Below are 72,089 nucleotides of genomic sequence, written 5' to 3' on the forward strand. Positions count from 1 at the left end.
AATAAAATCTTTATAAAATCATAATAGTTACATGTTTGTTAAGTAAAAATATCTATTTACAATTTCTGCAGGAGTTCACATTCCTGCAGATACTTTAAAATTGTAAGCGGATCGACCGACTGGAACAGAGACTTCAAGTCTCTGTTATCATAATGTTGTGACCTTATCTGTTCTAATTCTGTACATTCAATTAAAATGTGTTGAACTGTCAGGTCACAGTTACATCTTCTGCAGAGGGGTTTTTCATCCCCCTCCAGAAGGAAACGGTGAGTGAGGGCAGTATGTCCGATCCGGAGTCGAGTTATTTTTTCCTCGTCTCTTCTTTTTAGCCCCGAGTTGGGTCTGGGGCCGAGGTCACTTTTAATTTGTTTTAATTTGTTATGTACATCTCGACTCCAGGATCGTTCCCATTCCTTTCGGACATGTTTTTTTATATTGATCTTTAAATCCGCGTGTGGGATTTACTGCCCTCTTGTAATTCTTGGCTCACCGCCTCTTTTTGCCAGTCGATCCGCTTCTTCGTTCCCCTGGATACCCACATGACTAGGTACCCAGAGAAAACTAACTTTCTTTTTCTTAATAAATAATTTATTTGCACCTTCCAAGATACTTATGAGTCTTGGATCGGTGCAATAAAAATTTGAGATCCCCTTAAGTACGGACAGCGAGTCAGACAAGATCAAGAATTTATTTTTATTCGATCTCTCAGCCAAACGGAGAGCATTTAGGATTGCTCTCGATTCCGCTGTAAAGATCGAAACATTTCTATCCAGGCGAAGTGATCCTGTGCCTTCCGATGAGTGATAGGCACATCCTACTGCATCTGCGCTCTTTGAACCATCCGTAAATATGTGAGTATGGTTTTTGTATGTTTGTAATATTGCTTTTAGTGTCTGTTTGTAAATATGTGGGTCTGTTTGTGATTTTTCCAGTTTTGTTAGGTCCAAATTTATGTTTGGTCTATGTATGGACCATGGTGGTGTCTTTGCCTGGACGTATGGATGTATCCTATCTAGACTGATGTTCATGTCTGCGATGTCTTTTTTTATTCTGCAACCTAATGGTGGTGTCATTTTTGGGTGCTTACGAAATTTTTCTTCTAGTGTCCTATCCGTGTAGTGTACATGTTTGTGTACTGGGTTGTCGTGCAGCGATGTGACCTTAGTAACATACTGGAGAGCCAGTTTTTTCCTCCTGAGATGGAGAGGTGGCTCATCTGAGTAAGAGTAGTGTGGTTATTTTTCAAAACTTGAGATAAATGAACCGAGATGAATATCAACAAGTATATAAGTATATTGACAGGAAGACCTAGACAAAGACAAATATATAAGTATAGTACTAGACGTCTAATTGCTTTACTTTCCATGGAGTCTTTCCCTTGCCAGTAGAAAATAATTCAACTGGATAGATTGTTTTTCACTATAGTACACCAATTGTCAAGATAGTCCTAGTTAGAATGCCTCACTTATTTTCAGCTTTCCATGGAAGAAGCCTGAGTTGTTGTCCAAGTGGATTACTAAAATCAGCAGGAAGAATGTAGATGGGTCAGAGTGGAGACCTACAAAAAATGATAGGGTCTGTAGTGTCCATTTTTTATTAGAAGATTATTATCTCGGCTTAGACCAAAAAAAATTGAGAGAGAATGCTGTCCCATCTGTATTTCCAAATTATCCCCAACATAAACAGTCTCCTGCCATTAAAAAGACAAGATCATCCCCTCGAAAACGAGCTGCTCCCAATTCCCCATTTGAAGATGCTACACCCAGTAAGACCCCTAAAGTTGATGAACATAATTATGCCTATTCTTCAGTTGAAAGCCACTTAGAAGAGACCCAAAATAAGTTGCTTGTTTGCCGAGAAAAGATGCTTCATCAAAAACAACAACTCAGTAGCATGAGGAAGAAGTTGGCCCGTCGAGATGTAAAAATTTCATCCCTTTTGGAAGATTTGAAGAAGAAAAAGTTGTTGAAAGAAGAAAATGTTGACATCCTAAAAGAAAATTTTGCTGCGGAAACCCTCACTTTAATTGAAAATGAATTAAAAGCTGCCCATATGTCCAAAAATAATATGCGTTTTTCTGATGAATTAAAATCCTTTGCTGTTTCCTTGCACTTCTATAGTGCTCAGGCTTATAATTATGTGAGAAAGTATTTGCATTTGCCTCATGCGGATACCATTCGTAGGTGGTCTGCATCCCACAATGTCTCCCCAGGATTTATTACAGATGTTTTTAATACCTTGCAAGCTCAACTTAAAAAGGATGATTTGATGAAGGATGTTTGCCTTATGTTTGATTCGATGTCCATTCGGAAGCAAGTTGTGTTTGACCCTGCATCACGCTAGGAGCTATTGCAGATTGCTTTTTGCAGATTTTTCTTCAGCGTTCAATACAATGCAACCTCAGTTGGTTGTTCAAAAATTGACTAGTCTGAATTTAAACAAGTATATAATTGCTTGGGTGCTCGAATTTCTTATGGAGAGAGCACAATATGTTCAATTAGGGCAAAACAAATCTTCCTGTATAACTACAAATACTGGCGCTCCTCAAGGTTGTGTATTGTCCCCTGTATTATTCACAATATACACGAATGACTGTAGAAGTCAAAACCTGAGTGTACCTTTAATAAAGTTTGCAGATGACACCGCTCTTCAAGGCCTCATAACAAATGGCAACGAAGTGGCTTATAGGCAAGAAATTGATAGATTTGTGTCTTGGTGTGATGCCCACCACCTAGAGCTTAACATAAGCAAGACAAAGGAGCTAGTGATTGACTTTAGGAGAGTGAAGGAACCGATAGAACCGTTAAAATTAAAGGACCAATTCGTCCAGCGAGTTCCTCACTACAAATACCTTGGTGTAACGATTGATGACAGGCTCAAGTGGGATGAACACTTGAAAATAATTAGGCATAAGATGTGCAGACGTACATATTTTTTATCGAAACTCTCTCAGTTTAGAATAGATAAAACCCTCTGCACATTATTTTATAGAGCAGTAATCGAAAGTGTTTTGTCATTTTGTATAACAGCTTGGGGAGGCAATTGCTTAGCAGTGGAAAGGAACAAAATAAATTCAAATATTAAAAAATCCATTAAACGCTATATAAATGATGTTGACGATGTAGATCTTTTATACGAGAAATTTTGTATAAATAAAATAACTAAAATATTAAATGACCAGTATCATCCACTAAGACCATCAATTATTATGTCAGAAAGAAGTGGTCGCCCTTTCTCTATTTCAACGAAAACAGAGAGACACCGAAAATCTTTTCTGCCATCCAGTATTAGGCTTTATAACAACAAGCAATAATCAATATAATTATTTCTCATTTTTACTTTTTAAAAATATAAATATTAATTTATTAATTATTTGTTTTGCAATCTTTTCAATTTTCAATTTATAGTGACAGTTTTAACTATTTTACAGTGTTGAAATTATTCATATTATAAAGCGCAGCTCTGGTTATAGAGCTGCTCCTTTTTTATATATATACATCCTATTTCCATTGTATTTTTATCTTATGTGTAAATTATAACACGTCTGTACAAAAAATTTCCTTTTTGGGATGCAATAAAGTATTATTATTATTATTATTATTATTATTATTATTATTATTATTATTATCCCAGACCTATGCTGGCTATGTGAACCATGGTCATCTTCAAGTTGAATCACCAGACACATTAGCTTCAGAAAGTCTTACTCTTCTCATCGTTGGACAAAAGCGATATTTTAAGCACCCTATTGGCTATTTTCTTGTTGATAAGATTAGTGCAGCCCAGCAAGCACGGATTATTAATGATGGGATAGTTTGGCTGTCTGAGGCAGGCTTCTCTGTTCAAGGGGTTGTGTGTGATGGAGCTTATGTTAACCAAGCGACTGCAACTGCTATTGGATGCACTATAAGTTCAGATGTCATTGATCCTGAGTTTCCTCACCCCTTGGATTCATCTAAAACCATTCCCTTTATTTTTGATGCCTGTCATTTGTTAAAAAATGTTAGAAATGCATTGGGTGACCTGAAATGTTTGCGCCGTGGAGAGGAGAGAATTGATTGGTCTTATATTGTTGCACTTCACAAGCTGCAGCTTGAAAGTAATTTAAACCTTGCCAACAAGCTAAAAGGAAGACATATTGATTATGTGAAAAATAAAATGAAAGTTTCTCTTGCTGCCCAAACTTTAAGCTCTTCTGTTGCTTCTGCCATTACGTTTCTTCGGGATGACTTGAAGTTGCCTGAATTTGCTGGAAGTGAAGCGACTTGTAAATTTATTCGTATATTTGATAAATTGTTTGATTTATGCAACAGCAGTAGTTTCTGTACAAAAGGATTTAAAAGCCCTATTACAAAGGAAAATCTTGAGGAAAAATTAGAGTTTATTCATTTTGCCAGAAATTATATATCATCTTTATGTGACAATACTAACAAGCCAATACTACAATCAAAGAGGAAAACTGGATTTATTGGATTTTTGGCAACACTGACATCCATAGAATTGATATCTCGGAGACTTTTGGCCAATAACTACAAATACATACTTACTTACAGACTCTCTCAAGATCATTTGGAGACATTGTTTTCCAAGGATACGAAGAAGAGGTGGCTGGAATAATAACCCGAATGTCCTTCAATTTAAATATGCCCTCAGGTCTCTTTTGATGAAGAATGGTGTGCTGAGTTCCAAAAATGCTAATTGCTTACCTGCCCCCGAAAATAAGCTTTTCCAAGAAAATTCATCTTTTACTGTTGACAATTCGACAAACTCTTTTCAACCTGAATTGGACAGAAAAACTATGATCTTTACGAAAACCCTTTGCCAGCCCTCAGAGTACCATTCAGATGTTTTGTATTATATGTCTGGATTTATCGCAAGGAAATTACGAGACAAAATCAAATGTTCTGTTTGTTCAGATTTTTTAGCCTCATTAGACAATCCTGATTCAAGCAAACCATCATCATCTAGTTTTACCGAAAGAAAAGACAGGGAGGATTATTATATCCATCTGAAGATTTTTATAAAGTTATTACAGCAGCTGACCTTTGTTTGAGAGAAATTCTAACTACACACAAGGAGGGACCTTTGAGAGCAGTCAATAGCACAACAATAAGTAAAGTGATAATAAAAGTAACAGAAAGATTAGGGCCATCAATTTTTACAGATTTAGATAAGCATGCCATGGAAAGTCATTTTGAAAGTGAGGACAATCATGTAACACAGATTATTAAAGAAGCTTGTTCCATATTTTGTAGAACAATGTTGTATCACCACGGCAAACTATTTACAGACAGACACATATTCAACAACACATGCTCAGTTCGTCAAAAGCATACTAAGACAATACTCTTTAAACACCTGTAAAGACTTGACCAGAAAACATCACCAACAACTTGTTATCTAAAGGTTAGTCCCAGAGTTAGACATTGGTGCTGTTTTGTTCCAAGTTGACAGTTTTTTTTTTGTTTTTGTTTTTGAAATTGATTATTTTACTTCTGCTTTTGTTCTTTTGACCTAATCCAGGATTACAATATCTTCAACCAGTCAACCCCTATCAACATAAAAATGTGCATGTTCTTAGTAAAGTAAACTATGTTTTAGTCGACTAAAAAATATTTAAATGCTACCGTCAAATTTTTGCCTGGAGAGGGTTAAAATTATTTGTGTTGATTTTTTGTTTGTTTTTATCATGCTTGGTGACTGAATTTAAATATGTCACATATATAGCCTACTTTTTTGCTATCAGAATCATCTCGATCTGATGTTATTCTTTGTCTTTTGTTTTTAATACGATCTCATTGTAATTTCCACTACACTAATATTAATACGGAAAAAAATATAATCCTACTTAATATCCAAAGAGATAACTCCTTGACCTCCTAATTCTGATAAAATTAGACTACAGCCACGTCACACACACACACATACACACACACACACACACACACACACAGCAGCTCGCCTGTGCTCAAGGATTCTAAATAAAGATTTTTCTCTCAATAACTTTAGTAGTAGTAGTAGTAGTAGTAGTAGTAGTAGTAGTAGTAGTAGTAGTAGTAGTAGTAGTAGTAGTAGTAGCAGCAGCAGCAGCAGCAGCAGTAAAATGTGGAATTTCCCCCTCTAAAATAGCTTTTAATGCCGGTAAACGATAATTCTAACTATAATGCTAAACCACTGAACTATCGAGTCCAACTCTACTCATGTGAATTACGTGTATGTGAAAAAAAAAAGGGGGGGGGGGGCAGTTTCGTCGCGCTGATGGAGTGAATGTGATCGTCATCACTACACACATAGACAACAGAAACAATTAAAAAACATGACTATGACACACAACCACTCACACATGAGGTTATACTATTTATCCTTTTCTCTATATAGAACAGGGCAAGACAAACAATAGTTTGACTCTCTCTCTACCCTTCGCATTGATGTTTGTCGTCTGATGCGTTCACCTCTCGGTCGACCTGTCAATATTCCTTTTTGCCGGACGTAATCATTAATAGAATGTTGTGTGGTTTTGACCGTGAAGAAAACCTTAAGAAGTCACATTTATATCATTTTAGAGAGATCGTTTTGAATAATTTTGAGTTAAACGAGCGAGCAGCAACTGGTTTTCATGAACGGCCGATCAGCGCTTGTTTACTATAGTAACGCGATTCCCAGCCAACAGCAAAATGGCGGATATTTTTCTCATCGAGGCCGCTGGTTGGTTAACCAATAAGAGCACCGTACGGTTTCCATTGGGTAAATTCCTTGGTTCGTTCACTGTCTCCCGCGTAAACGTGACGTCATCATTTCTACCCTTTAAAAGCTCGCGACACCTTTCATTCTTTCTCTTGACCACAGCCTTATTCTCAGCAGACAACATACTATTTTTGCCTATCGTCGCATCTTCGAAGATCCGATCCGCCATACTTTTGGTATGTTTTAAGAATCAGGCTAGACCGGGACGATTCCCGAGGTGCTCTAGAGCATTTTTTAACCGCCCATATATTATCAATGCTGATGGAAAGATGTATTGAAGTAAATAAAGATCTGTATATGTGTTTCATCGACTATTCAAAAGCCTTTGATAAAGTACAACACGAAAAACTATTCAAAATTCTATCATCCTTGGACATTGATGGTAAAGAATTAAGAATATTACGGAATTTGTACTGGGAACAAGAAGCAGCAATGCGTGTTGACAATGAACTAAGCAGTTTTACACCTATTAGAAGAGGAGTTAGGCAGGGGTGTGTTTTGTCTCCAGATTTATTCAACCTCTATAGTGAAATGATATTAAGAGATATCGAACATAAGAAGGGGGTGTGTATTGGAGGAAAGAATGTAACAAATCTGAGGTATGCAGATGATACGGTTCTACTGGCAGAATCTGAACATGAACTACAAGAATTACTGGATGTTGTAGTCAGGAGTAGTGAAAATATGGGACTGGAACTGAATATATCTAAAACAGAATGTATGACGGTATCTAAAAATAATAACCCACCAGCCTGTGTAATAACAAGCAGAGGACAAACAATACAACAAGTTGAATGTTTCAAATATTTAGGCTTCAATGTAACATCCAATGGAAAATCAGATTGTGAAATAAAGAAAAGAATAGGTATGGCGAAGAATGCTTTCAACCAGCTGCATACAATTATGAAAAACAGGAATATTAGCATGAAAACAAAAATCAAAGTCCTGGATTGCTATGTACTGTCTGTGCTGCTATATGGTTGTGAGAGCTGGACCATAAACAAGACCATGGTTAAAAGACTGGAGGCAGTGGAAATGTGGTTTTACAGAAGAATGATGAGGGTGTCATGGATGGAAAGGAAAAGAAATGAAGAAATTTTAGAAATGGCAAACAGAAAAAGATCACTGATAACAAAAATCATCAAACGCCAAATGGAATTTTTAGGACACATTATCCGCCACCCTGGTTTGGAAATACTCGCCTTGACTGGAAAGATGAATGGAAAAAGAATAAGAGGAAGACAAAGAATAACGTATTTGAAAGGGATAAGAACTTGGACAGATGAAGCTGAGAAAGGTGGCGCTGCTTTAATAGAATTGGCAAGAGATAGATCAGCTTGGCGGAAGATGACCTCCGACGTCTGCTTCAGATATGGAACTACATGAGATATGTCCTCTACATATATGGAGAACGCCCACTTCGGTGGAGACTTTTTCTGAACTTTTTCCTTATTTTGTAGATCGTGAAAGAGATTGGAAAATCCGTTCACGACAATTGGCGCTGCGACTAATTTCCGAACCCTGCCATTTTTAAAGTGTATGGTAGCACTCAGAGCACGGGAATTGACTTCTTCAAGGTAAAGAGTTCTTGTAAACAAATCAGAATTATGAATCTAAAAACTTGTTTCATCTGATTGTGTTGTAAGTATAGCGCCTTGAATTGAGTTCCCCTGGTTTAGTTGTGTTTTTTCATTGCTTAAACCAGAGAGGAAAGCCGTTTATAGGGGTCGGCAATTATTTTTGAACTGGCGAAATTACGAACTCAGCGCAGCTCAACTTTTTCATCAAGACTTCGAGCTCAACTTTCGTTTATTTTTGCCAATAATATTGTGCAATTGTGATTTCTATTCAACAAAATGGAGCAAAATTGGTGAGTACAATTCAATAATTTTACTTGAAAGTGCATGAGGGCTTAATCAATTCACTTCAAAGAATTAGCCTGGTGAACCATTATTGGGTTCATGGTTTTCACTCCCACACTGTTGTCTCAACTAAGATTGGAATTCAACCTGCATGTGAGCTAAATTATTTGCATGTCTATTTAAATACTTTCCAATATTTGAAATCAACAATACTATTGCTGTGAATAATATACAAATAATTGGCGCCAAGATTGTTGCTTAACAATCTCACTGTGCTTTTCTAAACAAAAGGTAACAGTAACAGTATCATCTGCCTTTATTTAGATGATCAAAGTCAAAGCTTAGGCAGCCATGTAAAGGGTAGAGGCCATACCTCCCCATCGGCCCGGGGTAGAGGCCACGCCTCCCAATCAGTCCGGGGTAGAAGGTATGGATCCCCATCAGAACGGAGGAGAGGAAGGGGTAGAGGGTACACCTCCCCCAGGTACAACTCCCCAACAAAATACAACTCCCCTGCCAGAAGAGAGAGGAGAAACCGGTACAGGCCCTACCAAACCCATACCAGGCCAGAGGGTTCTAGGGACCACCGAAGAGGCCCAAAGCCTGCCTCACACAATGAGCCTGATGATACCAGGGGTCACCCCTCGGAACCACAGGCTAGACGACAGGCCCCTCGACCTCGAACGCCAGATGATACAAGGGAGAATCCCTGTGAATCAATGGCGAAGAGGGAGAGCCACTCAGACAGCAGTGGAAATGGCAAGTCGGCCAGGAGGAATGGGGCTAGGCAAAAGCAATTCCGGCTGCTCAAGGAGGAGAATGCAGCACTCAAGGAGAGCCTAGCCCACAGTCGAAATGACCTAAAGGAAACCCAAGCAGAACTGGCCCGTCTGAAGGGAGAGTTTAGGAGCTTTCAGCCTGACAAGTCAGCAGACTTAGATCTGCTCATGGACTTGTCTGAGCAAGAAGGTAAGTGTGTGGGACTTATTGATGCCCATTTCCATTTGGATCGATGGCACAAAGGGAAAAAGGGTCAAATTGACATGTTAGAGCAGTTACTAAAGTTCCATGTCAACCCCGCCCCCTCAGTTGATTTACCTATCCTGGGTGGGATGATAGTCTACTGTGACCCCATAAACTTTCCCCCCGAAAGCGAGCTAAGAGTCAAGAGCGCTGAAAGGCAAATTTCCTAACTTTGGCATTGCCATAGGTATCCACCCTTCCCACGCCACTATGAACCGTTAAGCATTGTCTTATGCTATGAAGGAAGTCAGACGGTTGAGTCAAAATGACATTATCCAGGGGTTGGGAGAAATTGGCTTTGATTGGACGAAAAGGGGGACCCAAGAAGATCAGGAACATGTAGTGGGAACACTCATAACAGGTGCAAATCCCCTAAAACCAATAATCTTATATGTCAGAGGGGAAAGTTCTGATAATCTTGTAACCCGAGCATATATGCATTGTCTAGATTTTCTATCTAAGAGGTTAAGTAAAGAACAATTCCTCCAATTGCACTCCTTCTCAGGTAATGGTGTAGTTCTGGACAAGTGGCTCGGTAGGTTTCCAAATACCTTTTTCAGTTATTCAGGCTTAATAAAAGCATTTAAAAGAGAGCAGCTAGAAGCAGTGAGGAAAACCCTAATTAACAGACTCCTGCTTGAAACAGACTCCCCATATTTACCTTTCAATCCCCTGGTAAAGCGAAATCACCCACACTACTTAGGGGAATCTAAGGCCATCGCAGATTTAAAAGGTTTAAGCTTAACTGACATCCTTGATTCCAATTTCAGAAATTTTGAGCAAGCATTCAAGATACAAATAGATAAGGGAAGTACAGCATTCCACTCTGTCATTAAAGACTAGCCTAAATATTAAGCTGCACAGCACAGGAATAATCCCTTTACTATTTTGCAGGCTCCTAAGGATACCTCTCCCTTCGTGTATATATATTGTACAGCCATACCCAGATGTGGATCCCTCCCCCCCTTTGTATATAAGACCGTCCAGGAGGAAGAGTTCGCCCCTGAGGATTTTTTTTTTTTCTTGTGTTTAGTGTAAATATTCCAAACTACAAATTTTTATTGATTTTACTCAACATAATCTTCGGATTCTCATAAGGTAAGAATTTTCCTTTTTCCCCTTATGACTATAACTATTGAAGTGATGCATGAATTAGAAGGGGGAGGAATGTGGGGAAGATTATTGTGATAGGTTTATGTTGTTGTTGTTGTTGTAAGTGTTTTGTTATGACATGACTGTCAGTGTCTCGATCGAGCTGTTGTGAGTAATCTTCATGTTGTGTTCGTTCACTGTCTCCCGCGTAAACGTGACGTCATCATTTCTACCCTTTAAAAGCTCGCGACACCTTTCATTCTTTCTCTTGACCACAGCCTTATTCTCAGCAGACAACATACTATTTTTGTCTATCGTCGCATCTCCGAAGATCCGATCCGCCATACTTTTGGTATGTTTTAAGAATCAGGCTAGACCGGGACGATTCCCGAGGTGCTCTAGAGCATTTTTTAACCGCCCATATATGTCCTCTACATATATGGAGAACGCCCACTTCGGTGGAGACTTTTTCTGAACTTTTTCCTTATTTTGTACATCGTGAACAAGATTGGGAAATCCGTTCATGACACTGCATTTAACTGAGAACAAAACACAATATTAGTAACCTTACATAACATGTAATAATATAATATTATTTTCTATTAATGCGATCACAGACACAAATAGAATCATGATTTTGTTCTTTTTCCTCTGAAGAAATGACTTTATTTCGTGTACTTTTGAGCCGTAAAGCGCATCATCGTTGTCAGTCTTATTGAAGATAACACTATTATTATAATGGTAACCACGGTAAACATCCGTTCACTCGCCACAAGTTCACTGCGTCGACTCAAGCCCCTCTTCGCTTACTGCCGTCCGCCATGTTTTACTGAGGAGAAGAGAGAAGCAATTCCCCGCAGGCAGTCTCCTATTCATCAAGATCTATTGCTTAAACGAACTCTAAACACAGTCTTCTATTTCACTGAAATTAAGGTAAGTCGCAACTTCTACTTTTTAAAAATATTTCTAACAGCTATGGACATGTTTTAGTGGAAATGTGACAGAATCTCAGGGTTCGCTGATGAATGACCAGTGCAAAGTTGCCCCTTGGTTTGAAAACATGTAAATAAATGTGTGCAATGTTGCTCCAGGTTAAAATGCTTATATGATTTGCCGGTTGTTCTGCATAAGATGACTTGAATATAATTTTAGTCAATTAAATCACCAATATCATGTCATATATATATCATTCTAAGGATATTTTAACAACTCTTCATTACTATTCTCAACCTCAATATTACAGGTAGGTATGTGCCAGTAACTTACATCTGTACCTGAAGCTAATTTTTGATTCTTTTTTTTCTCTCTTTATATTCCCATCCAGATCTCAGCTACACCTGTCTGTGTCCTCCACAATGCCAAGAGTACATAAAAGAAAGCATGGAAGTCGGCAATATAAGGACTACAGTGAAGAAGTCCTCATTCAAGCAATCAATGACTGCCAACATGACAATGCTCGAGATGTCGCCAAACGATGCAATATACCCTGCCTACAGAACATTGTATTATAAAATCAAAGGCGCTCATAAAAAAACCGATATGGACGACCAACTATTTTCTCCTTTGAGGAAGAAGAACAATTAACCGAAAATTTGGTCACATGTGCAGATTACTGGATGCCGTTGGACAAGTTTGACATTCGTATTATGGTTTCTCTTTACCTTAAGATGATCAAAAGGACTGTGTCTCAGTTTAAAAACAATGTACCTGGACCCGATTAGGTATCATCTTTTATTAAACGACATGAAATTCATTCAACCAGAATGTGTCAAAATATAAAACGAAGCTGAGCTGGTGTTGAACCTGGTGACATTGACAAATATTTTGAAAGGTTGGCAGTTTCACTTCAGAACATTCCTCCATCTAATATCCTCAATTATGATGAGGCAAATTAAGCGGACGAGCCTGGTCTTAAAAAATGCGTCTTTTGACGAGGTGTTAAATATCCCGAAAGGATAATAAATCATTCGAAAGGAAACATCACAGTTATGTTGGGGAGAAGTACTGCCCCCATATGTTGTATACAAGTCACAGCATTTGTGGAACTCATGGTGTGAAGGGGGTCCTAAGGGCACTTGTTACAGTCGTACCCGTAGTGGATGGATGGACAGCGAACACTTTGAGCAATGGTTCTCCTCTATTGTTTTACCTTGGGCTCGCCGAAACGATGGGCAGAAAGTTGTAATTGGGGACAATTTAAGTTCACATTTGAGCCCTAAAGTTTTGAACTTGTGTGCTGAAAAGAATATTCGTTTTGTTCTCCTCCCATCAAACAGCACTGACAAATGTCAGCCATTGGATGTATCAACGAAGAGACAATGGCAAAAAATCATGGAAGAGTATAAAATGAAAACACCAACAGCAACGTCTCTGGACAAGATGAAGTTTCCTACACTTTTATGCAAACTGATGAATAGATTGGAGATGCATGGCCGTGACAACCTTGTATCAGGATTTCGCGCTTGTGGAATCAATCCTCTAAACAAGCAGATGGTATTGAAGAAATTTCCTGAATTTGCAGCTTCTGGGGGATGTGATGAAGAAAATCCCATCAGCTCTCTATCCCCTGCACTCCTTGTTATTTCTTGCTCATATTATGTTTGTACTAAATTAATCCTGAGCTACTTTTAACTCTAAATATTATTTGATTGGTGTAATGTATTAAGAAATTAATAATGTGCGAATGAATGAATGAATGTACGAATGACGAGTCACTTTTGTAACTCTTGTGACTGTATGAAACCTTTGGTGTTAAAAGAGCAACGTCTTCCGTTGTAAATAGAAAACGAATAAGCTGTGTTTCGTGTTCCATTGATTTAGATCTCCTTTTATCATAACCATCTTACCAAAAATACAACAATTGGTTTGTCCAAAGTCATGCGAAACTATTAGAATATAACAGACAGAGAGATTTTTTTTTCTCCCGTGACCAGATGAAGGCTGCAGTAGAAGCTGTTCTTGATGACACCCCTACCAGACAGGCAGCGAATTATTACGATCTCAATTATAAGACCCTTGGAAGATATGTGAAGCTGCACAAAGAGGAAGGCGGCTTAGAAAATACCAGCTTTGGCTATGCATCTGAGAAAAGCTGTCTTCAATTATATGCAGGAAGAGACATTTTTCAATTATGCTCTATATGCACTACCGATTTTGTTATAGTCTGACTCTGAAAGACTTTAGTTCTCTTGCATTTGAAGTTGCTTCCAAGAACAATATCAAGTAAAGGACTGAGGATAAAAGCGCAGGTGAAGGTTGGATTGAGGGGCCACTGGAAACAACCGATTGGGCATTTTTTCATCAACAAGCTGTCGGCAATGGTCCAAGCCAATATAGTCAAGGAGGCAATTGTTTTGATAAACGATTACAGATTCTGTGTCAGGGCAGTTGTATGTGATGGATCACACATAAATCAAGCGATGGCTCATAATCTTGGCTGCAGCTTTGAAGAAGAATATGTTCACACATTTCCACTTCCGTCAAGCGGGAAATCAGTTTACTCTTTAATACACACCTGCCACTTGATCAAAAATGTTCGGAACATATTAGGTGACAAGAAGATGATTGTTTCAAATGGAAATGTTATCAAGTGGGAGTATATTGAAGCGCTCCATAAACTACAACTAAAAGATAACCTTGCTTTTGCTAATAAACTAAAGACAATTCATAATGCTTTCCACAAGAACAAAATGAAAGTGAAATTGGCCATGCAAACTCTAAGTAACTCTGTTGCAACTGACATCGATTTCTGCAGGGGACATCTCCATTTGCCTGAATTCGCTGACAGCGGAGAAACTACAAGATTAATCAAGGTCTTTAATGAGGCTTTTGATATCTGTAACTCTTCAAATCCTATTGCCAAGGGATTCAAAAGCCGCATTGACAAACACAACTTGATGATTAAGTGTAAAGCCATTGATGACATAAGCTCATACATCACACAATTAAAGGAACCAAATGGGAGACCTTTGATCAATGGTCCGAGGAAAACAGCATTCATTGGTTTCATAGTGACGTTGCATTCAGTCAAGAAATTGTCCACAGCTCTGCTGTCAAATGACGACACTGGCTTCAAATACTTGTTGACATACAAGTTAAGTCAGGATCATTTGGAGACCTTTTTCTCGATGGTAAGAGGACGTGGTGGATGGAATAACAACCCCAATATCAATATGCATTAAGAGCGTTACTCCAAAAGAATGGCATTACACCATCAAAGAATGCGAACGCAACTCCTTTGCCAACTGTTGTTGAACCCGGAATTACAATTTTCCGTCCCAATCCTTCGTCAACCAACTCGAACGATACGCCACTTTTGAGAGAATTCTCAGAAAATATTATTAAACCCAAGCGAGTATCACGAAAGCGCATTGGATAACATGAATGGCTATATAGTCGGAAAAATCATTGACAAAATAAACTGCAACAAATGTACACAATACATATCAACACAGCATTCCGAGGATATAGAAGAAAGGTCCGCATTCACAAAACTGAAGGATCATGGTGGTTTAAAATACAACACACCACAAATGTTTAAACTTGTTTCCACAACGGATTCTGTATTTAGGGCTCATTTATTGCAACATGCCATTACTACTGGTGTTCACCATATAACTATTCCTAAAATTACGATAAAAATTCTGGACATTGTGCATCCTCATTTTTTTACCCATCTAGACAGTCATTGCAGAGACATCCATTTTGTAAACTTTCAAGATGACCATACCACTAAGATCATCAAGGAGACTGTTAAAACCTTGTGTGATGTCATGATTCACCATGATCGAAGACTCATCAATGATCGTTATGTTCATAAACAGAAACCATCGATTTGCCACTCATAAACATAAAAGATTCTGTTCGAGCATCAGTAACTGTAAGTATAGGTCTTCTACAGTTTAATGTAAAGATTGTAATTTTCAATGTTTTGGAGGTATGCTACTAATTGACAGTCTTAATCCCTTAACGAGGAATATTGGTTGCTTTACACAGGAGGATATATCTACATTCTTTAAAGAGGGGAAATACTGTTGTGCCTTTGGCATGGTATCCAAAATGTTTGAACACACAATGTCTGAGACATATGCAAATGCATTGGTGGATGTTGCTAAGTATCATGCGAAAGATCCTGCTATCCTGGCACATGTCACTCTGAGAAATTAAAGTTTGGCTTAGCAAAGACAATCACAGAATCTCTTTAGTGACTTGCAAACAACTCCCTTTTCATTGTGTTGTGTTTTTGACGGGACCCCAGATTAATATTGTGGAATCACTCAACTCAGAAGCGTTAAGTGATATGTGAGAGAACAGTTTTTTACTGTGTATAAGTTAGAGTATATACAAATGTATCGCAACAACATTTTAAGAAGGGAAAATAGTATAAGTAACTCAACTATGGAAAGCAAGCAACAAAGAGTGCATCCTTATCTAGGGCATGCCACTCTGATATTTGTTAAGCACAAATAATATTTTAACAATGGACTTACTGAATAATAACTAATTAAGCTGTAACTAAAATCAATTAGCTAATAACTAAGGGGAGCAACTCTTTCCTAGAGTAACTCTATGTATAAGTCCATAACACATTGAATATTGATGAGGCCAAAAACTCTAGCAACAAGAAGGCTCTCTGTGTGCTTGATAGTTATGTGAAAAACAGAAAGACATCTTGCATCTGTGGAGATTATGAGATGTGACTCGGAGACTATATGATGCTATCGTAGATATGTTTAAAGACCTTTCCATACCATGGAGCAATCTGATAACTACTCTTATTTTTATTCGTGCGCAGTGATGATTGGACATATTTCTGGTGTCGAGAAAGCGAAATGCCACTCATCTTTTAGACATTGATGGAGATTCATGCCATCATCTGAGCATTGTTGCCAAGAAATTATGTTCTCCATTTCAGCGTCATGTGGAGAATTTTTTTTTTGCAGATTTGAGTACAGACTTAAAGTGGTGTGCTCAGCACAAGTCATGTATACAAGAGTTGTGCTCTTACTTGAAGCTACCTTAAACTTAATGCATCCCACAGTACTCTTCTACAACAAGATGGCTTTCCACATATGACAGTGCCATGGAGACTACCCAGATGTGGGATGCCTTAAGACTGTTTTATTTTTATTTTGTAGACAAGAAAGACAAAACATTTATTTGCCAGTGATGAAAAAGATGATGGTGAGGAAAAAACTGAATTTTAAAGAGATGAAAGATGTGTTAAACTTTTGTGCCACATTGGAGAGAAGAAGAAAACAAAAGATGGAGAGGAAAGGAAGGGGAGGACTGTTAATTGTTACCAAGATTTTGTTTGAATGCAAAGAGAGAGCTGCAGTTAGAGCTATACATTTCAGTGCTGGCTATCATGAAAGAGTATGTCAGCTTCTTTCAGACAAAAGAGTCTATGGTGTATAGACCGCATGAATACCAGGATGCTGCAGCCAAGAAGCTTATTCATTGCTTTGTGAAACTAGAAAAAATGACATTTAGTTTGAAGGATGTCAAACTTCTAGACGAAAAAAAAAAAAACGGCCTTCTCTTAGGCATGTTTTCATCGGGAAACCAAACCTAAAGGCAATCTGCCCACATCAGCAGAATGACCAATCAAACATTTTTTACAGAAGAATGTATTCCCTATGTATGTACAAAATACACATGCGTGCCACAAATTAAAAAAAAAAATTATAAATAAATTATATGAAATAAAAAAGAAAAAACAAACATTCCCAGAAATTTAAAATATTATGGGCTAAGTTTGTCCATTTTTATTGGTTATAGCCAGCAGCATCTACAAGAAGTTAGGTTAGGTGCAGCGCTTGTGACACTCAATGGAATTTCCCGTGTAGAGAATACTGACATATGTGTGTATTCTGTTTACTGGTGTAGGAAATACACAGCTCTTTATTTAATTATTTTTTAGGCCGAAGGCCAATTATTGCCCGAGCATTACAGTACAGCAGATTTTCTGTGCATACATAGTGTGATTCCACAGGTGATAGAATTACATTTAATTTTTAAAAGATTTCCATGTTACTCTTACATGAGTTTGTAAATAAATAGTTTTAGAATTTTTAGGTTTGTCAGTAATTCTGTGCTCGATAATAAATATTTAACATTTGCTGTACGGAGCAATGTTGATCCCCAACCCTATTTTTTTTTAAAGAATAGATTTCCACATAAATATGCCAAACCATTTTGCAATTCATCATAAGGTTCAGGCCCTATTGGCATTTGAAGTCAGAGAAAAACTCTTTTAAAAAAAAATTATTTTGACCTGTAAAATGAATGACTTGCATATTTGAGGAAATGGGGCTTAAGTTTTCTTTGATCTCAAAAATATTAAAATTAAAATTCCCAGTTCTGGTCAGTTCAATTTTTCTTGACTTGTTTATTCGGACATAATACCAGATTGACACGATAGGTGGTAGGTCAATAATGTACTATTTGATCTATATATTAACGTAATCTTGGTATTTCTTTTACAGGATTGTGAAGACAGTCTAGGCTCATTTTAAAAGGATGTGGCTGAACAGACAGACATTTCAGGTTTCCATCTTGATACTGATCAGAAAGCACTTGATGACACAATAAAAGATCTTGTTGGCACACATAAAAAACTTCAGAAACAATTCACTGTTGCCAAAAAGAGGTTGCCTCTCTTCCCGGTGGAAGTTTTTGTGATGATGGGTGCACTGATGTGCAGGTTGATTCTTGTGGATGCCAATTCACAACATTCAATGGATTACTTTGTCAGCATATCCTTGCAACCAGACTTCATTCAGGTCTGAAGATTTTCAATGAAACCTTCATACTGTCCCAATAGTAAAAAATGTACTTTATGGGGATTCACAGAAAGTTTCAAGCAAATTTAGCACTAGACAAACAGGTGAATGATTCTGGAATCAACTTGACATCAATTCAGGTCATTAGCTTGTTCCTGGTGATTTCAATTACGCCAAAGTGCACTGCACCAAAATAGATAGACATGCCTACCCTGACACATGGCTATGAGGAATCAGAAACATGAAAATGAGGAATGTTGACCAAAAAATGAGGAATCCACATCGCATACCTTCTAATGCAATTATTTGCCCCAGCTGCCACTGCATTTTTAACGGGGTTTTTCTTTTGGTGTGTATAGCATCCACTTCTGTAAAACTCAAATAAAAAACACTTAATATGGTGAGTGCACCAACTGACATTCTGAAGCCTGTCGACCAACATTTAAATTGACTTAAGTAAAATGAGAGCATATTAAAATTAATTAAGTCTGATATAGTTGACTAGCCAACACCTTTTTAAAAAATTGTTGGGAGATTTGGGATTTAGAATATAAAGAGAGATTCAACTTTTTTGAGGGAGATCTTCCAGCAAATCCCAAAATTGAAGCAATTAAGGCCATGATAAACTTAATCTACCAGACAGACACAGTGACAGTCATCAATAGGCTACATTCTTCCAAATGCAAATGCCACAAAAATTATCTCATTTCCATCTATCTAATTTGAATGTGACATCTGGATGATGCGTTTAAGTACACAAAGATGTGACTGTATGAAAATGACAAATTAATATATAATATAACCATAAATATTTCTACAACCACCACCTAGTGTAACTACTAACACATCTGATGATCCGAGGTTTGAAAATCTGTAACAAATCATGACCACATTATTCAGAAAAAAATATAATAAATTCACTAAAGCAGGTCAAGTCAATTCTACCCAAGTACCACAATTTTGTTTTCATATTTTTCCCCATGCATAATTATTTTCTTGTCATTAGTCTTTGGCTATCTCAATTTTTTCTTTTTTTAAAACAAAACTGTTGAGATGCTATTTAAAAAGTTAAATCACTCTTGTTAAATTACCTCCCTTTATAATTAGAGATGATGATGATGATGATGATGATGATGATGCTGTTGCAACTACAGTAATGGATTTTGTAATTATGATAATAAAAATAATCGTCATTGTTATGGCAGATCCGGAGGTTCTTCATCTGAATCAAATTCGGCCTCTTCATCTTTTATCCATTTTCCATCCCAGTCTCGTTTCCAGCCAGATCTGTGCAGACAAAGGACAAAAATTAATTATTTTGTCTGGTTTAAGGTGCTAGTAGTACTTGCGTCATTTAAGTGTCATTGAAAATATATTAATGAGATAGTCCAACTATTAAAGACATAATGAGGTGGTAATTTTATATATTTTTTTGGTAAAAAGAGAGGGGGGGGGGGAAGAGGTTACATTTTCAGCAGTACAAAGTAATAGGCAATCAGTTTCAAGTTTTTGAGTATTTAAATCACACTGTGGTATTTATTTGTTTGTTTTTTTTTTTTGTGTGGTTCTAAAGGGTTTTACAGCTCTTGCAACACATGTAAGTCGTTTCAGTGTAAATAAAGAGGTGAATGATTTATTAGCGAAAAGATGTAGATTCCAAGAGCATATTATCAATGTGCATATTTTGAGATGACGTAAAAGTCTCATCAAGACACAAGCACAAGATCCCACTGAGAGGATTACACTCAAATGTTAACAGGATGTGTCCAAAACAAAAACATAACAATCAGCACATAACAGAGAGATGATTTACAAGGGAAAAAAAATAAATTCCCAAAACTAACATTATACAGGCAAGGACCAGGACAAAATCAAGTAATCCCATTCCAAGACAAAGACAGAAAGCAACTCAGAAAACAGATATAGGGGATAAAAGATACAGCAAGTGACCTCCTGCCCACCATGGGAGGTTAAAAGACTATAGCCAGTGATATTTAGTTAAGAGCCATGTATCTATTTTTCTTGAACTTGTTTGCTTCTTAAAATCACTTTTCACTCCCTATTTTACAAATGTCCCAAGGCCCCTTTTTATTGACCCACAGCTCAGCTGTATTTTTTACATTATACATTTTAAAAACTAATTTCTTCAGAAGTAACTTTAGCCAAAACCTGACCTGATTATTCATTCACACTTTTTCACATGATTATCTCTGTCTTCAATAATTATATCAATTTTTTATTATTATTTCGTTCCCACATTGAAACATGAGCTACTGCTCCATCACTGCTCCTAACTACATCAGTCTTCATGACTTTTAATGAAAATGTATCATCATCATCCCATTCACTTTCAATCAGAGACGTGGACAGATTCACTATTCAGTGCTTTTAAGTCTATGAATGTCTTTATTTCGCACATCACAATTTCCTCTGTTCAAAGTCATAAACTATCAAATCCTTTATAAGAGGCACAAAACAGTTTATTTATCAGAAATAGTTCCCAATACAATCATTTTCAATTTTAGACAACCTTTTAACATTGATTCATTGACAGTACTGTGTACAGCACATGCATCATTATAAAACGTTTACATTATGAGACACATGATTGTACTTTCTCAATATACCTACTGACTGAATGCAACAGCTAGTGGTAGTTGAAAGAAAGCACCAGAACATGAGCTAAAAAAGGGTGGATTTAGCTCATTTTCTGGGGCTTTCAACTGACTATTGCATTTTTTAAAGCAAGCATTTTCTGTACGTCATTAATACCCTTTTCTATCTTGAACTTTTCAATTGAATCATCACTTATGACCACCCTTAATGTGTACTACATTCCATTTGTAAATTACTGCATGAAGATGTTACTTTGTCAAACAATGAAAAGAAAATGACTTTATGGGAAGAATCAGATCAGACAGAACTGTAATACATCGTAATATGCTGACCACTTGTAACAAATTGCAAGGTGTCCATGCTGCAGCACAAATAAAATGTAACAATAACAATACATCAGGGACATTTTACAGATAAAACCTCAAATTTCAGAAACAATATGTTGCGCAATAGTAATGTCTTAAAAAGACAGCCAAACGTATGGTATCAAGAGCATAATATGGTTACAATGGTGCTAGAGGTTATCATAAGCATGTGTAGTTACTAATCTGCTTGCAACAAAAGGGGTTTCCTCACTCACTGTTTTAATAATATAATATTACAGTAAAATTACTTTAAACCGAAAGAAGCTAAACCGAAAAATACCTTAAACCGCAAAGAATTTAATAAATTGTACGAGTTTCTTCATTATCTTTGTATTAATTCTTACGATGAACCGAAATACTTCTAAGCAGGACTTTCTTTAAACCGAAACAACCTGAGAGCACCTTCCCCTTTTCTCTCTCTATTTGTATTCAAAAATTCGGGAAGGTGGCCACACGTAATAATGCCCGGCGATATTAAATAGAGCGTAAGTATAAGATGAGGGTGATGGGTGGGGTGGGGGGGGGGGGGGGGGGGGCAAACACTTCAATCACTGCACTTGGGCTTGGCCAACACCCAGGGCATTCACACCACAATCGCACAGACAAAGGAAGACAGCGGTTGACTGGCAGGCAAAAAATGAGGAAAGAGGGGAGTTGGGGTGTAGAATCACGCAAGCGAGATGTTCTCGCTCGTGTGTTGATGCTTTGGAACTGACTGGATTTTCAACACGACGATAAGGAGGGGGGGGGGTGGTAGATAACTTACCATTGACATGCCATTTCATTTCCACTTTGTTTAAATGGGTGTGTGAGGGGGGGGGGGGGGAGGTTCTATGTAATTAGGCCTTTGAACCTAATGGCTTTTCAACAAAAGAGAGATGTGTAGTAGACAGCTTAGCATTGACACGCCTTTTCATTTCCATTTCACTTCACCTCTGAGTAGCTGCACATCATTCATTATCAATTATCGCACAAGAACTTTCGATCTTATTTAAGCTTTGCATTTTACTAAAAGATGTCTAAAAGAAAGCACTGTGCTTACACGTTTGAGTTTAAAATCAAAATACTATGTGAAGTCTATGAAAAAAAAAAGTTGATCAAGACGGAGATATGTAAAATACACGACATCCCGAACTCAACTCTTTCAACAATTTTGAATTGAAAACAAAAACCCCCAAAAATATTTTTAAAACACACACAAAAAAAAAACAAAAACAAAAAAAAACAATTAATGGTTACGAAGACAGCATTTATTCAACAACTCCATTTAACGGGAAACCCATGATACGATTAAATGAACAAATTCCTTAAATAGGCTAGTTACTACCCTTGAAAAACATTGCAAAACGGGAACTTGCTTTAAACCAAAATGTCTTTAAACCGAAATGGTTTAGAAGGTCCCCAAAATTTCGGTTTAAAGTAATTCTACTGTACTTGGATAACTCATCAAGATAATAATGCCACTGGTGAGAATGACTGACCCCAAAAAAGGAGGGCACTTTTCTCCAACCCTTGTGAGAGAGAATAGCTTACCAATTTCCAAATTATAAGGTTTGTTAATGGCTGATGATCTGGTGGTGGGGATGGTTGTAGTAGTGGTGGTAGGAATGATGATGTGGTGGTAGTTGTTTTAGTGGTGGTAGGGAAGATGATGTGGTAGTAGTAGTAGGTAGTGGTGGTGGTAGGGATGATGAATTGTTGTAGTAGTGGTGGTAGGAATGATGATGTGGTAGTAGTTGTAGTAGTAGTGGTAGGGATGATGATGTAGTAGTGGCGGTAGGGATGATGATGTGGTGGTAGTTGCTGCAGTAGTGGTGGTAGGGGTGATGATGTGGTATTTGTTGTTGTAATAGTGGTGATAAGAATCTGATGTGGTAGTATTTGTAGTAGTGGTGGTAGGGATGATGATGAGGTGTTAGTTGTAGTAGTGATAGTAGGGATGATAATGTGGTGGTGGTAGTTGTAGTAGTGGTGGTAGGGATGATGAAGTGGTGGTAGTTGTTCTAGTGGTGGTAGGGATGATGATGCTGTGGTAGTATAATGGTTGATTTTTAAAAATTTCTGTGACATAAAGTAAACTTCCGTATTTCCTGGGACAGCCATTTTTATTTACAAATTTCCGGGACAAATCCAGAATTTCTGGGACGGTAGGCATGCCTGTAATATATGCATTCAAACAACACAAATGAGGGGAAAGAAAAAGAAGAAGAAACCCCACAATATATACGCTGAAATACAGTACGACCAGAGTTGGCAAAAATAAATATAGTCTTTATTATGACTCAGCCAAATGTTTTGTAAGGTTTCAGCCTAATAACGACCATTACATTTTTTTAGACGTATAAAGGATGTAAAATCTCAAATTTATTTTTATTTCATTTTTTATTTCTTAAATGTTAATATTCTTATTTACTCGTTATTTCAAAAGAAGAGGGAAAAATCAAATGTGAAATGTAAATTACTAATCTAGTCCAATTTTTTTTCCACACTTACCCTTGGATATGATGATATTTCAAGGCTTTATTCTTTTCGGTTGTTGTAGAAACTGCATCAGACACTTGAGAGAATCCAAGAGATGAATCCAAATTTTTTTTACAGGTCAACAAAGAAGACATTGCACTTTGTTGAGAGGATGACGGTGATAAACGGGCACCTAATGAAGGTTTTAAAGTGTCATTGGTATGGCTGGTGGATGCACACACATTAAAATTAAAAGATTCTTTGTCTTTCCTACCAGGTTGGCCAGTTATTTCTATGTTTAATGACTGTGGGTCATTACCATAGGTCCCCTGAACACAAACAGCATGAGATAGTTGTTTTGTGGACGTTTCAGAACTTGACGCTGGGAGAGAGATTTTACCACTGAGCTGAGTTTTACTAGAAAGAGTTCTATACTTGGGAGTATATGGATGAAGTCGTAATGATGCATCGTCGTTAATCCTCTTACGAAATATATTTTTCAATTGCGATTTGTGTTTCACTATGTCACCTTGAGTCTGTTTCTCACATACTTGTTGCCATGGGGTTGACTGGTAAGTTGAAGACAAATGCTGATCAGAGTTGCCTGGTTTAGATGTAGCATTAGTGTTGATGTCTGTATCGGACTGATGAAGTTCTACACGGGGCTTCCTATCTCCAGGTTTTACTCTGTTATTTCTTCTCATTCTGGAATCATATGGCAAAGATGATAAAATTCCTGTGTGCTGGGAATCAGCCTGAAAGTAGAAGATTATCGAAAATGAATTTATAATGTTAATCATTATTTTTATCACAAAAGTCTCAGTGATTTACAACACAGTATATCATCATACAAACAAGCCAAGGCAGGGAATGGAGTCTTAATAATAATAATAATAATAATAATAATAATAATAATAATAATAATAATATTAATAATAATAATATTAATAATAATAATAATAATAATAATAATAATAATAATAATAATAATAATAATAACAACAACAATAAATATAATAATAATAATAATAATAATAATAATAATAATAATAATAATAATAATAATAATAATAACAATAATAAAAATGATGATGATGATGACGATGTTGGTGTTTTGTCTTCATGTACAAAGCTTAATCTTTGTTGCTTGCTTTGGTTTTTGTGTTTTTGCAATTTTACTGAGGTGTTGTGGTTGTTGAATTGAGTTTTGAAAATATACATATGAGAGTTGGCGGTTACCTAGTGCTCGATAATTTTTGGATAATACCATAATATATTATACGTATCTCAAGCTTTAATATTTTTCATCTTAATTTTAAGGTTTCAGATAAATCTCTTGAGGTGGATCAATATCAACTTCAATCAATAGTTTTGAAGCAGCACAATTTTACACTTATTCCCCTTCCCAATTTTTAAAGCTTGGTGCACTTCTATTTTTGGTAACAAAACTAAAATTCACCACATGCAATAAGGCACTACGAGGTAATTGTTTTGTTCTTGATTACTGTACAATTGGGGGATTTCATATAATAATAATAATAATAATAATAATAATAATAATAATAATAATAATAATAATAATAATAATAATATAGCTTTCTTATGTCCTGAAAAAGACACACTCACCATTACTATGGAAGCTGACCCGGTGTTAAGAAATTGCTCATGTCGTCTTTTAGCTATCAACTTTTTCAATTCTTCTTTTTTTCTCATCTGAAATTCTGCACCTTAGGAAAGGAAGGTAAAGAAAAGTGAAAATAACTGAACGAGCAAAGATTCTGTTTCAAACAACATAATGTTGTAACTTTAGATATTAAGTAGCTAATTAATAAGTTCCAAAATCAATCAACAAACATCAATCGTTGCATAGTGATGGTAGCTCCAAGTTTGGTGTCTCATCTTTTAATATAATTTTTTCTAAAAACTGGAGAATTTATCAGCCATTAAATGTGCTCAAATCACTTTGCTTAATATGCAAGATGAAATATCGTACTTCTACTTCTTTACATTTCGAGATAGTAACAACTGTAAAGACTTACCAAACACTTTTCAGGCATCTGTTCGGATTTTAAGCGATATAGCAATGTTTATATTGTGTTTGTTATTAGCTGAAGAATGGTTTTGAGCCCAGAGTGTTCTGTGGTTGGTATTTTGTATTTTTTCAAAGCTGTCATTTTCATCTTTGGAAATTACTTTTACTTTTTTACACAGTCCACGGCTTCTAGCAGTTTAGCATCACTATAACAAAATGAATACTGCATCTTGGTTGTTAAAATGAAGCACTCTCTCAACAGATGCAGGTCATCTTAAAAAATAAAAATGCTAAAATGTGATAGCTGGACAAAAAGACAAAGACAAAGAGACTAAAACAATAAAATCGACAACAATTGGGTAAAAGAAGCATGAGCATGGGAGTTGATTTTTTTTTTAAATGAGAGAGAGAGAAAGAGAGAGAGAGAGAGAGAGAGAGAGAGAGAGAGAGAGAGAGAGAGAGAGAGAGAGAGAGAGAGAGAGAGAGAGAGAGAGAGAGAGAGAGAGAGAGATGTGTGGCAGCCATTAACATTGTGGACAGACTGAGTACCAGTGTTAGTGTTTTATTTTAAATTGCTTTTGTAACATTTTATGGTCTCTAGGTGCGTAGGCCTTTGGGGCAAGTAGATATCCTTTAAAATTCAATAAAATATATTATCCAGACTAGCGATTTTGATGTCAATTATTTCACAACTTCCTTGTTCATAACGCATACACAGAGATATTCTACATACTTGCCGAGTGTTTCTTTCCTTTTCTGTGGACACTTAACATAGCAACAGTGTCAAATATAGGGTTACTGTTACATACCAAGCAGGTAAATCTGTGAAGAGAGAAAATATAGATAAAGAGATAATGTTGCTGTCTAGTGTTTTCTGTATATAAAAGGAGAGAGTCAATTTTTTTTTAAAAAGCCTTTACTAACAAAAGTTTTTTGATATGGTCAATAAATCATATCGCTTACAACAGGAACAGTATTTGACATTTGCTCTGCTCATCTTTCAAAAGTTTGAAGGGTTTGATTCCTGGACAGCTTGGACATTCATTTAAAAAAATGTAATTACCATCTAAAATGATAAAATCACCCCCCCCCCCCCCCCCCACTCCAACCAAAAAGAACAGTGTCTGAATGCGATTTTTCAATAATAATAATAATAATAATAATAATAATAATAATAATAATAATAGTAATAATACTAACAATACTACTATTACTACTACTACTACTACTACTACTACTACTACTACTACTACTACTACTAATAATAATAATAATAATAATTTTTATTAATCCCAAAAAAAGAAAATTTGTGTACAGACAATTGTGTGTGTTAAAAATTTAGATATAAATAAATCAAGTGGCCAAAACATCAAACCTTCAAGCACGCTGTATAAAATAAGATTTAACAAAAAAAATCAAAGGAAAAGTGAATAACTTATGCATAATGTTATATACAGTAAACAGCTTCTGTATCAATTAACACATTTGTTAGACATGAGAATGTGGGATAAGAATTTTAAAATGTCATCCTTTTGATTAAATTGCACTAAGCAACTAGCTATCAATGTTCTTCATTAGCATTATCATGACGAGCAGTTACGATGTTGATAGTTGAATACATGAAGCAAATACCACAATGTACACTGTCAAGTTATGTTTTTCTCTCTCTTTTGTTTGCGTTGTGGTTAGAAGTTTTTCTGTTGTCATCGAAATCAGGAACAAACATTTCTAGATTGTATTGCAAGAACACCCATGAACAAATTTTGAAATAATTACAGATACTTTAAAATGTTTTTTTAAAAAGTATCTATAACTATAACTATTTCAAAATGTGTTCGGTGTCCCGTAAAATATCCTTTGAGCTTCCTCTGCGGGTCATATGAGGTTAGATCCAAAACCACAAATGCTTAGGTAGTAATCATCATCATTTAAAAAAAGAAGTGGAGGACTGAATATGATTGGAGTATTAAACAAACAAGGATGGATAGACATGTTTGGATGAGGATCACTCAGTCAACTAGTGTATTAAAGCAGATCTTGAAAGCCATAAGGCAATCGACCCAGAGTTTATCTCAGTTACTATTCCCTTAAATGGACAACAGTGATTGCTGGCTACCCTTTGGATAAGATCCCAGTCCCTTTTGAGTGTGAAACAAGTGTTTTACCAACTTAGCTGCCAGGACCACGGCTGATAAAAAAAAAAAAAAAATGCTAACAAAATTCATCACATAATAATCACAAAATAAAAAATAGTTGCAATATTGCCTTAATTACCTTCCATTTGACAACAGCTTTGCCTCATCCTCTGGAATGTCCTCTGCTAGAAGATCATTAATGCGTCTTCTCTACAAACAAAAAAAAAAGAAAAAAGAAAGGGAAATGAAAAAGCAAGTGCCTATTATGTTTTGTCCTGTGGGGGCCAGATATCTTGATTGATAGAACTTCCTAATGCTAATAACAACAACAACAATAAATAATAATAATAATAATAATAATAATAATAATAATAATAATAATAATAATAATAATAATAATAATAATAATAATAATAATAATAATAATAATAATAATAATAATAATAATAATAATAATAGATGATAACGCAAATTTGTCAAAAAGGAGGAACATTTATCAGTCCATCAGTCAAACTCAAACAAAATCATAACATAAAATATCATAGTGTCGTATATCATATTGCTACTTCCGGTGTACATCTATTCTTAATAGTAGAGCTATAACTTACTGTATGTAAATTTTTAATGAATTGTCCTTTCCTTAAAACGATTTTTTTTAAATACCTTCTTTTCCAGAGATTTAAAGTTAACTTTTGGTCAAAACGCCCTTTGAATTTGATTTCCACACTTTCACAGTTTATTTCAAGTGGACTTAGCAGCTGTCGCAATGGGAGGATTAATGTTTTTCTTCTTTTCTTTTCATTTAACTTCTTTTTACTCAGTATGTCTCTTTTTTGACTTACAAAAGTTAACTCTCCCACAGTTTTACAACGTACAATCTTGAACCTTGAAGATATGCGGACGAGACATATATCTAAAGAAATTACCCAAGATTTCTTTGATATTTTGTTTTTTTTAAAGGTGCTAAGATGTTTGATTAACCTATTATGGCTAGTTAAAGGTCTAGATTTTTTGATTTTTTTTATTTTAAAAAAAAAGACTAAATATGCAACAAAAACATGCGGCCGCATATTATATGCGGATGCCATGGCATTTTCCTGGAGGGACAGCAATATACATCCCTTGCCATCCAATAACTATTAAAAATGTGAATGTACACATCTCATTCTGATTATCACCCCCCCCCCCCCCCCCCCCACTCAAAAAAAAAAAAAAAAAGAAAAACATTTCCACCATCCAAGTGCCGGCGGCTTTTTCTCTTTGATCTCTTATCATGGTTTCCCCTACACCCAACACCTTGGTTGTTTGTGGGTCCCCCCCCCCCCCCCTCCTCCCCACCTTCGCCCATCATCAGTTTATTTCTCTCCCTACCTAAGGCAGAGCTCTGCATGCACTATTGTCTAATATTGAATGACACTAACCCTGCCCCATCCCTAACGCATGGTGGGGTGAGGCCTGAGGCAGTCTCCATTCTTCTATCCTCTGTGTCTTGTCAACTGAATGCCGACTCGGTATTTTGAAGTTCAACTGTATGTCTCAGTAGAAAATAGGAACATTTAAAAAGTGAATTTGTCTATCCTACTGGTTAAATAAATTTGAGGCTGGCTCTGAGATTAGTTGGTTCTATAAGAGGTACTTTACTAAAGTACAAAAAAAAAAAAGAAGGGGTTTGGGGGGTGTCTCAGTTCGCTGAATGCAAGGTGTTCGTTGAGTATGGTCCTATCCTTATGTCTAGTACCACTAAAAGCAGTCAGGAGAGAGATGATGATGATTGGATGAGAGTAGTGAGGAGGGGCAGGGGCTAGGGGGGGGGGGGGGGTGAGAATAGCGAGAAGGTGCCACTACCTCTATTCTCATTCAGGATGAAAATAGTCACTCCTCTATGTAATTGTCAATAACTAAAATAAATTAGAAAGGGAGTGACTATACTCATCCTGGATGAGAATAGAGGTAGTGACACCTTCTCGATATACTCACCCCCCTAGTCCCCGCCCCTCCTCGCTTCTCTCATGATTTGTGGCTGATTAGAGTAACTAGGTAAAGGGGGGGTGGGGGCGGGGGCGGGGTCTAAGCTAACCCTACCCGTTGGTTAATACAGGGGTGAGAAGAGCGAGAAGGGGCGGTGGCTAGGCTACCCCACCTGTTGGTTAATACAGGGGTGTGAATAGCGAGAAGGTGCCACTACTTCTATTCTCACCCAGGATGAGAGGTCGAATGTTTTTCTATTCTCACCCAGGATGAGAGGCAGCCAATTAGAATTAGAAATTAACTGACCATTCAAATTCGAGTCCAAAGAACCATGAGCATTGGAGTTTGAGTCCGAATAGCTACTGAAGGCTATTCAGACTCGAGTCCAAATAACCGCAGCCAAAATTAAATTCAGGACAGAGCAAAGCTGTATACCACATCCATGAATCAAATTCGTTCAAGCAAAATCCGTACTCAAATCTTAGCGGCCATTTTAGGCCAGTATTAAAAACCAAATGTGGTTACTACTGGAAATGCAACAGTTTCTTCGGGAGACATTCCAAAAGCTCCTACATCCCCGCCCCAGTATTCTTTCAATTTATATTTTCACCATTGATTTTTTGTCAGGCGTTTATTTATCCAATTTGTCATCATATAGAAGCATTTTTAAAACTCTAGAACAAACCTTGATCAGTGATGATACTCACAAAAAGTCAAAAAGGAGGAAAAGTCTCGGAAAAACGGAAAACTCACCAAGAACATTCTTGCACCACAGGAAAGTAGGCAGGATGACTTCTTTTGAGTACAATTTTAAAACGCCCGGAGTCCAGTAAAAGGAGGAAATTTATATATATATATATATATATTTATTTTTTTTTTTAAAAAGGAGGTATTTTTTAAAGATTTATTATATTAATAGACCTGCATGCGAGTCCTGACCAAATTGTCTGAACTTTTTCACACATATCGCATTACCGGATCTTTTATTTTGTAACTCAGTACATACTTAGTCATATACATTTTCTTTTGGATTGTCCTACCGAATATACTTATTTTAAAATGTTAAAAAGTACCAAACATTTATAGGGACAAGGGACAGCATGGAGGTAGAGTGGTAGTTTGATATTTTTTCAAAAATAAAAATTAATAATTATTTTTTACATAGACAGATAGGCCTTTAAAAACCATTTAATAAGATACCTTACTTTTGGATCTAGGATAAACGGTTCCAAAGTTATGATGATTTTACTACTCTAAATTTAGTCTTACAAAAAGCTCAAAATTGATTGAGAATTCCCCCACTGGGAAGCCTCTCGATAAGGTGACTACTGATTAAAACGGGATCTTAGCATAGAGAAAAGAGGGTTGGTCACTTGTGGTCAACATTAAACATACTGCACTGCCTTCAATCTTTATGAAATTTGATATAGACACAGACAAATGATTTATCTAGATGCCTTCTCTTTTATTTTTTTTGCTATCTCAATTTTGAAAAAGATTTCAAAAGTTTTAAAATGATGTTATTTTTATCAAATTATAATTTTTGATACAATATGTCAACATTGATTTCTATCACTATCACATCAAAAGAAATCTTGATCTCTGCCCTTTAAAATGATACCAGAGCCGTTCATATACTGTGAAAAATAATGCAACAGTGATTATAATTATATGAAATTGTGTTATACAAATTTTAACCCAAAGTTGCGCTTCACTTGTCCAATGGCTAATCGGCACCTGTCTACCTACAGACTGGGCTAGGGCGATGATTGAGTGAGTTAAGAAATCTTGTGAAGCTTGGAGAGAGGACGAGTCTCTGTCTCAGCAGTGAAAACAGCCGTCAACGACTGAGGTGTTTTTCTTTTTTCTCTCTTGTGTTACAGTTACTCACTTTGACTTTGACTGTCTGTAAGAATGCCTCTTTATGAATGATTTTCCTTTGCCACCGTAATCGGACCCCCACAGTAGTTTTTAACCTGGAATAATTGATCTTATCTCTAACTCTAAAGAGCAATAACCATCCCAATCATTAGACTTTAATCCACTGGCAAAAAAAAATACAAAATGCAGCACCCGGCTGGGCTGGCTTTCTCACGTACTCCGAAAGAAAATCATCGCCAATTCCATTTGAATAGATTTCGAACACCATTCTCAACTGACTTCAGATCCGACGAACGGTCAAAGAATTGTTCAGGCATGATAACAAAAAATAATGTAAAAGAGTAATAGATCAAAATATACAACGACAAATCCCCAAAGTTTATTGATAGAGCGAATAAAATTGAAATGTAGCAACGTTCAATTGAACAAACAAAAGTTACTTGAATGGAATACCGAAAGTATGAAAACGAAAGTTAACGAACTGCGCATGCTCGATTATATCGACACACTACTCGTTTTTCAGACAATGAAGAGTTGCGGTCGAATCGGAGACTAGCGGAGTTTCCCGATAATTGCCGAACGAGCGTAACGAGGGCTTGAAAGTGCCGACAATTGTCGGCAATCCGACGCCCATTCGTCGGCACTTGACTGCTCACCGCCGGTCGAGTTGGGGCTCGCCGACACTCCGACAATTGACGTCACTCGCAATCAGATTACTTTAGCAATAAAATAAAAAATAAGTGATCCGGGAGATCGCAACTACCGTGATTGTCGGAAAACCGACAATTGTCGGCACACATGCAGGTCTAATATTTTTAAAAAAGTAAAAGGAGGAAATGAAGGAAATATCTGAGGAGGAAAACCGAGGAAAGGAAAGAAAACCGCGGATTTCCGCGGATCCGCGGAAAAGTATCATCACTGCTTGATAGATTTGTGAAAGTTTAAAATTTCCTTATTTGACCATTGTTTTGATTCTCGGCCGCCATTTTGATTGAAAGGTAGTCGGTAGTGCAAAGCAGTCCACGGGTTTTTGTTTTTTCTATTTATTACTAATGATTAGGGTTAGCTCGAGATCGGAGGATTTTTTTTCTATTAGGGTTAGTCACAAGTCTTAGCAAAGGTACTAGGGTGTTTGTTCTTCCTTATTAGGGTTAGAGTTAAATTAAAGGTTCTAGGATAGGTTTTATTTTATTTTTATCTTGGGGTTAGTGATAAATGAAGTGTCTAGACGGTCAGTGTTAAGTTGAGGGAATATTATTTGAGTTGTTTCCCTTTGTCGGAGCTTTCGCTGTAATATGTCTTAATCTTCTTATGCACCTTACTTGCAAAATTGACAAAAGCCCAGAATCATTTCCCTCTCTTTTGAAAGACATTGCAGCATAAAACTAGACACAAGTTAATTCAAACTGAAAGTAGTTTTTTGTTCCATTGTTGATAGCGAAATCGAAACCGGAAAGGTGCAACACCTATATCTTTACGTTGATTATCACGAGATTTCACCAGCATCCGGGTGTTTTGCATGTATGCGCATGCGCAGTAACATTTGTGTCGTCGTTGAGAACTTCGAGCAAAAAAGCTAAAACAATTTCCTAGTAAGTGAAACTTTTCCAAACATGATAAATACCTGAAACTCACAGAATGAATGACAATATATTTATTTAATCTATTCCCGTTAACACGTTCATTGTCTAACACCTCCTAGTTTGCTGAACTTTACACCCTATGGTTGACTGAAGCAAAGTGAGGTGCAACTGTTTTTCTTTCCCTGTGAGAGAGATTTCGAGATTAGTCATGAGATCTAACCAAGTACAAAGAATATTCTTTTTCTCTTTCTTTTTATTTTTGTCAATTATTTACATAAAGATTGAAGGATGAGATGAAACGATCATGTATAAATGTAAACATTCCATCCTGAATTGGTAATCTTTTCTCTGTATTTGATGTGAACTTTAGGGGTCATTCATTTGGAATTAGGAATTCAGCACTGGAAGAACGATGATGAGAATCGAGAAGCAGCCTTTTTTTATTATATAAATATAATTTGTTTTTATTTATTATTGTTTTATTGGTATCCAAAGCTAATCTTTCTGAAGAATGATAACTCCTTAGTTTCGATAATAATTCGATTTATTGTAGATAACAAATAATGAAACATTCTGCGAAGAAGACGTAAGCGATGATAAATTCAAAGTAATAATATTTCTGTACACTTTCTATTTCATAATTTTCCTTTTTCACTTTTTGTCCCCATCAGCACTGATTGCATCCACCAAATCATTCCTGTCGCCACTACTACAACTACCACATCAGCATGCCTCCCAACCCTGCTACAACCACCACAACTTCACAATCACTGCATCTTCGTACCTAGCACTACTGCTTACAACCGCCACAACTATGTCTAGCATATCGCCATCGCTATCATCACTACTACATTATCCACAACCACATCATTCATCATTCTTACTACCACTACTACATCCGCCATATCATCATCATCCTTACCGCCATTAATTCTACAAATACCAGGGCATTATCATAATTCCTACAACTACCAACATCACATCATCATTCCCACCAGCATAACCACATCATCATATTCTGACCATCACAGCCAATACATCATTCCTGTTCCCACATCATCATCATTACTACCACCACTACTACAACACCACATTGTCATCCCTACCACTGCTACTATGGTCCCATCATCATCATCATCCCTACCTCCACTACTTCACTAACCACCCCAACAACCATCTCCGTATCTCTATGTCCTCATTTGTGCGGCCATGTGGTCTTGTGGTATGATTCACCTTTGGACTGGAAGGTCCAGGATTCTGGTCTCGCTTTGAGTGGAACACTGTTAGTCCAAAAAGGCTCTTAACTCATATTTTCTCACTTTATTGGGGTTGTCTCTGTTGGTAAAAAATTGTAATGTTGTCTACCAGGAGTCATGTTTCGTCCTGCATGTTAAGCATTGCCGGTGGCCTGGAACACCTTGTAAAACGATTTGAGCATATTGAAATGAGTGGATATTGTGTTATATAAATGCTCACGTTGTCATCATCATCACCACTACTTTTCCCAACCACCACCACTACAACAACCAATACCACATCACTACTACTACAACCATCACCACCACCAACACAACTATGACAACCACATTGTCATAATCCTTGCTCTACAATACCACCACATCATCATCGTCACAACAACCACTACGTCTTTCTTACTATCACTTCTACAACCACCAGATCATCACCATTCCTACCAACACTATTACAACAACCACCACATCATCATTATCCATACCACAGATACTACAACCACCACCACCTCATTTTCATCATCATAATCCCCACCATTCTCTGAATTTTGTGATTTTCATGTCATTTGCTTCTCTGATAAAAGCCCTGGTCGCTAAGTATTGGGTCTTTTAAAAAAAACAAAAAACTCCCATCGTGTATTGTATTATATTTTGATACCTATGCTCATTTGCATGAAATTTGGCGGATGGTTCACGTTTTTAAGAAATCAGGCTGGTGTCAAATTGTAGAAAGTGACACAAGACCAGTGGTGGTCTTGGGCATGTTGAATGTCGGAAGGGAAGAGCGTGGGGGGCAGATGGGCCTGTCTTTGAGTTTGATGGATGGAATGATACACTGTCCTCCTTTTGGAATTTGACAATTTGTCATTATCATCAGTTTTGTTTATTTTAGTTAAATAGATTTAGTGGAGCATGGTTTGTTGGCAAAAGAAAGGGATGACTTTCGCTTCTGGTGGTGGTAACTGGCAATTACTCTTTGTCATAAATGCTTGCTTTGAGCAAATTTAACTATTCAACTCTGTTTTTTTTATCTCCCACAGTTTCTTTTACAAAATATTGCTTTCTACTTGCTGAAGGAAACATGTCTGACGAACCTGCAGAAGTAAGTGTATAGGGGGCAATTGTTTTTGTTGTCAATCTATAAATTATAAATATGTCAATTTAATGGATTCAATCATTCACTTTTATATCTTAATTGTTTTTTTTTTCTTGTTTTGTTTACAAAATAGTCCATTCACGTTTTTAAATGTGTAGCAAATATCCTGTACTTCATAAATAAAACTATTGGAGAAAATGTTGCTCTTTGGTGTCGTCGGTCACAAGCAACATAGAGTGCAAATAAATGTATTATTTCATAAAAATGAATGTACATTGATAATATTAACGTTGCATAGGCTTATGAGCAGCAATATTCAGAAACTTTTGTAATTAAATGTTTTGCAATAATGTGACCAAAGCATATCTTATTTAAGGATATGGTGTCACTTGTGACATTAGACCATTGACACCATTACGCATGTCACAAACAATAACAAATTGCAATTTCAGCAATTGTGTATCATTAATTTCAGTCAAACCAGTGTAATAACCACAGTTAAATATGGAATTTCATAATATTTCAGAAACCAAAGACTTAAAAAATAGAATTAATATATAAATGGACATTAGAGCATTTGAGTATGACTTGTGACATAAGACCAGTGGTACTATTACTTATGTCACAAGCAACGCCAAATCACAATTATGTCAATGATGTCATTATTTTCAGCCAAACAAGCGTAATAACCAAATTTGAAATGAAATTCAATAATATTTTAAGAAACTGAAAGTTTAAACTTGGAAATATACATAGAAATTAGTAATATGCTTGGGTTGAAAGCGTCACTAGAATGCAGTTTTGCCACAATAAAACAATAGCTACTGAAAATATTTAATATTGCCTGTTAAAATGGAATTCAATAACATTTCAAGCAATGAAAACAGAAATATATTCGAAACTTAAAACTAAGTGTTGACTCTGACATTTTAACCAATACCACCAATGGTCATAAAAAGTACCAGAAGTCATACAAACACTAAATGAATAGCAGCCATGGTAATGAATACATTCAATCCTATGGTAACATACACCCTACTGCTTGTAATAATTTGGTGTCTTATTCTTGATAGTAAATCAAATCAAATTTCTTGATAAACCTTCCCATTTTTTTTTGATCTGAGTTTTGCCTTTTTCTTGATTGACAAAACCCTGAAACTAATAAAAAATTAGAATTACAGGGAAATAATTTATTGTGTTAGAATCACTGTTCAGATATGTCATGATATCATGGTAATAATTAATATCAGCCAGATCACACCAAAAAAAGTAGAAGAGGCTATGAAAAGTAGAAGAAGCTATGGTTTTATAGGTCAAGATAAGTCGGAAGTTTTGAATCTTCAAATAATAGGAGTAAAATATTTGCCAAAATTGAACAAGATATCGTTTTAATCAGACGTCACAATTCTTTTCAAACAGAAAGAGAGACAGTGGTTTGGTAATTAAGTAAAACTTAAATTTTCTTAACACGTGTATCAGGCAGACACCGTTTGACCTTGGCTTATATATATTATATCAATATTATTTCTGTAATTTCTTCAGTGTCCTCTTTGCATGGAAGTGCTTGAGCTAGATGATCATGGCTTCTTTCCTTGTACATGTGGATACCAAGTGAGTATTATCGTTGCTTGTTGTTTTTGTCAACTCATTGTTTTGTTGAAATATCCACTATTTTTCTCATACAGCTTAAGTTTATGGCATCCTCTATTACTTCATTGAGATATAGTCTTCATATTTTGGTACATGATAGGCAAGTATCTGGGTGTATGTATTTTTAAAAAATAGTGTATCCAATAGAATTTTTGGAGGTGTTTTGGTTTGTTTATTTCTTTTAGTCAAATGTGGCCAATTTTTGATTTCTTAATCATTATTTTTGAAGTGAAAATACTGTTTTTATAAGACATTGATGTTTGTGATCAGATGAACTAAACAACATCAATTCTAAAGCGTTTTATGAGGGTGGAGATCAAAATGATTATTTGTTTGTTGCATGCGGCAGGTCTGGTAGTGTGAGTATAATTTCGCATTTCCTCTGGGAAATCCGCAATTTTTTTAGTCAGACAGGGTTCCCACTCGGTCGGGAAGTCAGGAAATAGTCTTGAATTTTTTTATTTCCTCAAGATCGGGAAAAAACGGTCTTGATTTTTCTTGTCTGAGTCGGGAACTTTCAAATCGGGTGTGGTCATAAACGTGAAGTTTGATGTCTTATTATTTACTTATTAAGCAGTGGTGATAATCTTCCGCTGGATTTTGGGAATTTCTAGGAAATTTTCCGTTGAATTTGCCGTGTTAAACATTTTCCTCAAAACCCCAAAATCACCATTATTGTCTTATGTCATATTTTGACATCTGTGCTCAGTCTCGTGAAATTTGGTGACGATCCCGTCTTTATGACGTTGGGTCAGACAGAATGGCGCCAGATGTCACAGTTGATGCAGAAGACCAGTGGTGTTCTTTGATTAGTTGATGGTTGAAGGGGAGGGATAAATGGGTCTTGATTTTTTTTCTGTATGTAAGTGCTTATTGCCTTTTTACTCTCTCTCTCTCTCTCTCTCTCTCTCTTTCTCACTTTTCTTCTGTTTTTTTTTTTTTTAACGTAGAATTAATAGGGTCGATTCATAATTATTCTGGTAGAGAAGTCCACCCCCCTCCTCCCCCCCCCCCCCCTCTCTCTCTCTCTCTCTCTCTCTCTCTCTCTCTCTCTCTCTCTCTCTCTCTCTCTCAACCGTCCATTAAATAATCTGGTTATACAGAGATACAATAAGGCAATGGTGATTGGCTTTGTTTACTCCTCTCTCTTTTTTGCCTTTGGACTACGGTTTGAAATTTGAGATTCTTTGGTTGTATTTATAAGCTGTAGAACCACTAGGTTTCCTTAACAAATATATTGTGGCCTGCTTTATAAAATAAAAATCAAAAGAAAACAACACTTTCTGGCCTTTTTATTTGAATATTATTATAGGCCTTTAAAATGTTGTGTGAAAAGGACAATTCATTAAATGTTTACAAGTAGTAAATTTAAAGTCTAATGATAAGAATGGATTAACACTAGTAGTAATATATTACGTAATACAAAACTTTCCTGTTATTTTTACATTTTTGCTTGTGTTTGGGTATTTTATAAAAAGACCATGGGAAGGTCTTTTTTGACTTCCCACATGCAAGGGAACAATCACAAGTCACTAGCATTAGCTATATCTAGGAGTGACAGGCGGTCGTTACTTAACTTTGTTGCAAAGTCGTCTACGTCTACTAGCTCTTGTGCTTCTGATTCAACGCAGGCACTGGTGATGCCAAAGCCTTCATAATTAGATAGTAAGTCTGTAAGTCATGTAAGTCTGATGTCATTGATGCTGAGATTTGGTGGTGTGTGTGAACAGCAATGAAAAACCACTCTGTCAGTTCGAATGAAGACGTTGACTTTTGTTTGAAACAAAAGTTCAGTCGATACAAAAATACAAAAAACCCCACAAATTTTGGAGAAACTATTGGTCTTGAAAAAAGTTTGGCAGTCTTGAATTTTGAAATGGGTTTTGAGTGGGAACCCTGTCAGAGGAGGAATGCTTTCCTTTTTTTTAAAATTATATATTTCTTCGGCAAATAGGTGCAGTTTCACACTCTTCAGAAGCTAGCTAGAGTATCAATGATAGTTTATCATCTCAATTGTCCTAAAAGTGGGGGTTAGTGCAGCATAGGGGCCAACTGGCCTGATTGGGAAATCGGGACTGTCCTGAGAGAGAAAAAAAATTGGACTGGTTATTTGTGGAACTTGCCCTTGGATGTCCCAAAGTTTTGCTTTTATTTTTAGCTATGAAATTAAAACAAAGTACAGAAAAGGCTCTGAATCTAGAATACATTGTATAATAGTCCAAACATACTGCAGGGTCATGACGGCTTTAAGGTGTCCTGTTTTAGCTCTTTGAAAATTTGGCCACAATGGTGTGGGAAAAAATGGGGGGCTTAAAGGCAATTGTTCCAAATTTTTCTCATTTTTCACTTTTTGTCACCATCAGCTTTGTGTAATGTTAATTTGATTAAAAGGGAAAGAAAGGGTTTAAGCAGCTCCAGAGTGGCCAACCTTCCCGATTATTTCGGGAAATTCCCTAAATGGATCCACCGTTCCTGATGTCCCGAAACTGCGTTTTTTTTTCCCTGAAAAAAACCTATTGTAAAAAAAGACGAATTGCGAATGAAAATCTGTACGAATTTTTTTTAGTACTCTGTTTCCCAATGGATTTTTCTTTAAAACTGCGTGATTCATCTATCGTGTGTTATCTGATGTGACTTTTAGATTCATTTTTGGCCACTGCTACATCTACTTAAATATGTGTCTAACTAAATATATCTAGATCTAGACTAGTCTAGATATTCTAGATCGAGTTATCGGCGATCGAGAATCTAGAGATCTACTGATAATAAGCACTAGGATGAAAATTGAGACTTTCTTTTTTTCTTTCACTAGCAGTTCAGGAGGAGTTTGCATGCTTGTGGAATTTGATCAGATACTATAATGGATAAATTTTTGAAAAAAAGATCCCAGCCTTCAGATGTAGATCTAGATCTAGACAAACTTGAACAACCACCACCCAAAAAGACAAAACCTTTAACGAAGTTAAATGCAAATCATATGAAAGAGTTTCCATTCATTAAAAAGTCAAACAAAGGTGACACTTTCGGTTTCTGTAGCGTGTGTAATGTTGATATCAGTGTTGGGAGTGGTGGGAAAGATGATATTAAAAAGGCTGTGTATTACTTCACTCTTAACATTATTGTGCGGTAACCAAAAATTTTCCCTAATTCAGTTTCTGAAAAGTTGGCCACCCTGCAGCTCTTCAATATCACTTGACTCAGGTGTAAATATAGTACTCAGCTAGCGGCAATAACGGATACTATACGGGTGTTCATACAGAACTGATTCCTAACTGGTGGACTTCTGGGAGCATAAATGAAATGTATAAAGAGCATTGAGCATTATAGTAATTTCTTGCAAATGTTCTCTATAAATGTTCATATTTATTTACTTGATAGTTTAATCTTTTATGCTTTTGTCGTGGTCAAATAAGAATTGATGAATAATTCGTGTATTTCTAGATATGCCGATTTTGCTGGCACAGAATTCGAACGGATGAGAATGGTTTATGTCCAGCCTGTAGGAAGCAATATCCTGAGGATCCGGCAGAGTTCAAGCCTCTTACAGAAGATGAGTAAGTGATATGTCCGATGGCTAGTATGTACTATGCTTTACATACACCTTAAATTGGAAATTAATTACAAAGCAATCAGCTTATGATGACATCTCGCTTATAATGACATTGTGTCAAAGTCCCAGTTTTTTTTTTTTTAAATTGTTGTTTTTTTTGTTTGTTTTTTTTTTTCCCTATAAATTATTAGAAATGAAGAATTCAATATAGCCACATAAAATTTTTAAAATCTTGTTGGAATGTACAGAGGGGATACGGCATTACGTGTACACTTAAATTTGTTAATTGGATTAGGGGTCTTCATGCTGTAACTGAATTTATGTGATCTTGACTGGAAGAGATTTTGGCTGTGATGTTATTTTAGTTATTAAGATCTAGGTTGTAGGTCATTCTTTTCTGCCACGAAAGTGCTTGTTATATAATTGTGATTCAAAGGTGCCAAATTTGAAGGATGTCTTTTGAGGATAAAATTAGTGTAGGTACACTTAAAGGCTTGGATTTCACTTCTGTCTATGGAATTGAATTGCACTCTTTTTATCGATGAGTACTTGCAAACTCAGCTGTTTGCTTGTGTGAATTCAATTTTATTTCACTATCATTTTTACATTTATAAATTGTTTGTGGAATTAAGATATTCAATTCAGTAGCCTTTCTTAAGATGTCTTATGATCTAATAGGTCTTGTTGAGATCTGTGGAGATAATTGGAAAACTAGAATCTTTTTATTTTTTAGGTATAGAGCATAGGGAATTACAGTTACTATCATTATAAATGCATTTTTTTTAAAAGTTAGTTTGTTGAATATCTAATATCTTTTACTGTTGTCATTATATTAAACATCATTCTCATCTTTGCAGGTTGCAAAACATCAGAAGAGAAAGAAAACAAAAAGATGTGCAACGAAAACAAAAAGCTGCAGAAAATAGAAAGCATTTAGCAAATGTCAGGTAAGTAGAATTGTTTCATTTTCCTGTGCAGCCATTTGGAACCATTTTAAGCGGTAATTGTTTTTTTTTATTTTTTGTTTTTTGTTTTTTTCAATATTTCTATGAGTATAATTGGATAAGGTAATGTATCTCTGCTTTTGATTAGGACTCTCTCTCTCTCTCTCTCTCTCTCTCTCTCTCTCTCTCTCTCTCTCTCTCTCTCTCTCTCTCTCTCTCTCTCTCTCTCTCTCTCTCTCTCTCAGAGAGAATAGAACAGTAACTTCAAAGGATAGTTATCATCTATTTTTTTTATCAGAGTTGTGCAACGAAACCTGGTATTTGTGGTGGGTCTGTCCCCTCGTTTGGCTGACCCAGATGTGCTGAAGAAGAACGAGTATTTTGGCAAGTTTGGCAAGATCCACAAAGTTGTGATAAACCAAAGTACATCCTATGCTGGTTCTCAGGTGTGTGTGTATGCCTGTCATTCATGTATGTGTCTTTGGATGATTCAGTACTTTTTAAAATAATGATATAACTATTTATTACTAACAGCTCTTGAATAAAAGTTTTAAAAATTGAAAACATATGAAATGAGACTTTTACACTCCAACACATTAATTGAGATTTATGAAAGGTGGTTTTTATTTGGGTTTGTTTTGTTGTTTTTTTAAATTCTATTTTCTTCCTTATTTTAATAACTCTTGTTATTTCTGCAGGGTCCTAGTGCAAGTGCCTATGTTACTTATGTGAAGCCGGAGGATGCATTGAGGGCAATATTAACTGTCAACAATGTACATGTTGATGGGAGAACATTAAAAACCTCTCTAGGCACAACTAAATACTGTAGTCATTTTCTGAAAGGTTCCCTCTGTCAAAAGAATGTGAGTAAATGCAATAATATTTGGTAATCATTTCAAATAACAGATGAAAAATTATTATTGTTATTAGGTATTAGTTGTTTTTGTTGCTGGTTTTCTTTCCCTCTAAAATTGAGGTGGAACAATTTTCAAAAACTCAAAATCGCTGAAAATATTTTTTTTTCCTTGGTTAATCTAAAAAAAAATTTAGCCAGTTGTTCTTAGTTGAGTTTGATGTAATTATATATAAAAGTTATTTCAAAGAATATTTTATCAATCTTTGTTTCTTTTTTCTTTCCTAAAGGATTGTATGTATTTGCATGAACTTGGGCAGGAGGCAGCTAGCTTTACAAAAGATGAAATGCAAGCTGGGTAAGTTTGGTTTGGTCTTTGCATATACAAACCTTTTCTCACAATTTAGCAATGACAATCTCTTAGAGAACATTTGGCCTTGATGATTGTCGTGGTAATAACCCCAATTTGTGGGTTACTGAGTTAGCTCATGTGTCATATGTAAAAATTCATCACTCACTAGTCACTGAAAGTTAGCAATTGGAAAAGAGATGGCTGTTGGTCGTGTTCAGAGGCAAACTTTTGTGAGCCATAAATGTGGTATAAAATTTCTGTTTTTTGCTTCCGGGTGAAATACTTCTCAAACTCTTCCAGGGAGTGATCTAGCTATTAACATAGCAATTTATACACATTTCTTCTCTTCAAGTCCAAAATATAATTAGAGTTGGATGATAAGTTTATTTGATTCATTACATAACCTCAACTTCATTTGCATGAGGGTGCAGTGAAAGCAGTTATTTTGTTTGCTACTGTACACAGCATGATGGAAGCAATCTGATTGGTTGATTTAAGTCTGAAAACTGGGTGGGGTTCTGACCTCTCATAGTGGGCATGGAGGTAATTATTGTGTCTTCTATCTATATCTATATGTCCCCTATATCTGTTTTCCAACTTGCTTTCTGTCTTTGTCTTGGAATGAGAATATTTGGTTTTGTCCAGGCCTTTGCTGAGAGGGAAACGGTCAAATGTATAGTTCGTTTTGGGAGATATTTTTTTCCTTGTAAGTATTTCTCTCTGTTATGCACTGTGTTATTTTTTGTTTACTTATTGTATATAAGTTAATAACATTTGAGATTATTCCTCTTAGAGGCCTGTGCTTGTGTCTGGATGAGACTTTTAGGTGATCTCAAACTAAGTACATTGGTGGTATGCTCTTGGAATCTACATCTGTTCCCTATTTGAACCAATTCCCTTGGTCTTACCTTTTCTTGGGTGCTTTAATTGTAATTCTAGAGCTTTTTACTATCCCGTTTTCTTCCTTTTTACTGGCGGTGATATGACCTTAATGTGTTACGTAAAACCAATAACATTTTAATAGACTTGTTCAATTTAGATTTGCCTAAAGATTCCGTGAGGTTGTGGTTGATAATAGTGTCACATGCACTGTAAGCAAAAACAACTCTCTCTCTCTCTCTCTCTCTCTCTCTCTCTCTCTCTCTCTCTCTCTCTCTCTATCTCTCTCTCTCTCTCTCTCTCTCTCTCTCTCTCTCTCTATCTCTCTCTCTCTCTCTCTCTCTCTCTCTCTCTCTCTCTCTCTATTTATTTATTTAACTATCTTTTTCTTTATTTTGACAGGAAACACCAGGAGTACGAACAAAGGCTAGTTGAACAGTTTTGGAATTCTCAAAACTCCACCGACAACCATCATGTGATAACCAACAATAAATTGTGAGTGCTTTAAGTTTGGTTGGGTCATTCATTGAGAATTAAGTGTCATTTTAAAAATAGAATTTTCAATGTACAGCATTTCGAGCCTTTCAAACGTGTTGTCTTGTTGTTCAGTTTGGAAGTTGTGAACAGTTTTGGGTTGTTTTGGTTTCTGAAGTATATTATTAAAGAGCAGGTGGTTTTGAATGGCTGGTTTGTAATAAATCTAATTTTCTATGTTAAATGTAATCGAAGCATATCAGGGCTATCCGGCTGACCCTGTTCTGTATCGTTGAGTTGATTGTTTAAAAGGTGAATGCGTTGGTTGGTTAAAGGCAACAGTTAAGGGGACACTAGATGGATATGTATCCTTTTCCATCGTCTGCAAACGTCTGCCCCGGCTTATTTTCAAGTAGCGCTATTAGTTTTTGCACTATGCTCTTTCTTGGCAATATTTTCGTGAATGGACTCCAGAATGGAAAGAAATGGAATGTTTATTTTTATCCTTGTTAATTGTGTGAGATTTATTAAAAGTTAAATATGTTATGGGACATTCAAGAACCATTTCACATGATTTCCAATTTTGGAGAGGCTTATGATTTAACCGGTGCGAGTAGTCTTAAGCATTGTGATTGAGGTATGAAAAGCAAGAGTTAGTCAATCCAATTTTTCAAACTAAATGGGAAAATAAAAAAAAATAAAAAGGAAAATAGCGTGAGCTCAAGGTTAATAAACAGGGTGGGTGTTCAGCAAGATGCTTGCAATAGTCATTTTTAATTTGCACCTGTAAAAAAAAAAGTAGTCAGTCCGGGCCCTAATACCCAGGGAGCTGGAGTTTATCCCGATTTCCATAGCGTGAAATGGACAACAGCAATTTCTTGCTGCCCTTTGGATATGACGCTTGTCTATTGCAAAGTACTTTCCACCAGATCTAATAGACCCAGCTACCCATTTACTTCTTTGTAGACATGGGGGGGGGGGGGTCAGATATAAATTTTGACTGCACCCGGGATTGATCTTGGTCCCCTTGCATGTGAACCGAGTGCTCAACTAACTGAGCTAATGGGACCCCCAAATTTACATCTATGTTTAATAAAAAATCGTAAGATATTTGAAAATCCGATGAATTTAAAAAGTAAAACTATGCTGAGCGGAAAAGTTGTGAATAAAATATAACCAGGTTTGTTTTTTTCTATCTGCCATTTTTTAAATTTTTTTTTTGTCAGTTGTGCAGTCTGGCCATGGCAATATGCATTTTTGGTGTTCAGTTTTCATCCTGCCAATCTAAGGATGCTTATCAAGGGTACTTTTACCTCATGTGTACTCTGCACAAGATGGACCATTGCTCACATTCACTAATTGTTTATAAAGCATTCATGTCTGTGTTGCATGCATTGTAAAGGCTGGTGTGGATTGAGAACAAATAACAGTTGCTTTGTTTTTGTTTTCCACAGAAAAAAGAATATATCCCAGCCAGTGGTGGAGAAAACCGATGTGATACCATCCTTGATGGACATGGCAGGCGATATAAAGCAAGGTGCTGGGCATCCCCATCCCGGCCCATTGCTACCCAACCCAGGCTCAACTGTGGCTAGTGTGGTGAATAGCAATGGTATTTCATTGTCCTCGTCGCACAATTCGGCCTGGCCCTTGTTAGAACGATCCCACTCTCCAGGTCATGGGAGGAACCGGGATAAGGACAATAATAACAAATCCATCTCCTCCTCCTCCTCGGGTTCAGATCCTCCTTTGATTAACAATTCAAATCATACACAGGTTTGTATAGATGAGGTTTTTTCAAAAAGATTTATTTATTTTCTCTACTGCTTCTATTTGGTATTTAGTAAGTATAATCAAAGTGATCCTTTTTACTAGATCTTTTGTAATTCACAATTTGAAATATACTACATTCTTTATATTAAGAAAAGTATTGAACAAAATTGAATATAAATATAACAGCAAAGCAAACTTGTCTAATCAAGACGGATCCCTAATTGTCCTTTCCCACCCCCCCCCCCCCCCCCCCCCCCCCCCCCAAAAATAGAACGCAGATTTGGGAATTTAATTGGAATATCAAATGTGTGCCTGTTTGTATGATCTTTTTGTCTCAAAGCTTTAGTTACATTATAAATTTAATGTTAAATCAAGCAAATTATATAGGTGGATGATCATTAATATGTCAAGAGGAATACTCTCCAGTGCTTACCAAATACATACAAATATACAATAATACATTGATTTATCACAATGACATGAATAGGCAGAACTTGTTTTTAGAAATAGATATATACCCGCTTCGTGACATTTTCATTCTGAATTTTGAACATTTTAACGTTAACATGGAATGCACCCATAATTCCATAATGAGCAGGTGGAGAAAAAATTCCAGTCTGGTAATAAAAATTACAAATTGCCATAAGACAAAACTGCTTTGATCATAACTGTATTCTAGGAAACAGATTAGTGAATGGCTATTGTTAATTTTAGTGAATGGCTTATGCTTCTTGTTCATTTTTTCGTGTTTAAGACAAATAATAGTTGGCCAGATTATAAGAGAAAGAAACAAGAAAATCACCACCATTCAACACTCGTGTATAATTTATATCTTCCATGCCTTTATTTTTTTCTACAATATATCTTTTATTTCAGAATGGGAAAAGTTCCCACCGTTCTAACACTCCGCCTGGTAGTGGTGGGGGTAGTAGCAATTCAAAAGACCCTCTTCCTCCCTCGAGCAATCCAGTGGGCACGGGAAGACAAAAAGCATCCAGTAGTAATTCTAATAGTGTTGATGATAGTCTAATAAACAGGTTAGTGGATATATGAGGAAGATACTGATGATAAGATTGCATCATAAATAACTTCATTTGTATTATTCTATGCAATTAGCAAGTATGTATGTTTTAACAACAATGACAATTTCTTTTGTAACACCTTAAGTTCAAGGCACTCCATATGAACACACTACACTTATATTGTCTCATATACGATATAAACATCTTGACATATATTTGATCACTGGTACTCAAAAAGTTGCAACAACTGATTCACTGACCAATTATATATTTTATTAATTAGTCAATAATGGCAGCATTACAAATATGCACTGAGTGGGGTCATATGACCTCCCTGATTAGGAGCAGCTGTATGTTTTCTGAATTACTTTGTCTTTGAATGGGATTACTTGGTTTTGTCCTTTCCCTTTCCAGACTCTTTGGCTGAGTGGGAAAACGTCAAATTTTAGTATCAGTTTGGGAGGTTGTTTTTTTTTCTTGTTAATCATCACTCTGGTATGTACTGTTAGTTATATTTTTTGTTTTGAACATTTTTTTGTAAACATTTGAGTGGGATCCTGTGCTGGTGTCTGGAGGAGACTTAGGTGATCTCAAACTAAGTACATTGCTCTTAGAATATACTACTGCTCCCTATTTGAACCAGTCCCTTTTGTCTTACTTTTTCTTGGGTGCTTTTACTTGTAATTCTATTTTTTAAAATTTATCATCTATTTTCTTCCTTTTTTACCTGGTATGACCTAAATGTATCACAAGCGCTTTAAAGCCCATAGAAGCAAATATGCAGATTTGATTCAAACACATCTTAGATGTAATAAAAGACAGATTCCTGAAAACAATAAAGTAAAAAAGGGCATTTTGAAAAAATGATATATTCATATTAAATTATTTCTTGGCTCAGATTGGGTGCCAGAGAAGGGATTTGCTTCCACCTTGGTTTAATTTGTATTTTTTGTTTTTGTTTTATCTCTTCAGTCAAGCTAGCTCCTTGTCATCTAGTAATTTATCCTCATCACCAGACCAGTTAGATAGCGTTGAACTGTTACAACAGGAGTTAAATATAAGCAGCAGTAGTGCCACCACCACTGCTGTGACAACCACTAACAACAACAGTGGCAATAGTAAAAACAGCACAGCTCGAGGTCTTCCATTACCCACCCCTACACTGTCCTCTCAATCACCATCATCTCCAAGGGTGGCTGGTGGAGGAGACGGGATCTCTTCTGTTGCCCCTCCTGCCACATCAACAATGAACGGATTACCTCAACACCAGGTACAGATATTTACTATAACTTTACAAGAGACTTTTTTACTCCCTCGCCAGAAGCAGATTTTCTTAACCCTTTCTATATTATGAAAGTTTGTACTTTTTTTCAATTGATTAGTTTGTACATTGGTGTTTGTTTGTTTCTTGTTTGTATTGACATTGATATCATCCTTTCCATTAAAAACAAAATATGATTTAAAATAGACAGACCAGCCCACCAATGCTCACGTCTTAGTTTATTTTTTATTTTTTTTCAGTCCTTATTGCAAGATCAGCTTGTGACAGAAAACAATGCATCCTCCACCTCCTCGTCATTGTCTTCGTCACCCTCCAACAGCCTGGTCAGTGCCATTGGTTCCAACAGAACTTTGATGTCCGACCCAACGTCTTTGTCCAGCAACAATATAAACAGTCCCCCTGGTCTTTCATTCTTTAGTAATAACAGCAATAATGGCCTCTTGAGTTCCATTGGGGTCAAATCCAATGCAAATCTAAATCCAACGCAGGGTGAGTTTGTCATTACTGAAGTTTTAACTGTCGTTGAGGGGGGGGGGGGGGGGGCACAGATTAGGTCATCCAATGCTAATCTAATCTTGTCCTGGAATGATAGGGTTAGGTTTTGTTCTCTGGATCTGGTTGGGGTCCTTTGTGTGAGGGAAAAAGTCAGGATTTGAATGTGCGTGTTTGTTATAGATAATAGTTTTTCCCAGGAACTCATTTGAGAATTTTAATTGACCATAAACTGGGGACTGGGTAAACAGGTTTGGGTCTCTAACAGATTTTATCATTACTCAGTTTCTTGGGAGTCAAAATATGGTCAAATTAGGATTTTTCCCTCTCGATTCAGATTTTCAGATCAAAGTGAAAGTTTTAAATGTAGTATTCCTTTGAAAACGCCTGAAAAAGATCCTCTTTTTTTTTTTTTTTTTTGTTCCTTTTCAGATCTGCCAAATTTGTCTTTGTCTTCATCATCCCAAGAACTTTCTGATTCCCTCCCTCCCATTTCGTCAGACACAGACTGGTCAGCAGCCTTTGGATTCAAGAACAAAGATTTGTCAGTGGATGATGATTTAGGTCAGTTTGGATTTTCATCTTTTTATAAAATCCATTTGCCATCTCAAGGTTTATGTTTAATGAAGAGTGGAGATTTAGAGTATCTGTTTGATGGTATATTAGGATAACAATATTAATCCACGCCTGATTGCTATGTCCATCTTTTGGGCTTGTAATTGATGTACACATACAATACAATAAACACAATCATAGTTTATGAAAGTGTGGGATAGAGTCATTTATATGTGTCAATTGATACCTGCTTATGAATCCCCTAATTCTGTTTTAATGGCATTTTGAGTTGGCAGCTCTGCAGTAGTACCATTTTCTGTAACATGTTTTAACTCTTGTAAAATGTCCAAATTGCACTATAAGAAAATGTGTTTATCAACCCTATCATTTCATTACTTTCCAGGTTTTGATCCATGTGCAGAATCCTTCAAAGGTCTTGCAGATTTGATAGAGAAGGAGACAAACAGCAGTCTGATTCCTATGGAGAATGGCCTTGGGCTAAGCGGACTTATCAGCATGCAGCAACACTCCCAACACAACAACCTCCACTCCCCCCAACAGAATGGCAGCAGCCTCGTCAATGGTGGGTCTCCACCCACCAACAGCTTCCTGCCCCCGCCAATGCCTGGCTCCCCACTCCACCAGACTGCCAATGCTCACCAGCAACAACATCCTGCACTGAGCCGCCTGCCTCCCGGTTTCTCCATCTCACACATCCAGCAGCAACAGCAGTTGCAGCATCTTTACAGACCAGGTAGGGATCAAATCATGGATTCACATGTAGAAAGACAAAACGCTGCTGCTTTTGCTAGATGTTCATCACCCAGGCATTCCATGAAGGAATTTAGATGAAATAAACATCAGGAATCACTCATGTTGTCCAAAAATGAACATGGAAAAAAGCGTTAAGTGCCTGAACTGGGTCTCGAACCCAGGACTTCTTTGGTCACAGTGCAGTGTTGAACATTGGGTAACCTTGCAATCATATTCACATGCCTGCTTGGATAATTTTGCAATTTTGGATAGTTACATAGTGGCCAACTGTCCTGATAATATCCTGGTAATCTGAAAACAAAAATTTTAAAGTTTAAAAACAAAACAAAAAAATGGACTGTTTATGTATATAGAATTGACCCGTGCATGTCCCAGGATTGTGCTTTTTTGACTAGCAAATTAAAACAAGGACTGGGTAGGGTTCCCAACCTCCCGTTTTGGGCAGGGAGGTACTTGTTGCGTCTTCTATTCCTTTATATCTGTTTTCCAATTGCATTATGTCTTTGTCATGGAATTAGATTACTAATTTTCTTCCTTTTTACTGGCGCTGATACGACCGACATGTGTTGCAAGCGCCGTAAAACCCCAAAAACCAAAACATTAAAACAAGAAGCAGAAAAGGCTCTAAATCTAGATTATATTATATAATAGTCCAAACATACAGCTGTTTTGGGTCAAGACGGTAGTGTGGCATTAGGGTGTCCTGTTTTAGGTCTGTGAAAAGTTGGTTGATTTTAGGGACAATGGGGACTGTATAATATAAATAAATTACCATTCACATCTTGAAGTTGTTTATTCATCTCCTTTATCTCTGGTTAGATTTGGCCCATTCAAAAATGCTGGACTACCTGAACCCCCAGTTTGGTCAGCCTGGCTCTGGTCACCACCAACGATTCTCCACCCTCCACGGCTACCACAGCATGCCTATAGACCTCCACACTCAACACCAACAACAAACACAGCAGCAGCAATTATCACAGGTGAGAAATTTCATTTAATCCATCCATCTACCTGCTGAGAAGACCCTGTGTCACTCTCGCATTTAACATGGACTGATGTTATTTGTGATGGTTAACTTTTCAGGGCAGACCTGTCATATATTTAGCTTTGATTGGTAACTACAGATTTTTTGGGACCAAATTTGGTTAAATTCTGATTTTTTTAAGACAAACTTCCAGGGCAGATGACTAAACCATTCGGCCATGACACCCACACGAGAAGATATATACAGACCTGTCTACTGTTACGAAAATTTTTGTAGAATTATGAAATTTTGGTTCCAGTTTCAGAACTTGATGAGCATCTCGAAGTCGTGAAAACGTGTTGAAAATGAACGTTGATGCCAGGCTACATCATTTGAAGGATTTTTAGGTGTTATTTAATCGTTGTTAGGATCAATTGTTGATTTCTAAAATCAACTATAGGACTACAATTTTTATCCCCTCAAAATTACGATTAATTAGATTTTCAAATAGGCAGATCTGTTTATAAACTTATCTTTGCTGCCAACCTAACCAAAAAAAATGCGCATTTTGCAAAGTATCCTGTGCATTTTTCAATTTCAATTATTTAGGTCTTTTGAATCACGGACTCTTTTCGGTTTACTTTAAAATTTTATGATCCGGAAGTTCTTGTTGGGAATTCAAGAAAATATTGTCTGGCTGGTCATATGGATTGATACTTGGAATCTGTTTTTGGATATAATATTTTTTAGACATGTGATTGCCCTTAAGGCTAGATGGAGCTTTTAGGTGATCTCAGACTAAGCACGTAGATAGTTTGTTCTGGGAATCTACTTCTAGTCCCCTTTTTTGGTCCAGTCAGCTTTTGTCTTTTTTAACCACCTATTTTCTTCCTTTTTACTGGTCCTGAAATGACCTAAAACCCTTTAAAATGTTTTTAAAAAAATAAAGATACATTACCAATGATCATGAATAATCTATGAGTCCATCCATTGTTAAATTTCTACTACTATTTTTCTCTGACAGAGAGATGGATACAATATGAAAGACATGCAAGATCAATTACGCTCCATGCTTCCCAACATCAATATAAGCTTTGGTGCATCTTTGCCTCAGCAACAATCACAGCAGCAGCAGCAGCAGCAGCAGCAACAACAACAACAGCAACAACAACAACAACAGACTCAACAGCTTTCCTCATCCTTACAGTTACCCCAACAGAGTCAAGTTTTAAACAAAAGTGAGTCATCCTAGTATTCGTTTCTGAGAGAAAATGGAATTTAATTCTTGGGTTGAAATGAAGGCGTCAAAAATGTATTAGTAATTTTTGGGCAATATCAAGTTACTAGAATGTTTAAATTGTACACAAGACATTGATGGACTAGGTACAGAGGTACATTTCTTCTATCATCTACTTCAGTTCCTCTTATCTAAGCCTGTCATCTTACTTTTCCTGATACTTTAATGATCCATGTGTGTTGCAAGTGCTGTTAACTTCTTAAAACAATACAAACAAACTACTTGTCCCTCTCGAGTATGAGGGAAAGAAAGCTGGAAAAGTTAGATGCCTGTAGTTGCTGGACAATATATGATGCAAGTCGGAAATTTTACCGCAATCAAATTCATTTATTGAGGTTAATGTACACAATTTTTCAAGACAACACGTTGAAAAATATAGATTCCATATTTGTATTAGGAAACACAATGTATATTTGCCATATAGAAGATTTAGGAGGTAATTCTAATATTTGATGTCATCTGTCGATCCCCAATTTTGCTTTGACTATGTGTAGCCTTTTTCTCGTGATCCAATTTATTTTCTATTATCTTAAAATTCTGTCTCTGATTTTAAACGGACAGTACTACTCTTATAAATCATTTTGGACATCATTGCCCAAATACTGTTATCCTTTGGATTCAATTTAGGACCTATTGCAGGCCATGTATCTTTAAAAATACATCAAATGTGATATCTGCTTTGCATTGAAAGATTATCTAAAATTATTAGAAGAAATACATATTCCCGATCGGTGATTTGTTTTTCAAAAAAGATGAGGTAGCTTTCTACACTAGTCAAACAACACTGTTAAAAACAAGATGCACTTTTATCTTTGATTTAACCCTGTGTATTTTTAGTAGACTATTTTATTACTGGTTTGACTGACGAGTATTTTTCTTTGTTTGTTACCTCGACCAGGTTGGCCTTTGTCAAGTTCTCCAGAAACCTCTCCTTGGAATGACCCAGCCATCCTGTCTACCAGCCACCTCCCAGACCATGCAGGTATTAGATCTGTCCTGTTTCAGAATCAAACATCTCTAGTTTAATGTTCAATTTTGGGGTTACAGGCAATCGTTAATTTCCTGGATTAAAACGAAAAATACATATGGTTTACTCACAGTGCCATACTCTGAAGAAAATACAAACTTATTTCATATTTTGGTTTGAAAATTGGCAAAGTCCTAGGTTTTGGACAAGTTGAGGGTTATTTTAATTGATCAGTATTTGAAGGACTAGTTTTCTGGTCAAATTGTTTTATATGTGACTAGGGCAGCATAAGGACTAGTAAGGTTTCTCAAATAGGTTCATTCTTCTCTCACCCTCTTATATTAGTCTTACCCTTCACATTGTGGGATGCATTTATAGCATTACAAAATGTTCCTTCCCTAATGTCTTTTCTCTTTAAATGCATCTTGGACTGATGCCAGTCCGTTTGTGTCATGACAAAAGTGTCAAGTGCCCTACCAGCATTGACCCCTTGATATCTAATTACTGTGAACTTTGTTAGAAAAGACTATAGTACGTTTTTAATATGCTATTTTACTTCTATTCCAGATGCCCCTCATTGGTTGAAATCATTACAACAACTTACAGAGACAGACGGGCCATCTTCCTCCTCCCTCACAGCCGCCAGCTCCAGCCGCCTGCCATTTGTACAACAGTTCCCCATGGCAGGGACTGGTGGATGGCCTCCACACACACTAAACCCTCCCCCTGGCTTCAGAATGAATGGAATGGCGTCCCAACAAAACACAGAGTCTGCCCATCAGATGGCTGAAGGTATGCTTATCTTCAATGATTTACGAATAAAAGGCTGTCACAAAAGTTCGTTGTAATGTTCCACCCAAAATGACATCAGTATTCAACTTAAGGGGGCTCGCGGGTGCAATGGGGTCAGTTTGGATGAAAATTATCAAATTTTTGGAAGTGGCTGTCTTTGATGAATTTATTAATTCCTTATTTCATTTCAACCCATATTTTTGTTGAATGGATAGTTTTAAACAGTAAAAAATGCAATTCAAACCCCTTACCCACCCAAAATCTGATGAATAATCTTATCTAATCACCATAAACATTTTTGGGACTTGATCATTTAAAAACTTTTAATGCTAGATAGTGCTTTGAAATTTGGAACTGAAATAGCTAATATGTTACTACAAATAGCTGGCTACTTTGATTTTGTTTCAACTGAATAGTTTTGGGGTAAATAAATATTTTCTTTAAATATTGTCCAAAAAAAGTGAGGAAACTTTGTTCACATTAAAAAAAGAAAAATTAACTTTGAGAGCGAAAATTGAAAAAGTTTAGCAGCCAGCTATCAACTATGCATCACCTTTATATAACAATTGTTATATTTGTTATTAACAACTTTAAAGATCAAGATCAAAGCAGAATTAATAAAATGGTGGAGTCCCCAGAAAACTTGTTTATTTTCCAAGATGGCCACCATTTCCATAGCAATGAAGAGATTTTGATTTTTTTTTTTTTTTTCATTTTTTTTTTTCATCAAATTTTCTTTTTACAAGATACCTGATGTATAAGCATCATTAGTTAATCAAATAGTCCCAATATTTAGAAAAAAAATGTTTTTGTGTTTTTAGTATCGAGACATCTAATTGTTATCAATTGAATTATGACAAATGATCTAAACACTTATCTAAATGAAAGACTCTCGTTTTTTTTTGTTTTTGTTTTTAAAATTTACGCATCAATTTTTTTTTTTTTTGCGCTGTTTAATATTCCACTTAATTTGGCACTCTTTTTAATAATATATAAAAATACATAGAAATTGCTTCCACTGAACACATATTCCATCCCAAACATTTCATGTTGAATGTCTTGACTTCTTTGGAAAATGTAGCTAAGGTCCGTTTATCTTCTTTTGTTTTTATTTTACAGTGCTTCAGTGAATCAAGATGAGAGAGTCAGGATGTTCTTGCTATGCAAGCAACAAACTCAACAATGGATATTAAATTAATGGGGAAAAACACAAAATTTAAAATAAACTCAAAGGAAATGATTGTAATGATAATGAATAGATTGTTACTTCATCTAGCCTCACACTTTCATTGTCTGTCTATCTTACTCTCTTTTCTTTCTATCATGACACCATCTTAAAATCTTCTCATTAAAAACAAAGATATAGTCTTTTATCATATAATTAACATGACACCTATTATTTTATCTATTATTTCCACAAGCCACCCTCTTTAGTCAAGTTTTAGCTAATAAATTGTTTTCTTTTTTTTTTCTCTCTCTTTCTCCTCAGTACCTTTTCCATCAATTTTACCCTCGATGTTCATATAATATGAATCAGGAGTTTGTAGTGGTTATTCCTTTATTTATTTTGTCTTGGTTGGGTCGCCAGATAATATTTATTCCCGTGGATTCCTTCTATATTCATTATTTAATCGAACCAAACATCTTTGTTTTTGTTTTTTCAAAAGTCATCATCAATTTATGAAAGGATGGGTCTTATAGATTGAGGCTTATTTCTCCTTGTCTTTCTGTTTTTCTTTACACATTTTTATTTTTTTTTTTTTTGGTGAGTTGACAACCAGTTGTACCAGATACAATGTTTGCTATGTATGATAGATATTGGCATTTTACTTGGAAAGGCACATGAAGTGGAAATAAACGAATTTCTATTTGTTTATAGTTTTCATTTATTTACTCATTCTCCATCCTCCCATTTATGCCAATCAAAGGCATATTAACTATTTCCTTACACATGCCTCTGGCCAAATATCACAAACTTTGGTGTTTCACATAACTGCAGAGTTCATACCCTCTGTAACTGCCTTTACTGAGACAATGGCCTGGAATCTATTTTTGTTTGATTTTTATTTTTTTTTGGTCTTCTTTACCGAATTTGAAACCAGATGACAATGACCGCCTTCTGTGCAGTGCATTGTGGGACAAAGACTTTTAGTTTGTTTGAAATCTAATTAGACTGAAACTTTATGTATACAAAGGGCGATAGACAATTCTGGGTTTGGTAGCCACAGCATGTCACTGTGCTATGGCCACTGGAGATAATTTTATTCCCCCTTGTAAATCACCTCACTGCTAGATGTCTTATGTCTATTTATTACGCTGAATTGCTGAAATGCGGTACCCTCTCCCTGGATCTGAGCATTGCAAACATAATGAACAAAACATTCTCAACACACAAAGACTGGGACATAAACAGCGGTGTCCTAATTACAATACAAAAACCAGGAAAAACGAAAGGACCCGTAAACAACCTGCGCCCAATAACATTACTGAATACCATAAGAAAAACACTGTCAACTATTGTCCTCAACAGAATTAGACCGAAAATAGAAAATTATCTATCACATAGCCAAAGCGGGTTTCGCCAAGACCGAAGCACATCGGACGTTGTATGGACACATAAATGGTTGGCAGCAAAGGCACTCAAAGAAAACATATCCATAACAATAACCGGAATCGATATGTCCGCAGCCTTTGATACGATCGACAGAGGAAAACTTTTGGAGATATTAACAGAAATAGTAGACGAAGACGAGCTCCGAATAATCCGATTTCTCCTCAGCAACACAAAGATACAACCAAGGATATACGGGGCCACAAAACAGACGCAGTTCGAAAGTAACATCGGGACCCCCCAAGGAGATAGTCTGAGCCCGATTCTGTTCACAATATACTTAGAACACGCTCTGAAAGAAGTTCGAAAAGTCATTCCAAAACCGACTCATATTGAGAACGCAATCCCTAGAGAAATCGCCTATGCAGATGATGTCGATTTTATTGGATCAACACCAGCAAATATAGACATCATACAAAATACCCTCATGAAATATAACCTCCAAGTCAATGCCAATAAAACCGAATTTACAACAATATCGAGGAACAAAGAGGAATGGAAAAGAACAAAGTCGGCTCACTAATTGGAGACACCGAGGATGTACAAAGAAGAAAACAGCTATCAAACGCCGCACTCAGTAAACTCACCAATGTATGGATTAGAGGTGACAAAATAAAGAGAAAAACCAAACTGAAACTGTACCATGCTCTTGTAAAACCGGTACTTCTGTATAACTGCGGCACTTGGGCGTTGACAAAATCCGAAGAAGAACATCTGGATGCCTTCCATCGCACACAGCTAAGAAGGGTACTGGACATCAAATACCCCAAAAAGATCTCAAATGAATCACTCTATAAGATCACAAAAGAAAGACCAATCTCCCTTGACATTTTACAACAACGATGGCAACTTTTCGGTCACATACTACGCAGGGACAAAAACATACCAGCAAACCAAGCCATGTCGGGATACTTCCAAAAACACGGGAACCTTTTCAGAGGAAGACCGATCACAACACTCCCCGTGATCCTAAACAAAAACCTCACAACACTTGGACAAAGCATTAGTCTCATAACGGCAGGGGACCTTGAAAATCTGAGAACCCTAGCAGAGGACCGGCAATATTGGAGACACCTCACACAGGAAATACTGGAAACAGCCAAGGCGACCCGATCTTTCGGTCGAGACGCGAAAGGCATCTAAGTCAAGTCAAGTTATTAGATATGTATTGCAAGTGATAAAACAGCGGTATTTTCATTTTTGGCAAAGGTGCAGATGAGGATATGACATTTGTCTCAGACAAAATACAGAGGTACACTTCTATCTCCCTGCCTGTTCTCCCTTTTATCTAAATCTATTGTCAATCGTCTTTTCCTGGCACTTAAACAAGGTTTGCCAATTTTCCGTATATTTACGGAATTCAGTATATTACATACTCTCGGTATATTTTCCAATCACCTGCTAAACGGAAAAAAGTAAGTACAAAAGTCTTTGCCGAATTTGAAAGCAGATGACAGTTCAGCACTCAGAAATGGGTCACTCAATGTGTTGGTGTAAAAGTTCAGTAAAATTTTTACTCCTGAATTGGCAACCCTGCTTAAATTAACCATGTGTGTTTCAAGTGCCATTTAACTTCTTTCAAACATTAATACCCCCACCTCCCCAACCAAAAACACACATTCACACACCGTATATCCCCTGCATCTCCTTTATGGTAGCATTTTTGTAAAGATGTGGATTAAATTGGAATGGATTTGATTAGAAAATAATAAATAAATCCTCAGTAAAAACGTTCCCTCTCCCTCGCCTCCCTCTACTCAAAGCCAAATTTATTGAAATTTAAGATATTGATAGTAATATTCACCAATGTGAAAATGAACTTAACTATTTGAAAATTTTTGTTGTCCTATTCTTGTCTTCATATTTTAGCTGAAGTTTAACAGAACTTTTTTAGAATTGGTCAAATGGAGGCGCATATTTTACATTGATATTTTATAATGTGATAACTTTTCTGTTGACTTTTTGGCCCTTAAAAGACAAGTGACGTATACACTCCTGTTTAATCAAAAGACGTAATCCTACATTTGATTGAAAAGAACTATGAAACTTTCATACTCTGAATAGATGTATAGTGAAAGATAAAACCAGTATGAAACCGTCTTGCTTTCAGTGTTGATATTTCGGTAAAAGAATTAATTTATTCATTTTTTTAAGGGCTGACATTTAGTAACAACTATTTTTTTAAAGCATAGTTTGATTTTATTCCTCCGTTTTAAGAATTCTCTCTCTCTCTCTCTCTCTCTCTCTCTCTCTCTCTCTCTCTCTCTCTCTCTCTCTCTCTCTCTCTCTCTCTCTCTCTTCTCTCTCTCTCTCTCTCTCTCTCTCTCTCTCTCTCTCATACACGCACATTCTCTTGCCTCACGGTAGTTGACCTTTGAACTAAGTGAGAAGTGGTGCGATGGTGTAAGCCACTGTTGATTACGACAGATGTACAAAGTTGGTTTAGAATTTTACGTTATGGAATATAAATTTATAACATCAGGGTGATATTTTGAACAAGGAATGATTTGTTCTATTTTCAGCAATCCAAAGTATAGCTCACCGCTTATTTTTGCCCATTTCTTTTGATTCATAACTTTTTATTTTTGAATTTGACATTCAAAGATTTTTGACCGGGTGATAAGTCAATCAGGAATGATCAATTTTAATTTCATTATTCAAATAATAGCTCACCATTTTGTTTTGTTTTCGTTGTTTTTTCTGTTCGTTTTGTTTTTTAGTGTGTGTTCGTTCCTATTGATATTCGTAACAGTTTTAGGTTTGAGTTCGATATTCAAAGATTTTAGAGGTTCTTTCTCTTGCTTACTTCGGTAAAGGTGGTAATCAAAACTGTGGAAAGCTTTGTATACACAACGCCACGTTTACTGCATTTAGAAATTACTTTGGTCATATTAACTGGATTTCAAATCATGAAGAAGGAATAATGTTATAGTAACTAGAGCCTATTTGAAAAAGGCGGTGCCTTTTGCTTATTACTAATGCTACCTCTTTTGCATCACACACACTCACACACACAAAAAGATTAGTCTGCTATTATTATCATTTGTCTTTCGTCCTCACCTGAGAAAACTTGAGGCACCTTCTCTTGTATCATCATTCATTTGTGTGTCCGTTTTGTCTGAACATTTTGATGAATCCCAAGTATGCATTAATTTATTATTATAATTATCATCTTAATATTCTTCTTCTCATTGTTATTATTATTATAATTAATCGTGTTAGAATTATAACTTGCATGATGACAATGATCATGGACTGATATTATTTCGGCACCCGCTCAATAGTAGTAGTCGACTTTAAGGCGAGCTAAACAGCCCAACCAATCTTTCCATTCAGACCCGTATTTTATGAGCATTCATCACAATGCTGCTTTGACACACTTAACAGTCACTTAACAATGGCTTGCCCTGCACTTGTAATCAACGTAAATAAAATTAAAAACCAGAGGACGGATATGATTGGGCTATCTGGCACGTATTAAATATGGCTATACTTGGTTATGTACACTGTAACATTTCTACTAGTCATTACCATCATTGTGTGGTAGTGGTAGTGACTTCAAAGAGTTCAGAATGATGATGGTGATGAATTCAACGCCACGCTCATTTCTGTATTGTGGAATAGGGATTACAATCTCTTTCTAATAAATTGGTCGAATAGACATGCTGCTGCATTTCTTTCTACACACAAACACTATAAAGACTGATGATGATAATCAATACACACTTGTAGTATGTCTACCCCTTTCGTAGGCATATCTACCTCTACCTACAAATCTGCGCCCCTCAGGCCTAGCTAGGCACATCGTGCATTCTATTTTTATTAAGCTTGGTGGTGATGTCACATTGGTGGAGACTAAATAAAATGCAGTAAAAACTTTTCTCCTTTTTTTTCTTCTTTATTAATTTTTTTTTTTTTTTCATTTTTAATGTTGATTGAATACAGTGGAATCCTATTAAATCCAAAGATAAAAAAAAAGATTGGATTGACTTTATCCAATTATCAATGAACTGAAATGTTTCACGGATTGAAAAAAAAAACCCCAGAAAAGTTTGGATCAACGAGATGTGTTTATTTTATGCGGGATTCCACTGTGTTTTAAATTTCAAGGGAGGTAACTTTGCCTTGATCAAAGAATACACCAGTCGGAAGTAAGTTTCATGATTGGTTCTTGCGAGGAATATCTACCACAAAATAACGATTGCTTTAATCGGCAAGCCGGGGTGGGATCCTGACCTCCCATAGCGGGCAGGGTGGTACATACTGTGTCTTCTATCCCCTTATATCTGTTTTCCAACATGCTTTCTGTCTTTGTCTTGGAATGAGATTACTTGGTTTTGTCCTGGCCCTGGCCCGAGTCCTGACTGGGAGGGAAACAGTCAAATGCATAGTTATTGTTTTGAGAGATGATATTTTTTTCCTTGTAAATCATCTCTCTGTTATGTATTATTATATTTATTTTTAATGTATGATGTAAGCATCTGAGTGTATTCCTCCTTGTTGGATTTTGTGCTTGTGTCCGGATGAGACTTATAGGTGATCTCAAGCTAAGTACATTGATGGTATGCTCTTGGAATCTACATCTGATCACTATTTGTTCCCAATTCCCCTTTGTCTTACTCTCTCTTGGGTGCTTTAATTGTAATTCTAAAACTTTCGACTATCCCATTTTCTTCCTTTTTACTGGCGCTGATATAACCTAAATGTGTTGCAAGCGCCGTAAAACCCTTAAAAACAAAAACAAACATAATCGGCAAGATTTGTGTCCTACGGTCTGAAAATACTGAAAACGGTATTATGTCATGGTAACAATTAAGTGGTTAAAATATAGGAAATTTCCCCATGATCACTCCCCCATCTGACCTCTGACCATGCTTTAAAATTAAATTGCCCGACTTTTGTGACGAGGCATACGTGACCATACATCCTGGTGGTTTTTTTTTTCTTCAATTATGGGACTGGGTTTTGTCCTGCCCCTGACCAGAGTCCTTGGCTGAGAGGGAAACAGTCAAATGTATAGTTATATCTTGAGAGATATTTTTTTCTTGCAACTCATCTTTCAGTAATGTACTGTTTTAAATTGAATATAATAATAATATGGTTTGTAAACATTTGAGTGTATTATAATTAGTGGGATCGTGCCTATGTCTGGGCGAGACTTTCGACTTTCAGGCGATATCAAACTGAGTACATGGATTAGTGTGCTCTTGGATTCTACAACTGTTCCCTATTTAATATGAACTATCTTACTTTTACCAGTGTGCTTTTAATTGTAAATCTGACAATTTTATTTTGCCTATCCCATTTTCTTCCGTTGTACTGGCGCTGAAATGACCTAAATGTGTTGCTCAGAGGCCGAATTTTATCTACATATCTAATGTTTCCTCCCATGAGCATCGAATTTCGGCACGCTCGGATTCTAGTTCTTCTAGCATGCCTTTTGTCTTCTTCCGAGAGCGTGCTAAAATACAGCGAGTACTGTAGCAAGTTAGGAAAGACCGACTTGTGACAGTCGTGTTGAAAGTTGAAAGACCGTAGGTGCTCTTTTTGATAATCATTCGTCCACTTTTTCTTGTATTGAGGTTGGCAGCCCTGATAAGAGTGTGTATTAAGCCCCTTTAAACCACAACAGATTACAGGAACACAGTGCCGGGTCGTCGGAGTCGGTCTCCACTGTTGCCGTGTTTTCTAACCCCTCCAATTTTAATTGTAAATGTAGAATCTTTTTTTTTTTGCTTATTTTTTAATGGCGCTGACATTGATATGGCCTTAATGTGTCGCAAGTGCTGTAAATCCCTTAAAAACAAGACTAGGCATAAAAATTTTTCTTATACTTATATCACTGTGTGGAAAAACATGGAGCACAGACGGGTATTATTCGTAACGTCCGTCAACAAATAACGAATCAATGTCTGTGTCCCACTTTTACTCATTATTTCAATGAAATCAAAACAAACATATATAGAATGAATGGAGTTGACGTCACTCGGCTCTTTGTCATTGTTTTGAGATCTCCAGTTGGGTGATTAGTTCTCAACAAATTATCTCAATCAAGACTATGTTGTAAACGTTTCAAGTTACACAGTTTTGTGTGTTGGTACATTTGCTGGCGGGCAGAACTTGAATCCTCGAAAAAAGGTTTTTTACTCGCATCCTCTCTCATTACTTCGGGTGTAAAGTGAGTACATGGCCTGTTTAAAAAAAAAAATTAGTGTAATGAATAGCGCCTAAGAATCAAGAAGCGTAATGTAATGTCTCGTCCTTCATGTTAAGTATTGGCTTTGGGCCTTTGGGCGCTTTGAACGCATTGAATTAAGTGGGTATTGCTCGTCACATGAAAATGAAAGCCTTTTCTTTCTAATTTTTCTTCCTCCGTTTAGTTTCCTACGTAAAGGATGGAGGGACCATTTTATCAAGAAATTGAAATGTAGTTTAGAAATCATCCTCTGAAAATTATTTGTTTAATTCTCCCTATAGTGATCCCCAAATAAGATCTCTCCCACGAGAGGACTGGACTAAGTCAGTCGCAGCGCAGCGCCGCAGAGTGAGAAAGGATGAGATGACTGGTTCGAAGCCACATAATGCAGTGGAGTCGAACTCGGTACCTCCTGGGTACGTATCTAAGACCATATCTCTGTGCTGCCGTACTTTAAAACGAAAAACAAAAACTTCGATTGATTAAAATGACCCTCATCTTGTCAAAACTCCAAAATATGAGATTTCAATGGCCAACATTTATAAAACGTACTCTGCCTCTTCATCCTCTTAATCTCCGCGTTAGGTCACGGGTCGACGTGTAGCTTATGGGGTTCCTTACCTCCCATAGTGGGCAGGGAGGTACTTACTGTGTCTTCTACCCACCTATATCTGTTTTCCAACATGCTTCCTATCTGTCTTGGAATGAGATAACTTGGTTTTGTCGAGGCCCTGGCTGGGAGGGAAACAGTCAAATGCATAGTTATAGTTTTGTGAGGTGATATTTTTTTCCTTGTAAATCATCTCTCTGTTATGCATTGCATTATGTTTCTTTATATTATGTATGATTTGTAAAACATTTGAGTGTATTCCTCTTAACGGGGACATGTGCTTGCGTCTGGATGAGACTTTTAGTGATCTCAAACTAAGTACTTTGATTGTGCGCTTTTGGAATCTATACCTGTTTCTTATTTGAACCAATTCCCCTTTGTCTTCCCTTTTCTTGGATGCTTTATTGTAATTCTAGAACTTTTTACTATCCCATTTTCTTCCTTTTTACTGGCGCTGATATGACCTTAATGTGTTGCAAGCGCCGTATAACCCTTCAAAACAAACGTGCAGCTTACGTATTTGCAGCTCTGATAACCCAAATTGTTATTGGCTAATTGTTGTAATGGAAATAACTCTCAAACCAACGCAAAGTGTCGTTAATTACAACAATATTCATTCAAACCCATAATCGCATTTTGTTATCAGACCCGTTGATGTATGCACATTCATTGCCCACGACCATTGTTCATTGTCATGAAGTTGGAAAGAAAGGGAATTAACCCATGATGTTGCCACATTGCTTAGTCACCATTATGTGTCAGAATTACAAGAATTCATCCCAATTTTTTTTTAAAAGCTAGTCCTTCAGAGCCATTAGGCACATTGATCTGGAGTCTATCCCGGTTTTTATAGTGTGAAACGGACAATAACAATTGCCTACTTTTCTTTGTATGGAACGCTGGTCTATCGTAAAGTACTTTCCGCCAGATCTAATAGACCCAGGTACCCAATCACTGCTGGGTGGACAGTGGGATCAGAAAAACATCTCAGACTTCACCCGGGATCGATCTTAGTCCCTTTGCGTACGAAGCGAGTGTTCTACCTACTGAGCTCTAAGTCTGAGAACTCCATTCATCTCAATAAAAGATCCAAGTTCTTTGTCATCGTGACTAAAATTTAAACTTTTACATATTCCCTTTTATTATTATTGTTTAATAAAAAATGTGGTGACAGTTTGCACAGTCTTTTTCCAGCGTAGATTCTTGTTTATTCAAATTTTGGCGGGTCTCCGGTCGGACTGTCTGTAGGAAATAAAGAAAGAAAAAAGAAAAAAAAAAGAAGCAATGATTAGGCTAGATATGTTTGAAGTTTGAAGCAATTTCCGTTCTAAACTTCCTCACCGAAGGAGAAATGTTATAAAACTTTTACAGACTTGTCCTTTATAAAAGGAACGAAATTGACGTCACTCAGCTGTTTGTTATTGGTTTTAGACAGCCGTTTTTTGTGATTAAATCTCACTAAATTGTATCAATCAAACACATAATTTTATGTGTTGGTGCGTTATATCCGGATGGCGGATGTGGTGATTTTTTAATAAACGCAGCGCAGCTATAGCCTTAGGTCTTAAGTTACATGAAGCCGAAGTTTATCTTAGTTTCAATAACGTTAAACTAACACACACTTGTATAGGACGATAGTCTATCGCAAAGTACTTTACGCCAGATCTAAAAGACCCAGCTCCCCAATCAATGTGGGTGGACAGGGAGCGGGAGGGGAAGTGTAGGGAGAGAAAAAATAAACCCAGCACATGGAATCAAGTGGGGTTGTGAAGTGAAAGCTCTACAAATTTCCTTCTATAAAACCTTAGTTACAGTAATTCTGGACTTTTGTCAGTCTTTGATAATAAACCATTTAACCAACACACACACACACACACACACACACACACACACACACACACACACAATAATGATAATAATAAAAATGAAAAAGTAGATACAATGGAGATAAACTCGCTTAAGTTAAGAGAGTGAGACAGACAAACAGACACGCATACGTACAGAGAGAGAGAGAGAGAGATAGTGAGACAGACAAACAGACATACATACAGAGAGAGATAGTGAGACAAGACACACAAGCATAGAGAGAGACGAGACACCCATACACACAGAGAGATAGTGTGACATACACACAAGCATAGAGAGAGATAATGAGACAGACACACAAGCATAGAGAGAGAGATAATGAGACAGACACACAAGCATAGAGAGAGATAGTGAGACAGACACACAAGCATAGAAAGAGAGAGAGAGAGATAGTGAGACAGAACAGACACACAAACATAGAGAGATACAGACACACATACACAGAGAGATAGTGAAAAAGACACACAAGCATAGAGAGAGACAGACACACAAACATAGAGAGAGATAGTGAGGCAGATTCAAGCATAAAGTGAGATAGTGAGACAGACACACAAGCATAGAGAGAGAGACAGACACCCATACACCGAGAAATAGTGAGAAACAGACACACACGCATAGAGAGAGATAGTGAGACAGACACACAAGCATAGAGAGAGAGACAGACACCCATACACCGAGAAATAGTGAGACAGATACACAAGCATAGAGAGAAACAGACACACACGCATAGAGAGAGAGATAGTGAGGCAGATACACAAGCATAGAGAGAGAGAGAGAGAGATACCTCGCCAAGGAGTTTCGTGGGCTATTTCTGAAGACGAAGTATCCTCTGAAGTCTTTGCAAAGTTACGTCTTCTGGAAAGAATGGAAGCACCGCTGGGACTACTATTGAAGGCGGATCCGCTTAGGATTTGGAGCGGGCCTGGTCAGAAATGGAAAAAAACAAAACAAACCCCAACACATTATGGATACATGACTCAATTGAAGATGGGAATCCAATCACAAGAAAATAATCAGAGATTAGTGAAAAAAATGTATTTATATAAAGGATACCCTATACAAATAAAACAAACGTGTGTACGTATTTGCAGGTCTGATAACCCCCATTACGGGCTCATTGTTGTAATGGAAATACTGTACTCTCAAACCTAAACAAAATATCATCCATTACAACAATGTTAAATCAAGCCCATAATGCGCTCACTTATCAGACCTGCAAACGTGTGCTCGTTAATTTGAGCGTTTCACTCTGTGTGTGCGTCGTCTACACGGAAAACCGGACTTCTTACATTTAGCTACGGAAGAGAGCCAGTTCGTGGACCATTCATTGAAGAGAGCCAGTTCGTAAGCATAGTTTTTATACATCTGATGCAAGACAACAGGGTTTTTTTTGTTTGTTTGTTTGTGTTTTTAATTTAAAACGATTTTGCAATGACCTTATACTTATACTATGTATTTTAAAATAAATTTTCTTTGATCCCTAGGATTTTCAACGCCATTTTAAACCAGAAACTAGGAGGTCGTGTACGCATTATTTTTACTCTGTCGAATTTCAGTGCTTAAGCTTTTAATCAAGTCATTTATCTTTGGTTATTCACATGTATGTGTCTTTGTGCGGCTATGTGGTCTTGTGGTAAGACACTGGCCTTCGAACCGGAAGATCCCGAGTTAGCGATCCGCTATGAGCGGTGCATAGTTGAGCCCTTGGACAATGTTCTTTACTCACATTCTCTCATCGTACTAAGTTAACGAGTATCTACTTGACGTTAACAGAATTGTCTCTGTTGGAAAAATATAATATTGCCTTACAGGCATCAAGTCTCATCCTATATGTTAAGCGTTGTAGTTGATTGCGGACCTTCATTGATCACCTTAAGTGGATATTGCACTATATAGCAGCACAGTTGTTTTTTTTTTAATGGAGTTAATACAGATTCAGTAGGTGTATTGCGGAGATGTCAGAGGCTAGTTTTATGTCGAAGATGTAGGGGGTTTGCTAGTATACAAATTTAAATAAAAGTTAAGATTCAAATTGTTTCATAATGATATAATTTCCTGGTGAATCATGTTTGTGCGGTTATGTGGTCTAGTGGTATGACACTCGCCATCGGATAGGATAGTCCTGGGTTCGAGTTCCCTGAGTCCCGTTGAGCAAAAGAACTCATATAAAGTTCGCTCAAGACATGTCACGAAAACTAACTGGTCACCCATCGCCATTCTGTAATGATGTTCACTGCGGGTCGCAGTAATGATGTGAAATATTTATATATACATCCAAACTTTTTTCTATACTCTCCATTGCGACAATTTTGCACGGTATATCCATGTAATCAGTTTTTATGAATGTAGAAATCACAGCAACAAGCTTCGCGTGCCATTTTGAACCTGGAGTGGTAATGTTAGTGAGAGGTGTAAATGGATCTCGTGAACATGTAACCCCTGGTCATGCATGTGGACGAGTTCAGTGATCGTAATCACAACAGAATTCAATGTGTGTATATTGTTAATGTAAAAAAAAAATCCAAAATTCACACATACCAGACCATACATTTTTTATACACAGTAAAGAGAAAAAATTCCAAAGTATGGTATGTGAACCAATGCAAAAATCATGCTTAACGTCACTGGTGTTCGAGCCAATCATCATTAAAATCCATCAAAAGGTTGTGAAGATTTACATGTGAATGCGTGCGCATGGGTTGTGGAACGGACTATAACAGCCGCAATACCGCCTACCAAGCGTCATGTTTCGTTCTACATGTTACGTGTTGCTGTTGGATAGAGACCCTTTATAAAGCGCTTTGAGCATGTTTAGTGAATATTGCGCAATATAAAAGCTCGAATTATTTTGAACATCTTCTTTTGTTATACAAATATATTGCTTACCTTGAATTTTCATAGTATGGCAGAGCATTGATTGGGTAGCTGGGTCTATTTAATATGGCGGAATTACTTTGGGATGGATTAACGTCTTATTAACCAGTAGAATTTTGACCAATCAAAACGCGGAATTTGTGACAAACTCTCAAACTCGTTCGGACAAATATAACTGGTTGTTTATAAACAATAGAATGAAGGAAGTTGACATTACTGGGTTTTGTTTTGTTTTTGTTTCTAGACCGTTAGTTGTGTGGTGAGTTCTCACTAAATTCGTTCAATCAGACTACGGTATAAACTTTAGGGTTACACATATTTTTCTGTGACGGTATAGTTGATCTGGCATGCAGAACAACTGAGTATTTTACTTAAACGCATACCATATATGGTAAAACAAAGTAGTCGGCTTAGTGTAGCACTAATTGCCATTTTTTTTTTTTTACATTCGGACCACTGTCTGAGGGGCGTGGTTATATTCCCTTTTACAAAGTGTCTATTCTATTAAATCCAGAAACTTTGGCAAACTCCGGCTCAATAGGCCTTGTAGCTATGAAGACCTTTAAAAACAAAAAAATTAAAAATCCATACATACCGTTATTTAGAACAAGGTCAGGATCGACACCATCAGAGCTGGTGCTGGGCTGAGAGATCAACTTGCTGGCCCAAGAACCGTAACCGTTGTCTACAGTATCCGAGTGGTTCAAATCCATTCCGAGGTAATCTCCCCTCATACTCTCGTTTTCATCCTCGTCATCGTCATCGCCGTCGTTTATTCCATACCCACCAAGGCCAGACCTACGTTTCTCTTCTTCCTGAAAAAAAAAAAAAGAAAGAACATTTTTTTTGTGCGGCGATGTGGTCTTGTGGTATGACACTCGCTTTCGGATCATAAGGTCCTGGGTTCCAGCCTCGCGCTCGGCGCATAGTTGAGTCCTTGGAAAAAGCTCTTTACTCACTTTCTCTCACCGTACTCAGGTGTAAAATGAGTACCTGGCCGGTAACAGCGTTGTCTTTGTCCGAAAAATTGTAATATCGCCTAACAGGCGGCATGTCCCGTCCTACATGTTAAATGTTGCTGTTGACCAGGGACCCCTTGTAAAGCGCTTTGAGTACATTTAGTGGATATTGCGCTATATAAAGATAATTTTTATAATATTTTTTTTTAAAACAAAAAAAAAAAACAAAAAATCATATGTTTGATAAAGAAACGTTTAGGATAATAAAACGTAGATGATAACTTAGCGATATATTATTACAGAATAAATTTGAGATCACCTATGTCTCATCCAGACACAAGCACAAAATCCAACAAAGAGGAATACACTCAAATGCTTACATTATACATCAAAAATAACAAATATAATAATACATAACAGAGTGATGATTTACAAGGAAAAAAATATCATCTCCCAAAACAATAACTTTGCATTTGACTGTTTCCCTCTCAGCCAGGGCCCCGACGAGGGCCAGGAAAAAAAAAAAGTAATCCCATTCCAAGACAAAGACAGAAAGCTTGTTGGATAAGATATAAGGGGATAGAAGACACAGTATTGGAATCTACATCTGATTCCTATTTGTTCCCATTCCCCTTTGTCTTACTTTCTCTTGGGTGCTTTAATTGTAATTCTAGAATTTTTTACTATCCCATTTTCTTCCTTTTTACTGGCGCTGATATAACCTAAATGTGTTGCAAGCGCCGTAAAACCCTTAAAAACAAATCAAAACAAAAAAAGCAGAATAAATTGTGTAAAACATACAAAAGGGTGAGGTATCCTCTAAAGTTTTGTTTGGTGATAATTTTCCATTGTATCTCACTTTAACAATTCATAACAGCTCAGAGAATAATATTGCTTTTTCTATTCTGCTAAAACTCGGAATGCAAATTTAAGAAATTTTGAAAGTGAAAACAATATATATATATATATATATATATATATATATATATATATATATATATATATATATATATATATAATATATATATATATATATATATATATATATATATATATATGAGCTCTGTTTTAGAAAGCTGTAATATCTTTCTTAACTGACAGTGTCATTTCATGAAAACAACAACTCAAATAGTCTGGAATGCTTAGCAGAACAACATTTTGAATTAGTTCCTATCATTTTATACTTGATTTGTTCCACGTCATGCGATCAGAATATGTAAAAGTCAAAACATGACCAGATTTATAAAGATCTCCTCTGGATACACTTTTATGCTTGTCAAAGAATTTCATAAGGGCGGTGATGGAGAAGTCGGCGTCCGATATTGCTCCCGATAGTTTGGAGCCAGTCCCTTTGCGTCGTTACGAGGGAAGTGACGTCACGACTGTTAAACCCAATTCTCTTCGGCTGTTTATTTCGGACATAATATCAGATTGACACATGTGTAACATGGTGTGTTGAGCAAGATTCTATTACAACATGGAGTAATGACCACAAACCTCTAAAATGAGCTGTGTCTTCCTCAAACTGTCAGCCACCTCATCTTGTGTGTTCATCTCGATCTGTGCCTCGTTGCTCAACCTGCCAAAGATTAAAAAAAAAAAAAAGGTGGCGATACACGTGTCGTAAAAAGCAGGACGGCATCTCAAGAAACGGTAGATGGTCGAAGCGGAGCGCTATTTCCTACTTTTGTTTCAATCGACCAATCAGAATCTGTCAAATGTGACATAAATTCATTTGCAGGTTTGATAACCTAAAGTAATGGGCCCATTGTTGTAATGTGAATACTCTCAACCAAAATAGTGTCCATTACAACAATGTTAAATCAAGACCATAATTGCGGTCGGTTATCAAATCTATCAAAGATATATATGCCTGCTTCATTGATTATTCAAAAGCCTTTGACACCGTTAAACACAATGAGTTGATAGAAAGTCTCAGAACCACCGACATAGATGATAACGACATTGCTGTAATATCAAACCTGTGCTGGCAACAGGTAACAAAAATCAGAATCAACAACGATATTTCTGAGCCCCTAACCATTCAAAGAGGAGTACGTCAAGGATGTGTATTATCCCCAGCAAAGACACTAGAAAAGAAACTCAGAGCATTTGAGATGTGGACCTATAGAAGAATTGCAAGGGTATCCTGGAAGGAAAAGAAAACAAATCATCAAGTACTCCAAACTTTAGGAACAACATCAACAACGATCATTTCAACTATTAGAAAGAGGATAACCCGATATTTCGGCCACATCAGTAGGCACGACTCACTACAGAAGACCATTGCAGAGGGAAAGATAGAGGGCAAGCGTGGTCGAGGACGAAGAAGGACAAGCTGGCTTGGAAATGTCGCAGCGTACGTAGGAAGCCCCATAAATCAATGTGCGAAACTCGCAGATGAGAGAGAGAGAGCTGGCGAACCATGATCTCCAACATCGTGTCCGACATGGAACATCGGT

At 36.6% G+C, this 72,089-nt stretch overlaps 3 protein-coding genes across 5 annotated transcripts in view; 1 reads left to right on the forward strand and 2 right to left on the reverse strand.

Moving 5' to 3' along the window:
* Positions 1–16,839: 16,839 nt before the first annotated feature.
* LOC144978372 (uncharacterized) lies at positions 16,840–33,404 on the reverse strand. 2 transcript variants are annotated; one of them, XM_078924309.1, is made up of 6 exons: positions 33,285–33,404; positions 28,253–28,323; positions 26,712–26,800; positions 25,573–25,673; positions 23,980–24,701; positions 16,840–19,792 (listed from the first exon to the last, which is right to left on the reverse strand). In XM_078924309.1, exons 1-6 carry the CDS (start codon positions 33,333–33,335, stop codon positions 19,702–19,704), a joined length of 1,125 nt encoding a protein of 374 aa, XP_078780435.1. In that variant the 5' UTR covers positions 33,336–33,404; the 3' UTR covers positions 16,840–19,701. The 2 variants fall into 2 exon arrangements, with proteins under 2 accessions (XP_078780435.1, XP_078780436.1); XM_078924310.1 differs by lacking the exon at positions 33,285–33,404 and adding an exon at positions 32,181–32,430.
* A 39-nt stretch (positions 33,405–33,443) lies between these two features.
* On the forward strand, positions 33,444–56,385 carry LOC144978371 (uncharacterized). Its single transcript, XM_078924308.1, has 20 exons — positions 33,444–33,554; positions 35,836–35,897; positions 37,434–37,502; positions 40,983–41,095; positions 41,949–42,038; positions 42,334–42,481; positions 42,734–42,898; positions 43,179–43,246; positions 44,522–44,614; positions 46,048–46,369; positions 47,243–47,403; positions 48,361–48,658; positions 48,910–49,159; positions 49,595–49,726; positions 50,121–50,471; positions 51,311–51,471; positions 52,480–52,693; positions 53,651–53,734; positions 54,287–54,511; positions 55,631–56,385. Exons 2-20 carry the CDS (start codon positions 35,877–35,879, stop codon positions 55,639–55,641), a joined length of 2,976 nt encoding a protein of 991 aa, XP_078780434.1. The 5' UTR covers positions 33,444–33,554; positions 35,836–35,876; the 3' UTR covers positions 55,642–56,385.
* An 8,659-nt stretch (positions 56,386–65,044) lies between these two features.
* The window catches only part of LOC144978370 (uncharacterized), a 67,073-nt gene continuing 60,028 nt past the window's right edge, over positions 65,045–72,089 (reverse strand). For both annotated transcript variants that reach the window (XM_078924306.1, XM_078924307.1), the window contains 4 exons: positions 71,125–71,206; positions 69,264–69,483; positions 66,579–66,716; positions 65,045–65,170 (listed from right to left, as the gene is read on the reverse strand). In XM_078924306.1, the coding sequence (XP_078780432.1) occupies positions 65,136–65,170; positions 66,579–66,716; positions 69,264–69,483; positions 71,125–71,206 (475 nt within the window). In that variant the 3' untranslated portion in view covers positions 65,045–65,135. The remainder of the gene's footprint in view (positions 65,171–66,578; positions 66,717–69,263; positions 69,484–71,124; positions 71,207–72,089) is intronic.

Source organism: Berghia stephanieae, chromosome 8 (genome assembly GCF_034508935.2).
Source record: "Berghia stephanieae isolate SIO BIC M18660-M18661 chromosome 8, UCSD_Bste_1.3, whole genome shotgun sequence".
Lineage (NCBI taxonomy): Eukaryota > Metazoa > Mollusca > Gastropoda > Nudibranchia > Aeolidiidae > Berghia > Berghia stephanieae.

Excerpts from the sequence above, each read along its gene's own strand:
- LOC144978372 (XM_078924309.1), bottom strand. The coding sequence starts at position 33,335 with ATGTCTTTCAAAAGAGAGGGAAATGATTCTGGGCTTTTGTCAATTTTG. Across the intron at positions 26,801-28,252 it reads AAGCTGTTGTCAAATGGAAG|ATTTACCTGCTTGGTATGTA; the intron begins GTAATTAAGGCA and ends CTCTCTTCACAG. Across the intron at positions 25,674-26,711 it reads AGGAAAGAAACACTCGGCAA|GTGCAGAATTTCAGATGAGA; the intron begins GTATGTAGAATA and ends TCCTTTCCTAAG.
- LOC144978371 (XM_078924308.1), top strand. The coding sequence starts at position 35,877 with ATGTCTGACGAACCTGCAGAA. Across the intron at positions 41,096-41,948 it reads AAGCCTCTTACAGAAGATGA|GTTGCAAAACATCAGAAGAG; the intron begins GTAAGTGATATG and ends TCATCTTTGCAG. Across the intron at positions 48,659-48,909 it reads ACGGATTACCTCAACACCAG|TCCTTATTGCAAGATCAGCT; the intron begins GTACAGATATTT and ends ATTTTTTTTCAG.